This window comes from Thalia democratica, chromosome 7, assembly GCF_965202585.1.
Source record: "Thalia democratica chromosome 7, ktThaDemo2.hap1.1, whole genome shotgun sequence".
Classification (NCBI taxonomy): domain Eukaryota; kingdom Metazoa; phylum Chordata; class Thaliacea; order Salpida; family Salpidae; genus Thalia; species Thalia democratica.
In genome coordinates this window covers 13,842,267-13,914,355 of record NC_139171.1, presented here as the reverse complement: position 1 = coordinate 13,914,355, position 72,089 = coordinate 13,842,267, and positions in this window count along the sequence as shown.

The following is a 72,089-nucleotide window of genomic DNA, read 5'->3' as shown; positions in this document are numbered from 1 at the left end:
GCTTTGGAAATAAATTTTTGAAGAGAAGTTTTATATGGCAGTAGTTCTCATTAATTTTACAGGATTACTTGTTACTCAGAAAATTCAGGCCACTCAATATAATTGAATTGATTTAAAACATTTCAAAAATCTTAAGCTGATTAGGAAAAACTCTGTATATTTTTATATTTTTAAAAACTATAGATTACCAGGATATATTGATTGTTTCTAAACTTAAATTGACTTTGAATACTATTTTTTATCAGAAATTCAAGATAGTTTTATTATTAATCTAAAAGTTTTGAAAGTATTTTTTAAATTTTGAATAAGATTTAATTGTTAATTTTTATATTTTTTAATATTTTATCACCATCTTTGTTGAAAATTTAATTTTTCTTAGATTTGAAAAACTAAAAAAAGACTTAAGGGCTTTAAATATCTCATAATGACAAAGAATTATTTTTGGTCATCCACAACAATTATGTTGACTTAAAGAGTAGCAACCCTGTTTGAACACAAAATTATGTCTGACAGATTAAATAAAATAATTTATATTTATAAAAGTTCTTTTTATTATCTTAAAAACTTGAGGTAATTTGATTTTAAAAATAGAGAATATACTGTTTTTAATTAAAATTTCATTAAAACAGTTTATTTTGCTTCTAAAAATAAATAAGAGAATATAAGTAAAAAGTTTTCTTTTAATTTTTAGACTACTTTATTTAAAAATAACAAAAAAAAGATAAATAATGTAAATTTAATGTGTATACAGAACATTTATTACTAAATACAGATTTAATATTTTATCTACAGGGTGGCCATTTTACCTGGAAATACCTTTAATTAGGAAAATTAGACAAATAAAATTTAAAATATGTCATTTTGAACAGTTATATGTATAAAACAATACAAATTTAAAAAAATGATTAACCCAAAAAATTTAGATAGTATGAACATACTTAAAGTACCACTACAGTACCTTTATAGTAAAATTATATTTTTAAAAGCACCTTTAACCTTATTTTTAACTCAATAACACCAAAAGACAAGTTTTTTTTGAAATAATTTTTGGAAAGACTTTGGAATACTTGACTAAAAGTAGATAAAAAACAGCTAAAAACTAAAGAAAGAGAAACATTTTGTTGAAAAAGTCTATTTTTACTATTATAGTTTTCACCTTCTCATAGTTAATCTACTGAGTTTTCCAAATTTGAAGGCTTATATCTTAAGTTAAAAAACCTGGAACTTGAGAAGTTTTGAAAAAAAACTGGAATCTAAATAATATTTACGTGTAAATAGTTAAATATTTATTATGTTTAAATATTTTTTGTACTACTTACAGTTTTTCTAATCTTAGAACATTTAATGCATTATTTAGTATCTTTTTAATATATTTATACTATCTAAGACAGTGATTTAGCTTAAAATTTAGTTTTATACTTAAAACTAACAAAGAAGTTGTTTTTTTAAAAATCTTGAAGAGGTTAAGAAGTCCTTGAAACACTTATCAAAAAACCATTTGCAAACCTGATAACATGTTAAATTTAAAAAAGAAAAAAAATATCAAAACTTTAAAAAACATACTGAGTTTTTATGATTTGTTTAAACAAAATTTGAATTTTGTAAAATTTTATGCTGTTGGACTATGACGTCATACTACATCAAATATAATTTAAATGTAAACAAATGTATACATGTGAGTGTAAGGTATAGATTTATTGTTTATGACATGTATAGGTTTTTTTATTATGTTATAAGTAAAATAGTTAAAAAGTATACAAATCAGTTTTTGTGCAACAGTTTGGTTTTTTTGTAAACATTGTTTTTTTTAAATGTTAAACTTTCTTCTAATCTTCTGAAACCTGCACAATGCTTTTTTAAATATCTAACCGATATAAATAAAGATCATTCAAAAACAATTTTGTGTCAGTTATTGTACCCCATAAAGTTTACGTTGGGTTGCTTTCTCATAAGATTAAAAATATTATATATGTTAATGTCTTTAAATTGTATTAAATTCAGCAGAAAGATTCAACATAAAAATTGCCGATGTAAAACAACTTAAGTTTGAAACTCTAAAGTCACATTTTTTATAAGCACCCTAATGAATTGACAGTAAATTTAGAAAATGATCTGAAATAAGTTTACATTTTTTAAATCAACTTACTTCAGCAAAAGTGTGATTGCTGTGAAATTCTAGTCAAGACCTTCGAGATGTAGTTTCAGAAAGCAAACTATTTGTTATTTTTATTTATTGTAAATTTCTGTATTAAATAATGCTTATTACTTATAATTGATTTTACGATTTTAAATCCAAGTAAGTAAAACTTAATAGAATTATACATTTTTTAGTATATTCCTATTAGATTCAAACCTTATGTCAAAGTTTTGACTACATTTAAAATGTTTTCTAAAGTATTATGTTTTTCATTTTTTAGTGTTTGATATGTTGTTGAACATAAAATATAACCACTAAAAATCGTGCCTATATTTATAAGTAGTATAAAATACCTTCGATTATCATTAAGTTCTGAAGTTTTTTATATAACAATAAAATAAGATTATGGTAAGTATATTTAATTAAGTTAAGTTAAATTGAAGTGTAAACAAGTGTAGTCTGTTTAAAATATCATTATTTATACGATTAATAGAAACTTAATTATTAATATAGATTATAAATTAATATCAAAATGGATAAATAAAGAAGCTATTAATTGTTATTAACTTATTTATTGTAATTAGTTTTATAATTAATATTTTTATTTTAGACATATTTTCCATATGAGATTTTTTAGCCTAAAAATAGAATTAAAAAAACAATAGTAAATTTTGTGCTATAAAATTACTATATTAGGCTTGTTTTTATTAAAAACTACTTGTATTACTTTTTTAAAAACAACTACAATTCAGTTTCTGTTAGCAAAACTAACTACAAAAAATTTACTAAAATATTATTATTTTTACTTAGATATATTATAAAGTATAATAAGCAATGGATAGTTCATCAAGAAATAAGTCTAGTTCAGTTTTGATTGCATGGAGAAGTGAGGTATGTAAATCATAAAATTATAAGCACCTTGTTATTCTATATATAGAAAATTGTACAATAATTAACAATATGTTTATAAGTATATTCAAATGAGAAAAACTTATTGTAAGTAAAGCTTGATACTTCTTTGCATTTATGTATTGCTAATTTTTGTATGTTGTTAAATTTGAGATTATTTCTAGCAAATTTATAAAATGTGAGATATGTATATGCTAAGTTAGATTCGCATATCTTCAGAATAAAAAACACTCAGGCTACCATAAATCACAGGCTTGTTTTTTTTTTTAAACTTAGATATATTTTTTTGTTATAAGTATTTGGTTATACTATTTAAACTTAGTACTATTAGCTAGCAAGTTTATTTTGCTCATAACAATATCTGTAAAAAAATGATGTGCTTTTTATATTGCTTAATTTATTATAAAACTGGTTTTATTTTTTACAATTATTTAAAAAGTAAAAAATTAGATTAAAAGTTCTGAATGTTATAGCAGAATAAACTAAACGTAAACTTCAATAAGTAAATTTTCAAATAAAAACAGATGAGCTTTCTTGGTAAGTTGAATTTCAAACAGATTAATTACAAATTACTTTGGTCAGATAGTTTTATTGCCTTTTTAAGGGTCACCTAATTGTTTTATTTAATACCCCTTTTGAGAAATAAAAAAAATTGTAGCCCCCTCCGACAAGATTTATTAAAAAAACTTTTTTTAAATACACTTAAACATTTTCTTCTTTTACTTTTCACCACCTAATCCAGAATAACTAGTTAGTTTATCAAATTTTAGCCTCATTGCTTCCCTACTACTGCTTATGGCCCACTAAATTTCTAACACTTTTCAATAATATTTAGAATAAGTTCGACAATTATAGTTAAATACACCTAAGATCTGTTTTTTTTTTTCAGTATCAACTTCAGAATATTTAGTGTAAAGACTTTTTATGGCTTTGAGCTCCCCTTTAAGCCGTTTGCTGCTAATGTTTCTCTAAATATTACCAATTGCTAATCTTAAGTTTTAACTTTCATACTTAGTCTAAACTAAAACCGTAAAAGCTTTAAAAATTCTTACAGCTTATAACTACTTTATTAACGAAAGTATTAGTGACCTACAAGATCTGAAGAACTAGTATCCGCTTTGATCCGTACCGGTATCTTGTTTCAAAATAAGTATCTTGCTTGATCTGTAACCGAATCTTGTCTTTTAAGTTAAGACCCAGATCTTACTGAACAGAATAGGGTCGGATCCATGCTTTATTTAAAATTGTAATATGATCAGATTCTATTTATTTTTTAGCTATTTAACATGAGCTCAAGAATATATAGTGTAAATTTCATATTTTCGTAATATTCATTGAACTTTAAATGACTTTCCAGTAATCTCTAGCGTTACTTTATTAATTTTACTGTAATAATTAGTGTAACTTTCAAACTAAAACGAGCCTAAGACCTATTTTCCGCTTTGTATCATGAACTCCAAAATATCTAGTGTAAGTTTAATTCTTTTCTGCGTTATGTATTAAAACTTTCAAAACTTCCCTAAAATCACCTTAAAACGTTTTTGGTTTTTATTATGAACTTACAAATATTAAGTTTAAGTTTCATGTTTATTAGTAAGTAGTAGTAATATCTATATTGACTTTAGAAATTTTCCCGTAGTATTTAGTAAAAGTGTTATAACTGCCTTAAAACAAGCCTAAGATCTTTTTTTGCTCTTCATTAGTGTAAAAATAAAAATCTAGAAAAAGTTTCGAAACTTTTAAGTATGTCTTTTACCTGTTTTAGTGGAAGAAGCTAAAACGAATAAGGTAGTGTCATTGACTTAACGGATCCATGATATTAGGATTCAGCTAAATTCGATAAAAACTATCAAAATTTGATCTGGCTGTATCTGGATATTCTTTAAGATTAATATCCGATTAGATCCGGATCTGAAACTGCGTTTTCCGACCGGATCAGAGTACAAATACTAGGATCCTGTCGATCACTAAAAAGTATTGTATGAAACTAGCTAGTGATATTGCTTGCTAAAAGACCACATTAAATTTCGAATCCTTTCTCATAATGCTGAATCTATGTGACTAAAAGTAGTTTACAACTATTTTATTGAATAGCTTTTAAGCATTAAGTTATATTTACTTAAAGTAAACATATTCACATACTGACATTCTTAAATTTAAGGTAAATGATAAATTACTTTACTTAAAATAGTAGTATTGAATCATACTTTAATACATAACTTTGATTATTTAAAATTTATACAAGTTTTTGTATTAAAAACTGCTTTTCGGTTCTCTCTTAAAAAGTATAAAAATTTTTTAGCTAAGTTTGGACAGTTTTGCACAAAATGTTGAAAGGATTTATCAAACTTGGGAAAGTTTATTTCGAGAAATTAGAAATTACTCTGATATTGAGCGGTTTCAAAGGATTATTGATCAAAACAAATGGAATTTTAACACAGAGCTTTACAGCAAGAGACGATGTCTGAACAAATATATACTTCAAATCGAAGCGGAACTAAATGAAAATACCAAACGCCTGAAAAAATTACTAAAGCAATACTTTACATCAAGCATGACGAAGAAACAAACTATCATTCGACAAACTCATAAGCTACAATTTATTAAAAGTAAACAAACAAATATTGAGCAAGCTGAAGTCAAGCTTGAGTTGCTTCGAGACAAGTTTTATCAAAAGTTAAATGAAATAAATAGTCGTCTTCGAAACTTTGTTCTAAATCAACAACAAAATGCTATTCAATCACAAGGCTTGTCTAAAGAAAAAATTCAGACATTCCATCTTTTTACAGCCGATGAGTCCCTTGTTGGTGATCAGTGTTGTATTTGTATGGAAGACGTAGATGTTGGTAGAAAAATGATGCGTCTTACTTGCGATGGTCAGCATTGTTTTTGTCAGCAATGTATTGAAGGATGGTTTGCTAAACACAACACATGTCCTTTATGTAGGCATAAGTTTGATTAAAATTATTTATAAACAACGATAAACGTATTATGTTTAAAATAGTTGTCATTTAAATTCATTTCTATCAAAAAGTTTTAACAATTCTAATACTCTAATATATTTGTTATAAATTAGATGATAAAATAAATTAAATAGGTTTATTTTGTTTTTTACAAAATTTTATTTTGTAGTTATCATTTTTTAAGTTAGATGTTTGTAAATTTGAAAATCTTTTTTTTTTTTTCGTTTAGTGCGAAAATTAAATGTTATAGCTTATAGTTAAGAAATGTTTTCTAATTTTACAGTTAAAAAGTTGTTTTAATTAGGTTATGTTTGACAAATAATTAGTTGTGGATTTATAGCCTGTTTGTGCACTTATTTTTCCGGTTACTTTTAACTGTACAATAATAAAACTTGAACAACTGACTAAGGATTTATCATATCGAACTTTAAGATAAATTATTTTCATATAATTATTTAAATATTTCATTTGATTTTTGTACTAAACATGGTGTAAAAAAAAATTATAACAATATAATTTAGCTGTAAGTATTAAAACGGATTTGTTTTTTTTCTAAAGTAAGTTCACTTTAAAAGTAACTTAGGATTGATGTCAAGTTTCAAATAGTAATATGTAATTTTGTTTGTGTTCATCGGAAACTTCAAAACAAGAGTATATGTATAAAGCGAGCGAGTCTTTCTCTTAAGTACTCACGAACCCGTAATAGACATGAAGATTACTTTTCGACTGAACTAAAACTACTTAAACTCAATCAAAAGTAAATAAACAAATCTACTCAAATATCAGACTACAGACAAGAATTTATTTTTTCTAAAACTATCTGGTTTCAAAAGCCATTAAGTATATATATACTTTTTAAATGTTGATGTTAATAAAGTCCTTGTAGTAAAAAAACATGTTTGTACCTTAATAAAAAACTTTTAGATAAGATTCCATGACCTTTAAACAACTGATTAAAGTTTTTAAATCCTAGATTAAATAGTTTAAACAAATCTAGCTTTATAAATTTAATTAAATTAAAGCCTCCAAATTCCTGTTCGAAAAATCATAACAGCAGTTTTTTTTATAATTTACTTAAGTAAGTGAAGTTCACAAAACTTTATGTATAACTTTTTAGAAAATATTTTTATTGTTTGCTTAGTTTTTTTAATCACTAACGATCAAATTTGTTAGTCCACTTGAAAGCCGTTTGATCTAATACGCAGAAAGTAAAGTTTATTTAGTTATATATATGTTTACAACCTTCGAAGCTACACTAAATGTGATTTCACCATCAACAAACATTAAGTATTAAAAAGCACAACTCCGAAGCAATTCAAATTTTAAAAACTTTGATTCTTAGTTTGACCATTTCCAAACAATTTTTCAACTGCGACCATAATACTGTTACTAAAATAAATGTTAGATAATTTTACCAACATTTCTCAAAATTTTACAGCTATTTATTGCCCTAGTATCATTTTTAGCAGAAAATTGTCGTACAAAATGTTTTAATCGTTTGGTGTCGCCAAAGAGCTTAATTTGAATTTATATCATTGAATGATTTAGCTTAAAGTTAAAAATTGTAGTATAGTGCGTTTCTCACAAATTTCCAGTTTATAAAAGTAAACTTTATAAATAAATTTAAATAAAACTGTTTTCTAGGTGATTCCAAAACTACTTGCAAACATTTTTTTTTGTTTATTAAAGTAATTATAACTTCCGAAAGTAGTAGTCTAATAGTTTGGTTTATACTTGAGTTCGCACAGTCGGTTAATTTTGCAAGTTAAAAGTTTGCACTGTTGGTTAATTTTGCAAGTATAAAGTTTGCACTGCTAAATTAGTTTGCATTCTAGGTTTAAAAGTTTGTTTAAAATACAACTTTTTTCAATTTTTTATTGAGTAACTTACATTGGAAACTAATTTTACAAATAAACAGTCATTAATTTACTGATTTCTTTATGATATTCTTAAACGAAAAACATAAAAATAATTGCAATGTAATGTTAAAGTTTTATTAACTTTAATCAGTCTAATCAATAAAAAACATTTCTTAATTCGCCGTTATAGTAAGATTTTCAATTTCAAAATTAAAGCATTAAACACTTATTGCTTTAAATGCAAAAAAAGTACATAATTGTTTTGAAATGTTTATTGAAAACTTACATCATTGAAAATCTGTGAAAAAAAATGGTATTCAATGAAAAAAGTTAAAAAGAACAATTTTTTTATATTAACTTTAACATTTATAACCTGACAATAAAATCTTTAAGCTTTAATACTTTTAACTTATTAGAAACTTGTTTTAGTCTATCTAAAATGTTAAACATAGTTAACTTTGAAATATAATAGTATTAAAAAGTATGAATTTACCTAATTAACATTAATATTTATTTCTTTTATCACATAGAATTTTTTTTTCGTTTTAAGCGGTCGTATAATCCTTTTTATTCATATTAAAAGTAAAAATACTATGCAGCGATTCTTAACCTGGGGGTAAACTTACGCCAGGGGGTAAAATACCTTGTTTTATGGGTTATTTTTTTATATACAGGTTTTGTAAATTAATGTTTACTTAGATTGCTTTAATTTATAAGTTAGTATTAAACTTGTAATTTTTTAAAGTTAAATATCCAATTTAGATTTTACAATTTTGTACATTTTATAAGCTCATAGTTTAAAATGTCTGTTTTTCTCAAAGTTAAACAATGTTTTGTATATAGTGGTAAATTTGGTAAAAACCTTCCAAAAAGATGTAAAACATGAAAAAAAAAGTAAAAACCCTTGGAATAAAGAAATTTTAGAAAATACTTCCATTGGTACTTTTTAAATTTACTTACAGAAAATAGAAATTAACACTATAGAAGGATTCTATCTTACTATTAATTGTTATAATTCTATTTATAAATTAAAAAAATATCAATTAATATCAGTTAATATACAAAAAACGCTTTAAAAAATGTTGATGAAATGATAAAAAAGCAACTAGTAAAAACTAAAGGTTTTTTAGATACAAAAACACAGAAAAATCAAAGTCTCTAAACTATAAAAGTTAAAACAGTTGATTATTTATAACCTAGCAAATCTAAAAACTGTAAATACACCATATAAACAGTAAAACCTATTAAACAATGAAAACTACATAGAATTTTTTTTTAAATTTAAGCTAGTCTTATAATGCTTTACGTTCATCATAAAAATGAAAAAAAACATATGGCTTTAAATTGTTTTTTAAAATAACTTCATTGTTCTTCTAAAATTAAGTAACAATACAAATGAAAATAAAAGTTAATATTATGTACATAATTTTTCAAAAGAATTTTGTTATTAATTTAGGTGTAATTAAAAACACAAGGATTTAATAATATCAGTAATAATACTTTGAAATGAGAAAAAGTTGAATTAGAATATTTTATACATTGGTTTTTCATAAAAATTAAATCAATAAATTAGTTATGGCTTAAAATGGATAGTAAACTCATTGTAAACAACTGTATTCTTAATTTAATAGTTTTTAGGTCAAAGTCTGACTGTATGATTAATAGAATTAATATGCAAATCTAAAACGTGTTTATACTACCTAAAGAGACATCAGATATTCTTATTTTTCAGATTATGACATCACATTCATCTATTTAGAAATATTTTATTCAAAAAAACAACAAATACATAAATTATACGTTTTGCTACTTCAGCATTTAGTTTTTGTGCAAAAATTTTAATTTAGGGTAAAAAAGAACTTGAAGTATACTATTGTTGCTATACATACACTTTTATCAAAACTTTTTGAACAATTTAAAAAGTATTACTAAATTATGTATTCTAAAACTATAAAAACTACGCACCAAAATAGAACCAGATTAACTAAAATTAATTATTAGTCTTTTTGACCCGACAACAGTAGGTAAGCTTTAAAAATTTTTACATGGAAAACAGACAAGTATGCTGTTATATTTGATACTTAGCAAATGGTACAGTAGTAGTTTTAGAGTATTTTAGTAATTATTTTAAATTCAGTTTGTTTATTCGTTAATCTGAGTGTGCTTCAACATACTATATTATTTTAATGGTTTAGGTTTTAAAACTTAATAGTATAATAAGTTAATTATTTTTTTAATATGACTTTAAAGTTTTTACATTTTTAATAAGTCTATAAAATATAAACAACAATATCTACAAGTATTTAATTTGTAATAAATGTTATGGCAGTAAAGTTATTGTTTATGTGATTACTTGTGTATTGTTCTAAAATATATAATACATTTAAAGTAAAGTTATCACTTAGTTTAAAAGATTTGACATAAAATTGTTTCAAGTTTTTGTTAGGTTTCAATAGTAGAATTCGGGTATAAATACGTTTAAAAGATAACTAAAATGAAAAACAAAAACACTCTTTACTATCTCCTAATTATGTTTAAGTGGATTAAATTCTACTTTTAAGTATTTAAAGTATTTAAAATTTTGAAGTGATAAAGTAAAAAACAACAACAAAACGACAACAATAAATAATAGACACAAATAGACAAAAAGTTTACAAATGAAAATTTTAAAACTATTCAAAAACCAATAACTTTGCGTTTGTTGTTAGGTTGTTGTATCTTCATTGAGTGAAATGTCGTCTTCGTTATCTATTTGTATTGTATTTAGTTGTTTTGATGAGGATTTTTTTATGTTTATATTATCATTCGGTAAAATAACTTTCGGTTTTATTAGAGCTTTCTTTTGAGCTGAGAACTTCTTCAAATGACTCTTGTTTTTACAGGTTACGATTTCATTTAACCACGAGTGCTTAAATATTTCTTCTTCTGTCAGTCTATCTTCCACTTTTCTCGAAAGCATTCTTCTTGTCAGATCCTCACATTTTTTACTAACGTCGACTTTAAACTCAATTTCTTTTTTAAGAACTGCTTCATCATCTTCAAAAGCGAAATTGCTTTGCAAACAGAAGTACAACGTCTGAGCTATACACCACAAGTCTACATCTTTTGAATAACAATTCGCTTCTTCTTCAATTTGTTGAGGGGTTCGAAGACCAAAAGTCCCATAAACAAATTCTACTTCTGGATTAGTTTCTGTATCATTAAAAACAGAGTGACCGAAATCTAATAACTTTATTTCCTCTGTTTTCGAGTTAAAAAGGAAATTTTCTGGCTTAATATCATGAAATATTCCATTTTGGTTTAGTTTAAAACTCAATTACAAATTAGCTTGAAAATAGTTTTGCATTTTTCTTCAGTAAAATGCTTACCAGGTTGGTTTGTGGTGCATTCGAAAAAAAGATTTGAAATCTTTATCATATTCTGATATTATGACAAAACAATTGTCATAAACATACCAATCGAACGCTTTCAAAACTCTTCCATTACCATTGTCGACACTGATGTTTTGTGCCATGCTTTGCACATAAAACTCTTTAGGCGTTCCGTTTTCTATGAGGTATCCTTCAATATCTCTACACTGAAATCTTTTAATTGTAACTTTAACCCTTGACTTTTTGTTTTTACGGATAAAAACAAAGCAGAGTTCACTTTCAAACAGTACGGAGTTTATACTGTATTTCTCGTGAAAATTAATAGTGCTACCATTTTTCAACTCTTTGTTATCAATACGAACTAAACTACCGTATTTGGACTTATAAGCAACAAAAGAACTACTTCTTGTTATAAGTTTTTCAAAACACTTTTCGTTTTTAGCATGGCTGTTTTGATTCACAAGATCTTTGGGCTTGATCATTACTCTTATTAAGCGATCTGTATCAAATTGACTGAATACGTAAGTTTTAATATAAACTACATTAAAGTTATATTTGACAAACATAATTTATAAATTGAAGAGTTACTTTTATTTATTTAGGTTAAAGAAAATCATTGATAATATTGTTGAAAAACAAACTAAAATTTAAATTTAAATGTGGTTAAGAATATTTTACATGTTTTTTTGTGATGCTAAAAATAAGTTTTATCTATCTTAGTCATTAATATTTTTTTAAATAAGTTTTGTTTAAAATAAGCGACGAGTTAAATAAACTAATTACATAATTTATACAAAGTCAAGCTATCTTAGTACTATTTTCAAACATCATATATAGTTAAAAAAAATTAAGCTATTTTTTATTTTACTACAAAAAGTAATACTAACAAACATATGAAGTCAAACTTTTTATTGTTACAAAAAACGAAAACGAAAAATACATTTATTGCTGTAAAGTCCAGCTTAGCTTAACTCAAACGATTTAATATTAGTGAAATGTTTATCTAAGTGCTTAGGTAATTTTCTTTAACTATTTAAAAAAATTCTAACACGGTAAGACTACGTGAAATGTTTTAGTTCTTTTTTCGAAGACTTCTAAATTGTTTATTGTTTAAAATAATTAAGTATAAAAAAAGTGTATTATCACAACCATTTGATATATTTTAAAAAATACACATACTTAAATAGTTAATGTATTTATTTTCGAAAAACATATATAGATATCTAAACAAAAAAAAATTTTTGTTTTAGTAAATTTGTAATTTTTATGATATTAAAATAAGAATAATTATAAGTTTCAGATAAGACTTTTTAGGTACTTTCCTATAAAATTAATATATTCTGTTATTTTTTTAGTTCATAAAAAAGTTGACAACTTTAAACTTTCATTTTTAAGCAGTTTTATGTCTAATAATATGACATATATTGTTGTTTAAAAATGGTCTGTAAAATTAGTCACAATGAAAGTATTAGTTATTGTAATTAACATGGCGTGTAATTTTAAATATAACTATGTTTAAAAGTTAAACTAGTAACCTTGAAGTCTTCTTTTAAGTAAAGTAGTAAAAAAATTATACGTTTTTGTAAAACAACTTTGATTATACAAAACCAGACCTAAGTATGTTTATACTGACATGTAATTTAACTAGAAAATAGCAAATAAATAACACAACTTACTTTTGAGAAACATTTAAATTTGGCTATGAATACAAATTAATCTTTAAATCACATTAATGTTAAACAAATCTTATGATTTGAAAATTAACAAAAAATATCTACAAATAATAAGTCATAAGTGAGGTTTATGTGTTTACAATGTCATGCTTAGCTTAATAGAAAAAGAAAGTCATATTTCTATTAGAATTCTTAGTTTAAGTTTGAATAAGTACAGAATGATGTATTTGATAGTTTTATAAGATCAAATAAAAGTAAAACTATTTAATATCTTTTTCAAATCACAAAGTGAAATAGTTTCAATCTCTAGCTTAAAAAAAAGTATAAAAAAAATTAAAGTTACAAATAACTTCAAAACTAGAATTAATTATTTTAACAATTTTTTACTTATATTTTGTACTTTAAGCAACAGTATAGAGTTTACCTAGAATAGAAAAGCAGTTTTAAATAACTAAAAAACTTAAAAACAATAATCTTTAATTTTTTAAGCAAAAGAAAGTAATTAATTAAACAAAAAGTTATAAAGAAGTTTTTATGTGTTTTATAAAATTAACAAAATTTTAAAAGATAAAACCTAAAAGAACTGTAAGTTTGTTATTTGCAATTTAAACAACTTAAATGAGTACTTTAAGTTTGTAAATATTGATGAAATTATAACTGAAACTGAGACAAAAATTAGTTTTAACATTTAAACAAATAATTATTCAAGTATTTTTGTTCTGTAGTCTTCTTAAGTAATACACAATACAAGTAGTAAAAATACACCAGCAAAATTATTTTTTTGAGAAATTTTATACTTATACTAATTGTTTTATATCTGATTAAGCATCAACGTCTTAATCAATTTTTTATTTTAAATGCTTTGTTATGTTTTTAGAATTTACAGTCTATTATGAATCATTAATTAAATCAGTTTATCAAATTTCCGCAAAATAAATCTTTTGCACTAGGTTCGAATTTCCGAGCAAAAATTTTTAACCAGAAAATTATATTTTGCTTAAAACCAACTTTTGCAAAAAAAAAAATCTTAATAACTTTTATTTTTATAGTCAACTAAAGTAAAATTATTGTCGGTATTCATAATATCTATATTTTATTTTTAACGTCAAGGACTAAGCAAAAAATAAACAACATTAGTTTTGTAAGTTTTGGCGGCTCTAAAACGATTATTGACGTTCTTGGGCTTCAAAGGAGTGTTCAAGGTAGTGTTGCCTTAAAATAAAGCTCTTGGTATTTTCAAGCTAAATATGAAAACAGAAAGCAAAAAAGTAGAAAAATATTAGTGCTAATGTTAAATTTATGTTAGAGAAAAATGTTTTAAATAAAATTAGTAAAATTCAGTACCCATGACAATAATAAAATATCATTAGTTAAATAAAAAAAAAGATTTAAAAACCAACTTAATTTGTAGTAGAACTGCTTAGTTTTTGTAAAACTTTCTTCTTGATTTGTTTCTATAATTTTGCAATAGCGATTTTCATTCTAATAAAAGTCAACTTTTGTCGACTCTATATCATATCATGTTTTATTTATTTTAATAACAAACTATGAAGCTATAATAGCCTCAAAAATTTTCGACTAATCTTTCATGATATTATAATTAAATTTTTTTTTAATTGATTTTAACCTTTGACACTATTTGTTGTTAAAAATAATAAAAAAACGTTTTTATTCGTTAATTTCTTTAAATGTTTTAAAATTTTCAAGTTGTATACACATTCTTAGAAAACTTTTGTATATATTTAACTTGAACAAACTTTTTTTTTATCTTTCTTTTAATGAACGTTTTAGTTTTTCAACTTAAAAAAAAATATGGCTAGCATCTGGTGTAATCATGAGTAATTGACAATTGATATTACATGAAGAATTATATGTTAGTTTTGACCTAAAATATTTTGTTAATGCTGTATTTACTAGATTTATATATAATATTATTTTTTAAGTAAAACTATTGCTGTTAGATTTTAGTGTATTCATTTAAAACACATGTTTTGCTTTTTTAAAAGTAACTAAAAGTAAATTTATATTAGTAAAGCCTAATATAGTATTTTTATCTATCTCATTTGTTTTGTTTATATGTTCAGAAATAGTACTTTAAGGTTACAAATAAAATAAACCTTACTTGTCAGTTTATTATATCAATTTTACATTTTAATTAGTGTACTTAATTTTTTGCTTTTGTTTTTAATTAGTTAATAATTGTGTAATAGGTAATAGAAAATTTGTAACTGACTGAGTTATATTCTGAAATATTTGTATAAAATACGTTAAGGTCTTAGATAAGTAATCGGCTAACTGCGGTCCACAAACCAAATGCAATCAGCAAAACAAAAATATGCGGCTTTCGAGGTAACTTTTAAATAAAAATTATTAGAAAACAGAAAATATTTTTTATGGAAACTTACAATTAAACTCTTTATTCAGTATTTACCAGTTTATTATGCTATACTACTGCTTTTTTACATTTTTGAATTGAAATACAATTTTATATTGATTAACTTAACTATTAAAGAAAAGTCAAACTGATTTTTTTTCTTTATAGCTATTTATACTGAGAGTATAAACCGCGACCTTTGTCGTGTTGTCAAAGGGTTGTCAATATAGGGAACTTTGTCAAAAGTTTGTCGATATAAATGCATCTATCATATCCCTTTGTATTTGATGTTTAGCTTTCTTCGGCTCTACTAAGTATGAAAAATTTTAAGTTAAAAGTATAATGTATCTTGTCTGTTATGTAACTATATTATAAAAAACTAAGCTTATACAGAAGTCAACAAACAAAACATATAAATGGATATTGCTTTCATTGCAGAGTACTAGAACGTGCTAAAGTTTTAACTATACTAAAATGCATTTACTGAAACCTATGCCTACACAAAGGACATGTGTTGTGGTCAGCAAACCATGATTCAATACATTCCTGGCAAAATTTATGTTGACCATCGCAATCGAGACGCATCATTCTCCTTCCAACTTCAATTTCGATCTTGCATATGGCGCATTGATGATCAACTAGTGGCACAACAGTTTCAAAATGGTGAAACTGTTGGATTCTTTCTGCTGTCAATCCTTGTTGCAGACCGTAGTTAGGTAGTTGTAGAGGATATCCTATACTTCTCTGTATGTATGTTAAATTATGAAAAATGTTGTTTTTCTATATCAAAAACTGATAGACATTTAGTGAGTGTTCAGAACTTTTAAATTAAAATTATTTCAATACGTTTTTTATTTAAACCTAAAATAACTTAATTTCTAGTGCTTTCGTCTACTAGCTACTTATTTTGTTTTTTAACTTAATAAGTAAACAAACATAACTATTGTTTCATTTTTCTGTTTTGGATATGTTATTATATATTAAAACTAACTTTTAAATAGTAGTATCTTATTTTTTTTTTATCAATAATGACTAAAATATGTACAGTATTAAACTTGTTTAGCTAAATTATATTTGTTTTTGTAAGGATTTTTATTCTTAATGGCTAACAGATCGGTGTTTTTTTTGTTTGCTTTAAATACTATTAAACAACCAAGATCTTAAAGTTAGGAATAGTTTAATAGTTTTGTAACAAGCTAAATGATTTTAAAACGCAATAAATAAAAGTCTGGGCATAATTCTCCAAATAAATGCATTTAAAACAATGGAATATTACAGTGCTAAACAACTTGATTATAGATCTACTGTTCTGAATTGAATTTGTTAACTTATTTTAAAATTAGTTTTATCAACATATTTAATTTAATTTTCACAATGATAAATAAAACTTTCAATTTTATTTACAAGTGAATTTTTTTGTGTTAATTAAAAAAAATTGTTTGTTATAGTTAAATACTGGTAAAACCAATGTATTGATGGCGTTTTGAATGACAGCTTCATTTTCACGTAAAACTGTTTGAAAATCAGCAGCAACCTGGTTTACGATTGCTGCATCATTTGAATGGCATCGGCAAGATCATCTAACCGTTCGTTATCCATTTTTAATGTTTTAGTAAGCTTCAAAAAATATATTTTTTAACAATAATTCAATTTAAGAAAATGTAAAATCTGATTAGAACACATATCTAAACAACTTGTCTAGTGTTGTTTAAGATAGTTAAAAGTTGTGCATACTAGACTGCAAAAAAAAAGTTCATCAAGATCTAATTTAAGAATAGGCTAGTGTTTGGAGTACATAAACTTTATTAGTTGTTTATTTTAATGCACAAAAACAATTTCTCCGCTTATAAAAGATTGAGCTTAGTTAATTTTCTCAGCTAAAAAAATAGTTATAAAGCTAACAGTAAGTATTTAATCAGATAATCCTTCATAAAGGAAAATTATTTTTTTTTATTGTAGTGTTAAAACATAATTTTACTTATATAGCTCTTATCAATTAATGAACCTAAAAATTTACCACAAATTTCACCAAATTCAGTTTTTTTTAATGTGGTTTATTGATTGATAGCTACAGACTTAAATTAACTATTTTAAAGAATATTGGTAATAACTGCCTGTTTCAAGAAACACTACATTTAAGAAAATGACTTAACGAAATCAGCTAAGTCAGTCTAAAATACATATCTCTATCTACTTGATACTAATATTGTTTACATTAAGTGTATTTATATTTAATACCGAGTTGTACACGGTTATGAATTTATGTGCGGTTTCGAACTGAGTGGTTTCCGATTTCTACATAATTGGGTTCATGGACTATAGATGGTCATTTAAAAACATTTTACATTCGAAGTAGTTATTTTTGCGTTCGATAAAATCATGACTTAAAAGACTATCACTTCTTTCTGTGAAACAAAATAAAAAACTTAAGCTATTATCAGAAATAATAAATATTTTAAATAAATTTTCATCTAAGTAAAGAGGGCGTATTTGAAAATTAGTTTGAAAAACCCTGATTTAGAGTTTATTACAGAACTGCCAATTATTGAACAAAAAAATAGCTTGAGATAAATAAAGCAAGCCTATTTTTTGAAGAAACTTGAATTTAATTAAATCTAAAATTTTAATTTCCGCCAAAAATTGAAAAAATCTTTTAATAAAGCCTTACTGTCTTAAAAAATGAAGTTTTAAAAATGAAGTAAACAAAAAAATTTTGAAAACTTATAAAGTTCTAGATTCAGAAAAATATTAAAAATTGTCTGAGTCTTTTAGAAGTAGTACCAAAAAACTTGTATGAACTGAATATTTTTTTAAAAAGTGGCTACTGGTTTTAAACAATTTTTTCCAGGGTTTCTGATCTTTTTTTATAATTAAAGTACAAGTTTTATTGTTCATTATCAAAAAAAATAAAGTTTGAGTTAAAATTTTTGTTTTAGAATTAAAAAGTTATAACTTTTAAAAAAATAAATTTTTTTAAACAATATCAATGCGTTTTATTAGTGCAGAAGGCTTGATATGTTTATTTTTATCAAAAGAAAGTAAAAGCCAATATCTGATAAAATACTTCATTAAAAAGTTTTGAATACTATGTAAAATATTATAAAAAAGCACAATTTAAGTGATTAGAAATATAAGTTAAAAGGCTTAAAAAAAGACATATAAATGTCTAAACAAGCCTAATATAAAGAATTACCTTAAAAATTAATTAAAGCAACTTTAATTCACACAAGCTATTTAGTAATTCAATAAAAAACAATAAATAATTTTGTAAAAATAGTAGTGAGACCCAAAAGCTTTATAGTTATATATAATTTAGTTTAAACAACTAAAATATTAGAGTTTTAACGTACAAACACTTAACTATAAAATTAATATATTATTCTTTACGGTAAAATTAAACTTAAGTTTAAAAATAAAAAAAGCCTAAAGTTTAGTATAATATTCTTAACCAGCCTGAGATTTTAAAAGGGTTTTAAATATACTAAACTAGCATTAGTTATTCCAGCTATAATAAAAAACATAAAAGGGATAATTATTAATAATAGTCAATGTTAATTATATGTTCAGTTAGAATTTAAAAAAGACTGTACAAATTTGGAGACATTAAGTTTTTTCAAAGTGTTATTCTGCATTTTAAATTAAGTGTTCATTGGTAAACAAAAGTATTTTCTTTTTATACACAGTTTATGAAAACATAATTAATACTCTAAAATTTTACCTTTTTATTTTATAGTAAAAATATAGAATTTTCAAAGAATATACGAGCATAAAGTAAATTTTATAAGCAAATTTATTAGTTTTTCAAAAAACATAAAACTTTAATGTCAATTATTTTCCTTATCTTAAAAGCTATCTAATTTTTTTTTTTTTATTTTAGAGAACGCACCTTTGTCTTTAATTTATAAAAAAAAAAATTGTTTGGGGTTTGAATTATTTCATTGGGTCCCTCCAAAAGTAAAGGTTTTTTTTTTTCATTATTAGGGTATTAAAACTAAAAATAAATCTTATTTATTTTATATTTCTACTTTTTCCCTTTGTTTGCATGTTATTTAAACTGTTAGATGTTTATTTTATAAATAATTTTAATATCTTTTACGATTTGGCCCCAAAGCAGAATGATGTATAATACACTATCATTTGCCTTGGCCATTTCCTAGATAGAAATTGTTATAAGGAAAAAATAATAATAAGAATGTGAATTACAACAAATTTAATTAAAATAAAATAATTTTACTTTTCCCACTTGGCTCACTTTGGGAAACCCTGATATAGATCCTTAAACTTTTAACTGCACGTAATAGATTGTTAAAGCATGTGATTTACGACTCGATAACTGAAATGTTCTTTGATATAACTTTTCGAACGATAACCTTTTGTCGTTTAAAAAACAGTAATAATAAAACTTTTATGTTTTAACAAGCTACTAGGTTAATATTAAATATATTTTATATAACTGGCTAGATACTACAAAAGCAGCTAAACTCTGTAGTTTCAAAAACTAGAGTTAAAACACGCATGACTTATTCTTACAACGAAATAACTCTGTATTAAATTAAATCTTAGTTACTTTTTTATAACAATTCCTGATAAAAAATAATTAAACGTTTAACAAATAGTACTAAATTTTATTCATTAGATAAATATGAAAAGTTGTGAAACGTAAAGAGTAAAACTTTAGAATATTTTTGTTTTTAAAATTGGACTTAAATTTCAAAGCCTTGTATCATATGTAGTTTCAAATGTATCAAGCTACTATAGCTTGGAAAAAATATAATAAATCTTTTGTTTTACTAATTACTATCAAAGTTTTACAATTGAAAGTTATATTACTGAAAAAGTTTAGTTTTGCTTATAAGTTTGTTTATTCATGCTATAGAGACGCACCGTGTCATTTTGTCGCTGTGTCAAAGTGACGTATCGTGTCATTTTGTCGCTGTGCCAAAGTGACCCTCTGTGCCAAAGTGACGCTGTGCCAAAGTGACCCTCCGTGCCAAAGTGACGCACCGTGTCGTTTTGTCGCTGTGCCAAAGTGACCCTCCGTGCCAAAGTGACGCACCGTGTCATTTTGTCGCTGTGCCAAAGTGACCCTCCGTGCCAAAGTGACGCACCGTGTCGTTTTGTCGCTGTGTCAAAGTGACCCTCTGTGCCAAAGTGACGCACCGTGTCATTTTGTCGCTGTGCCAAAGTGACGCACCGTGTCATTTTGTCGCCGTGCCAAAGTGACCCTCCGTGTCAAAGTGACGCACCGTGCCAAAGTGACGCACCGTGTCATTTTGTCGCTGTGTCATTCTGACACCCACCCGTTGGTTGACACATAAACAAATAATATAAATGCTTAAGTATAAACACAACATTATCATATAACAGCATAACACAAAATATTCACACAACATTATTAATTTATTTAATAATTTATTAATAATTATTTAATAGTTTATAAAATTTATTAAATTAAATTATTTTATTTTACTTAAGTTTGTTATAATTCACATTATTATTATTTTTTTTCCTTTTAACAATTTTTTATCTAGGAAATGGCCAAGGCAAACTATAGTGTTATATACATCGTTTTGCTATAGGCCGTATCGTAAAAGATATTAACATTATTTATAAAATAAACATATAACAGTTTTAATAACATGCAAACAAAGGGAAAAAAAAATAAAATAAAAAAATATTTATTTTTGGTTTTAATACAATAATAATGAAAATAAAAACCCTTTATTTTTGGAGGGACCCTTTGACATTTTTAAAAAATCTATAAAAATTTTAATAATTAAAAGTAACTAGCTTAAAAACTTTAAACAAAAGCTAGTGAATTATTATGTAGTCACGAAAATAGACAATAAAAAAATTCTGGTCAATATTTACAAAGGAATCTTTGAAAGAGTTGCCACTTTTGAGTCATAAAAAACCTTGGTTAAACAAAAAGTTTTCTGAATGACCTTAAACTGTCCTGTGTTTTTAGAACCCTTTTTGAAAATTTATCTAGTTCTAGAATCTAGCCCTGAGTTTTTTATTAAAAAAACAAAACTATCCTGAGTCAGCCTGGATTAATAAATCACAAAATCCTGTATGTGTGGCAACTCTGCTTTTTACAAAACTGCCTGTACCTCAAAGGTTAATTTTAATTTTATTTTATAGAAAAAAGTGAATCAAAGCCTATACTTTAACTTTCATATAGGAGACAATGTTGTTAAATCAAATAAATACCTAAGTCCTATCTTGATGGTTTTTATAACACAAACTTTATACTTATATCTTACTTTATTTAAACTTGGCTGTAATTTTATTCAACAGTAAAAAAAACTATTATTTTATAAAAAAATCATAATAAAATAAATATAAAATAAATAATAAAATATTTTTCTACAAAAAGGCAAAAAAGTAAAGAGAAATTGAGTGTTTTCGAGTATTTTTTTGTAAACTAATAAAATTTAAAGAAATTTAATAAAACTTAAAACTAGTTTTTTACAAAATATTGAGTTTATATTTTTAAATTTATTTTTGAATTATTATATATCTAAATATTTATTTATTTAAGACCTTCAAATCATTTATTTCTATTTTAGTTATTTCCTCCATTTGATTGTTCACATAGAGCTTAGCTATAGATGACCGTTTCATAGCAAATAACCTGCTACGCTCTTTATATTTTTTTATATAGCTAAAAAAAATAAAACATTTAACTACAAAAAGGTTAAAATAGTATTAAAAAAATACACTTTAAAAAAGACAACAAAGTACAACTAAACATTTGCTTTTTTTTCTTAATACAACAATAAAGTTTGATTAACTAGTTCAACGGTCACTACGAGTTTTTTGCACGAATAACATTAGTTGTTAATGAAAAAGTATAACTTTGATTAAATTGTTTTGTTATATACTAAAGTTGTTGCACACAACGCTCTATGTTTTTGCTTTATAAAACAATAAAACCTTAAACCCCTTTTTACTTCAGTATAAATAGCTGCACTATATTTACTTATTCTATATTCAACAGTATAAGTTTGGTATATTTGTTTTATAGCGTTTATAAGTTGTTGCACGCATAAATTTTACAAAGTAAGTCTTTGTTACAATAAAAAAACCTAATGAAATCTTTAAAAATAACAGGAACACACTAATCAGGCACACATTTTAAAGAAAAAAAATATTTAAAACTTTTTAGTATGACAATACAACTAAAACATCTTCAGGTTCATTAAAAATCAGTCTAACTAACGATAGGGGAAGAACAACATAATAAACACATATTTATATTAATTTAAAAAAGTTTTACTTTATTTTATCTAAAAACTTCTGTTGTTTAGGTTTATTTTTAAATTTTAAATTTAAAAACTTAGTCTTAATAACAATTAATATAACAAAATATATCTTAAAAACATGCCAATAGTACTTAATATTATACAAAAACATATAACTACTGCTTTATCAAAAATTAAATACAACTAACAATTTTTGAAACTTTCTTATCTAATCGTACACTACATTCCTTAACTATCTAATACAATCTAATAATTATTTTTAAATTTAATATTAAACGAATAAAATAAAAATTCCAAATAGTATGCATACTGAGAAAATTGTTAACAAAATGTACACAAAAGCTTTTCTAACAACATTCAAATTAAAAAAAATGTTATAAAAAACAGTCGTATCCAAATAGGTGTTTAAATTGTCTGCTTTGATTACAGTTAAATATGTGTGTCCCAAATGAAGTCTTGATACAGATGTACAGTTTAATAAGCTTAAGCTTATTCTTTACTTATTAAGAATATTTGTCTTAGCGAATCGTTAAGTTAATATCATTATTTAGTATTATATTAACATGCTTAATTAAATTAAATATATTCTCAGTTCGTTTATTCTTACGCTTTTTAATCATTTTTAGTGCTGCTATATATTTAAAAAGCTACTTTATTCTTATGCTGTACTAGTTGTGCTTAAGCTTGGTCTAAAAATTAAAATAGTATGAACTAAAATTTATATTAACTTGAGCTTGTCTCTCAGCTCTCAAAATTTAAAACTTCTGAATATAACTCTTTTTTTTATTTCTTATATCTTTAAAATATAATGACAACATTTAAAAAAAAAAAATAATTTTAAAGAAGTTATACCATATATTATTGTTAAAAGTATAAGATTTATTTCACTTGATTGTTAAAAGCGCACTTTAGGCGGTTGCGTAGTTCTTAAAGTACGTATTTTATCGATGGCTTTATTGTATCTAATTAAACATTGTTAAATTTTAGGCTATATACACGAACAATATTGATAAGTTTGCTTTAATTTTTTACAAGGTTAATTCCGGCTTACCTCGCTTTAATTGTGTTATAACTTATTCATTGTAAACTTTTTTTTTTGTTTTTGTGTTGTAAGTTATCTTTAAATTGGTTTAGATTCATAAATTTATAAGAAACAAGCAATTTGTTAAAGAAGTTATGATATAATTTGTTATTTTATTAATTGATTTTTTTTCATTCTGTATATTTATGCGTACCTTAGACGGGTGCGTATTTCTTAAAGTACGTACTTTCGGATGTCTTTACTTTTCTAAAACCACATTGTATGAATTTGGACCTGATGAAAGTTTTATTTGAATATTATTTGTTTATGAAAAAAGCTCCTGCAGTTAATGTTGAATATCGTGCATATAGCCAACATTTTTTTATAATTTGATTAATTAATTACTTACCTTCTCATTCAAAATTAAAATATTATGTGTAGATGTTCATGATGTTTAAAAAATACAGTTTTCTCAAACTTAGGGTAACTCAAGCCAACTCTAGTTAGTTTGATTATTTTTAGCAAAGCAATTTTACTGAAGATAAACTCGTGTATGAATGTTCTTTTAAATGGGATCAATGCAAATTTATTAATGTATCAAACAAGAGTTTATTTAAATAGATAAAATCGAATTACTTTGGTTATGCTTAACTTTAAGTGAGCACACTTTGGTGCAATATGCAGAAGTTTTCAGCTTCATTATCAGTTATTTTCAATTTTATTTTGTAATTTATTCATATTATCCATTTATATTACTGAATGTAGTTTTAGCTAGCACTTTAGGTGACTCTCTAATTGTATATATAAGTTTCATTTCTATAAAGCAACTTTTAGACTTTTGTATTCTCTAGTATTATGGTTTATTTATGTTACATATATGTGTGAACTTAGTATAAAAAATTGTTTTGTTAAGCTTTATTCAACTCTAACAATAATTTTATTTCAACTTAGTGTCGATTCAAATAATCGAATTTACATTATTAGATAAGTTAAACAAAGTTTTTTATAACAAAACGAGTTAATTTTTATACTTTATACTTTTTATGTTTATACTTTTTAAACTAATCATGAATTTTCATTATTTTATATTATTTATAGTACTTAAACGTTTGCAAGAAAATTGCAAAAACCAAAATTCATTCGTATAGCCTACGCAAATTAGTTGTTTGAGTAGTTTTTTTTTAAGTGTTTTTATTATTACTTAAAATCTTTGAATCGTTACAAATACATCTTAGCAATAACTTTAGACTCTGAAGACACCATAAGTAAATTTTTAGATATTAAAAATAAATATAAAGTACTTAAACGTTTGCAAGAAAATTGCAAAAACCAAAATTCATTCGATTAGCCTACGCAAATCAGTTGTATGAGTTGTTTTTTTTTAAGTGTTTTCATTATTATTTAAAATCTTTGAATCGTTACAAATACTTTTCAGCAACAACTTTGGACTCTTAAAAACCAATAAGTAAATTTTTAGATCTTAAAAAAAAATATAAAATACTTAAACGTTTGCAAGAAAATTGCAAAAACCAAAATTCATTCGATTAGGCTACTCAAATCAGTGTATGAATTGTTTTTTTAAGTGTTTTTATCATTATTAAAAATCTTTGAATCGTTACAAATACTTTTCAGCAACAACTTTAGACTCTTAAAAACCCAAAAGTAAATTTTTAGAATTTAAAAATAAATATAAAGTACTTAAACGTTTGCAAAAAAATTGCAAAAACCAAAATTCATTCTATTAGCCTACGCAAATCAGTTGTATGAGTTGTTTTTTTTTTTTTTTTAAGTGTTTTTATTTTTACTAAAAATCTTTAAATCGTTACAAATACATCTTAGCAAAAACTTTAGACTCTGAAGAAGCCATAAGTAACTTTTTAGATCATAAAAAAAATATGAAGTACTTTAACGTTTGCAAGAAAATTGCTTTAAAAAATTATGTAACACGCATATGTATACTTTTATATACACTGCTTACTTCTTGTTAATTAAGTTCACACCAATATGTAATATACATAATTCATAATACAGTAACCTCTCGCATCTTTACGCACTCGTGACGTTACGCACTCTCGTTTAGTTACGCATTTGAGAATTCTAAAAAATTCAAAAAACTAAAATTTTATTTTAATATTGTAGAAATTAGGTTTGTTGTATACTTTTAATTTAAAATATGTTTTTAAATGCTAACTCACCTCTCTATATCTTAAGACTTTGTTAACTTATATTCCTTGACCAGTTGATAAACATTTTACCTCAGTATATCAAAAATTTTGTTAACAATAAAAAATTTAATTAAAATTTTATAATAATTTGTTATAAATTATATATTTTGCTCAAAAGAAGAAATCCGTTACAGCACAAAATGCATATTTTTGTAAAACGCTATAGAAACTAATTTTAATATAAACACCGCACCATTTCTTAATTGTAAACAAATGCTTAATTTTAAATTGAATTTGCAAAGTAGAATAGAATATAAATGTTTAGTATCAAATAAGTCACGTATAAATAAATATTGAGATAAAATCTATTTTTAAGTTTTAAAGTTTTTTATATAAATTTAAATCCTTTTTTTAATATTTGTATAGTTTTATCTTTTGTTTTTTTATTTTTAAATGAAGTAAACAGATTGTTTAAAGTGGAAAGTCCCTAGTATGATTTTTACTAGAAGCAATATCAAAAAACAGCCATTATAATAAGTATATTTGATACCTCCCGTATCTTTACGATCTCTCGTATCTTTACGCATTTTTTCTGTGGACACAATGTGCGTAAATAAGCGAGAGGTTACTGTACTAAAAATATACAAAAAAGTTTATAAGTTGCTTTATGAAAATTACACTGTATATACAGTTGAATGACCTAAGGTGCCAGCTAAAATTACATTCAGTAATATAAGTACATTAACAAAGCCTTGGTACTTATTTTTTAAATAAAACTAAATATAATTGAAAATAAAGATGTAAAATTCCTGTATATTGAACAAAAAAGTGCTCACCAAAATTTAAGCATAAACAGAAAATAAGTATAGGAGAATAGCAAAACCAAAATTGAGGAATTTTGAATATAGTAAAAAATATATCTGATATAATTTGAGTTTGCGAAACTTGGTTGACTAGTCTGAGACCTTTTATGAATAAGCTGCAAGTTTATAATTTTGTAAATAAGTTGTCTAATAGTAATCAATCTGGTGGTATTGTATTTTTTGTTAAAGTTGTCACTTTAATGAGGTTGTGAAAGGTTGGTTTTTTGAACAAAATGATGTAGATGATTTGTGTACTAATAATAAAATTTAGATGATAAATCTTTTATATTTGGTATTGTGTACAGACGCCCAAGCTCTAAATTTAATACATAAAATAAATTTCTTCAATATATTATTAAATGAAACGAAAACAGATTTTATAGTTTTTAGTGATATAAATATAAACTTGTTTCACAAATCTAAAAATTGCTTTTTACACGTTTTAAAAACTAGAATAAATTTTAAGATACAGCCGGTCAAAGCTGGAGCCAACAATAGATTCCTTATGGGGGGTGCAACTTAAAATGACAAATAACTGAAATCACAAAAATCTATCTCCTACCTTTCTGAGATAAATACCCCAATCTTTCAAGGAATGTTTTTTGGAGTACTTAGAAAATTCTGTGGGAAAGCATTTTAAAAATGTTTATAATTAATAAATTTTTGAAAAAATCAAAAAAAAAACTTTTTTTTTATAATTTTTGTTTTTCCCAAAAACTCTTTCCAACAGAATTTTCTAATTATTACAAGGAACATTTCCTGAAAGTTTGAGGTATTTATCTCAAGAAATATAGGAAAAGATAGGTTTTTAGTCAGTTATTAGTCATTTTTTGCTGTTTTAGATTGCACCTCCCATAAGGAACCTATTGTTGGCTCCAACTTTGACTGGCTATATCTCAAAAAATAATTTAGGTTTTAAATCTCTTAAAAGCAAGTTGTAGCATAGTATAAACTCTAAAAAATAAGATCAGTTTGTGAAAAAAGTTGTTGCCCCTGCTATGCTTTTATTAGAGATCAGCATACTTGTGAGTGTGACTATTTGGATTGTATTTCTAGTGCTGGTGCTAAACAATTTGTTATTTTTCAAACTAGACTTTCTACTGATTGTTCATCTAGTTCTTTGATGGACTATGTTTATTCTAGTTTTTGGCATTAGAAGCTAAATGTCAGTTTTGTAGATTATGATATGTTTGTAAAATTAAATGTTTAAAGAATGTGTTATCAAAAGTCAGTTTAAGACATTAGTAAGTTTGATGTTTAAGTTTTTTTTTAATTATTTCAGTAGGAACTTGGGTAAATTCTTAATAGGAACTTGGGTAAATTGAAAATGAGTATTAGAACGGAAAAAACATAAATGATTGTTGGAATGAATTTGGTAGCACAGTATTTCATCAATTAGAATTTAAATAAAAAAGACGAAAAAACAAAAGGCTAAACCTTGGAATACAAAAGTGATAGTTGTTTACGTTAAAAAGAAAAATCTGCTGTTTTAATCTGCCGAAAAATAAAATTAATTACTTTTAAAAAATAAGGGTGTATGCTAAAAAACCTTTAATTTTATTTCAAAGAGATTGTAAACAAAAACAAAAAATACAGTAAAAAATTATAAAAATAATTAACAATATTGTTCCTACTAAGCATACATCTCACTCTAAAATCAATGGCGTGCTTGATGTGCATGGTAATTTGTTGATGAACCAAAAGAAATTGTAATGTAATGAATAATTTTTTTTTGTTTATTGCTGATGATTAAATTTATGAAAAAACTTTATATTTCTTGGGAATATGATAAGATTTCTTTGATTTATGTAAAAATTTATTAAGTTTTTTAGAAAATTTCAATGAATGAAATTGAAAATTAAATTCAAACAATGAACAAATGTGCATTTTGATGTCCCTCGTATAGCTTTGTATAAAAATAATTTATTTTCACCTTTCTAAATTGTATAAAAATTGTGTTGAGTATGATGTGTTTCCGAGTTCAATTAATTTTTTTGATTTATAAAATTGTTAGCAGTATAAAAAAAAAGAAAAAAAATTACAGTTAAAAATATTTTATATTGTCAAAAAAAATATATATATTAAAACATAACTTCTAAACCGAAAAGTTAAGACAATAAACTACTGAATACATGTATTTTGAAATAAATATAAAAGCACAAGATTTAAAATGTCTTTTTATTTTTGAACAACTTATTTTAAGTTTGAAATATTTTTAGCTTTAATATTTATTAAAACTATCTTACATGTTTTTATTTTAACAGTTTGTTTTACAAAAAACTTCAAGTCAGCTAAGTATAATTCAACTATAATTAAAACATTTTAAACATACTTTTATGCTTTATGACATAACAATTTTTAACTATGTATTTCAAAATTACTGTTTCTAAAAAAACTAAATTTGCACTATATTAGTATCAGTTTTTAGCAAGTTTATTCTGATAAAGAGCTTAACGAAATTAATTAATAAACCTTTTTTAATGAAAGACTTATGTTTTTACTTTTTAGTTAAAATGTTATTAGTTACACTTTTATATAAATAATTGGGTTGTATTGAAGCGGTATCTAATAATACTTTGTGTTCTTTTCTTTTTGATGTTATATTTATACAAGATTAAAAACTATCAGCCTTTACCAGGTTCTAATGAATATATGCTTATTCTTTCATAATTAGTGCAATGCATTAAAATTTGTGCTAAAGTCATGGTACTTAGGGTCATAAAAAATTACTTTTTTTTAAATCTGATCTTAATTTGCAAAGTTAAGCTATAAGATACATTTTACATTATTTGAATAATCAAACAAATCTCAGATATAGCCATTTTTTAACTCCTAATAAATTTTTATTGTAGCCATAACTGGGTAGGAAGTACTTGAGTGATGTTTGCTTGACTTATGAGGAGATATTATTTAGATGTGTGTTCGCTTCATAAAGAAATATTAAAAAATAAACTTAGAAAAAATAATCAAAGCTGCTCCTTTTTAAACAAATTTCAATCCCAAAAATTAAATATTTTTTGATTTTTTGACTTAAACAGTAAGAAAATCACTTATACATGTCCTAGACTTATAACTTATATTTTTAATGTAAGCTTATTATTATAGGCTTAAATTAAAGACACTTCAACTGCTTTTGATGTATAATGGCGTAATTATTACAAAGAATGTGCAATTTGGTCTGTAAAGTTGTATTTTTTTCTAATATAAAAAGTGAATTCTTCTGCTGTTTTTACTTATAGTTTTTTATTTATTTTGAGTGTAAAATGTGTGGAGCCAGCTAGCCAGAAAGATTTCACTGATGTAATGTCATTTTAATTGCATGTTCATATAGATATAACAGAAATAAATTTTAATAAATTTTTGTTATTAGAAGTTATGATTATTGATAGCACATGTCTAATAGTAAAAAAGTTTAGACCTATATATCATAGAAACTGCATGTAAATTCATTAAAACTAGTGTAATTTTATTAATTAAATATAAAGAGTTTCTATTGTTAAGCTGTAACTATATATCTGTTTAATTTATTTTTGTTTAGTATTTATTGTTTTCACATTACTATTAGTTCAAGTTTATAATGTATTATATATTTAAATTGAATAAAACTTAATCTAATAGTTTGTTTTAATGTTTTAATTCTCAAGTTTAAAAACTTTGTATCAAATTCTTTTTAGTTTTAAACTCATAGCAGTTTATTTTTATTGTGTTAACTTGCATAAATGCTATTTACTAGACTGAGCACTTAGCAAAGTATTAACTTTTATGTATATATAAAGGCTATACCTTGCTAAGAGCTATGTTATACACCTAGTAAAGTTCCAATTACTAGGTATTAAGTTGATATTAACTAGTATTTATTTTATTGTTAATTGATAAAAAATGTTAACCTAAAGCATACTCATAATAATAAACGTATCCTTCACCAAATGCTTTGGTTCACTTTCCTATTTAAAATCTTTAGCATTTGTTGTACGCCAAGACCAAAAAAGATGCAAGTCTGTGTTTCTGCATAAACAAAACCCCTCAATTTACAATGGAACAAAGCATTTATTGAATGATATGTCAAAAAGTAAAACAAAACTTGTTAGTAGTAGTAATTGATTACTTAAAAAAAGCAATTCCTAGCAAGATCAAAAAAAAAGGTGTCCCAAGCAACAATATGATATTATTTAAAAAAAAAGAGTAAGTCACAACTACTATCAACTTCGATTTTTTCTAATATTTTTATATTAGGAATATGTTTTAGGTTAATATTTTTTTATTAATCAAAAACATAGTTAATAATAGTTACTATTAACTCAATACGTAGTAAAATGGAGTTTTACTATGTCTATAATATAGTTCTTAGCAAGGTATAAGCTTTTATATATTTTGTAGATTAAAGTTTATACCTTGACAAGTGCTCAGTCTAGTAACTAGCATTTATATAAGAAATACAATAACATTAAACTGCAATGAGTTTAAATCAAAAAAGGATTTGATTTAAAGCTTCTAAGTTAGAGAATTAAAACATGTGAACAAGCTAACAAATTCAGTTTTTATTAATATTAGATGTATAATACATTATAAGCTTAAACTAATAGTAATATGAATACAACAACATACTTAAAGATTTAAATAATTTAAAACATACAAATAATTATTGTTTGTTTTAATGATAACTCTTTAAATTTAAATAATTAAACTGCTATAATTTCGATAAATTTACATACAGTCTTTATGATATTTAGGTCTTGATCTATTATTCTTAGACAGGTGCTCCAAATAATAATAATTTTTAATAATGAAAAATTCTTAAAATGTACTTTATATATATATGAACATTTAGTTGAATGACATTACATCAGTAATATCTTTATTGCTAGCTTACTCCACACATTTTACATTCAATATCAAAATAACTATAAGTAAAGACAGAAGAAGAATTTTCTTTTTATGTTTGAAAAAAAAGTTCAATTTTACGGACAAGTTTTCAAATTTTGTGTAATAATTACATCATAATAAATCAAAAGCAGCTGAAGTTTTTTTTAGTTTATGCCTAAAATTATAAGTTATCACCTAAGATATAAGTTATAAGTCTAGGACATGTATAAGTAATTTTATTACTGTTTAAGTCAAAAAATCGAAACACACTTGAAATTAGTTTTTTAGGCAGTAGTTTTCTTTTTTATTTTGCAAAATATTATTTTTTAGATTATCTTAATGTTACTAAAACACATTTAAATCATAACTCCTCGTACAAATTTTACAATATGACCAACAAAATGTTCTATACTCCTAACCCTTACCACATACTTTTGAACTAAACTTTCTCTCAAAAACTCAATTATTTCTAAAACATAATAAGATGCAGTGAAATAAATTTGAATTGTTTTAATTTACCATCACAGTCTTTTTGATACAATGAGATTAGTCTTTTTACTTTTAGCTTACGAATATTTTTTTTGAAATAGCACATTAGTTTTATTTAACATTTTTGCTTTTTCTAAAATAGTTTTTATTCAGCTTGGTAATTTATTTTCAAGCTAATTATACTGCTAGACTAACTTATTTAATTTACTTTTTTGTAAATAAGAGTTTCAATATACAAGAAATCACAAAAATACTAATAAACTAGAATTTTTTTTATTTGTGTAGTCTGTATTTAACAATAGCAGGTTTATGAGTGCTTTTTTAACATATATATCATTTTTACAGTAACTTGTTTTGTACAGGGTTGCCCAAAAACATAGAATCGTGGAAATAAACTGGAAATGATAATTTAGGCTAAAAACTATAAAATTTTGAACAAAAAACACTGTAAGACTTGGAATTTTGAATGAACTCTACATGTTAAGTAGAAAAATTTCGATTTGACACAAAAAGTCTATGGTACAGATAAATTTGTTTTGTCATCATAAAATTCTTTTTATTAAAAAACATATTTAGAGAAGCTTAAAGATATCTTTTGATATTGTTATACTTTTAAACACGGTTTTTTATTTTAAACTTAATTTTAAACTAAAAATAGACTTTAAAGCTTAATTTTAAAAACATTAAAGAAATTTTGAATACCTGGAGAAAATTTGCTATAAATATTTGGCAACCCTGTTTTTCTCTTAAATTAATTTGTAAGAAGAATTGCGTTTATTTAAACATGGGAGTAGCAAAATTTATAGGTTAGTATTTGAATAAAAATTGAATTTAGAATGTTAAAATGTTTGGTTATACGGAAACATTTGCAGTATGCAAATAGTTTTGAAGTGTATCTAGATTTTTTAAAGTTTTTAAAGAACTTATAAATATTAAAAAAATATATGCAAGGATATATGATGGATTTTGCTCTGATCATGCTTAAGTTTTTTAAGATGAAATATTAAAGGGTGATTAAAAATTCCTACAAAAATTAAAACTAGATATTCTGAGTGAACTAGACACACTGGAAATGATTATAAAAAGCAAATCAGGTTTATGACATTTTTGAGAAGTTTTAAGCTTAAAATTTACAAAATATTTAATGGAGGCGAATTTGACTAAATCTTGATTAGAGAATTAGATCAAACAAGAATTTTTTTATTAATGTGTCCAGATTTGGCCGGATCGAATTCTATAAAAAAATATTTTAAATTGGACCCTGTAGATCACTCATTTAATTATCTAACACGAATAAATTTTAAGTACTTATTATAAACTTATTTTTCAATTGAATTGTATGTAAAATAACACAAAACGTGCAAAAATTGTGTAAAATTTATTAAATTTTGTTACTAATGTAGCTTCCAGAAGGAGAGCCCCGGAGTAGAGGATACATTAGTGGCTATGTTAAATAGTGGGGAAGGTTTTCTAGAGGGTAGCTTTGCTACATCTAGACTAGAGGAAGGTTTATAATTAGGATCTATGTTAGGTATAATTTTGAGTCAATTAATAAATAAAATAAAAACAAAGCAATGTATATAATAAATTTATTACATTTTAAAATCAATACAAATAAATACAAATTTAGAAAAATGGTAAGTCAGTCAAATATAAGATCTTGGCAGTGAATAGTTTAAATTAATATTAGCCTTAATACAGTTGTACCAATTAGCAGTTGAAAATTTTATTTAACTTTTAACGGGAGACTAAATGCTGTGTTTTAATTTAACTGTTCAAGTCCAAATACAGAGCTGAGATCCAAACAAGCAACAAGTTCAAATCAAATGAGTTAAAAGTGAACTGATTCTACCACTAAGATCCGAATACAGAAATCGAGTTTCAACAATCAACAAGTTCTAATCAAATAAACTATAAGTAAGCTGATTCTACTACCCAAATCCAAATACAGAACTTGAGTTGTGACAAGCAACAATTTCAAATCAAATGAGTTATAAGTGAACTGATTCCAAAACTAAGATCCGAATACAGAACTTGAGTTTCAACAGGCAACAAGTTAAAATCAAATGAGTTATAAGTAAGCTGATTCCACCACTCAGATCCGAATACAGAACTTGAGTTTCAACAGGCAACAAAATCAAATAAAATGAGTTATAAGTGAACTGATCCCACCACTAAGATCCAAATACACAGCTGAGATCCAAACAAGCAACAAGATCAAATCAAATGAGTTATAAGTGAACTGATTCCACCACTCAAATCCAAAAAAAGAACTTTAGTTGTGACAGGCAACAAGTTAAAATCAAATGAGCTATAAGTAAGCTGATACCACCTACCAAATCCAAACAAAGAACTTGAGTTGTGACAAGCAACAAGTTCAAATCAAATGAGCTATAAGTAAGCTGATTCCACCACTCAAATCCAAATACAAGATTTGTAGACTGATAAAGCAATTTTATACATAATTATATATGATTTGAAATAAGCAATTAGTTAATTAAGATTTGTGGTACAGTTTAATTAAGATATTCAAGGCTTAATAGGGATGCATTACCAATGCATAAAAATATCACAAAAATATTTCATCAAAAGATTTAAGTGATTTTTACGTAAGCAAATAAATTAATTCAGTAACATTAGTTTCTTAGCCATTGATGATTGAGTATTTCATATTTGGTCATTCTGTTTTCTGCTTTTTTAGCAAACAGCCTACAGTCCTTGCAGTTATTACTAACTTCATCTGAAAACTTCAACTCCTTAAACAAAATTTCATGTTCGTTTTTAAACGGGCATTTTCCCTGCAAGCAGTAAAACACAGTCTGTCCAACGCCCCAAGTGTCCGCATCTTGTGGGTAGAAACTTTCGTTTTTCACTTGCTCTGGCGTCCTAAAACTATGAGATCCACAAATTCTGTGCATTTTCAAATTCATACCTTTATCCACACAGACTGCGTGACCAAAGTCAATGAGTTTTAACTCTCCTGTTTTATTGTTATAAAGCACGTTATCCGGTTTTATGTCATGATGGTAAATACCATTTTTGTTAAGTTCGTTAACTAGCTCACAAAGCAGCTTAAAAATGTTTTTGCATATATTTTCTTGTTGAAACAATAATCGTTTTAGTTTGTTGTGAGCCAAACTCTTGAAGTCACTGCTGTATTCAGTGACAAAAACGATGTGTCTTGGATGAACGTACCAATCTATAACTTTTAAAACTTTCCCCTTGCCCTCACATACGCTTATTTTTTCTGCATTTTTCTGACGAACAACTTCTTTTGGGATGTTTTCTTTCATGTATTTTTTGTAATTAGTGACTTTGTTAACTTTCACCGCCACTTCCAATTTAGTTTGCTTGTTTGTGCCAACAAACACAGTGGTTTTTTCACTTTCATAAAACATATCACCAAGCTGATATTTCAAAAAAAAACTTTCAGAACTTCCGTATATCTGCTTACGTAATGACAATGTTGTACGAGTTTCAGGTCTGAAGGATTTCAGTTTTGACATGTTAGAGTTGTTGGAGTTTTCATCATCACCCGTGGTTGTTGCATCGGTAACATCTGGAGTATAACCAACTTTATCATTAGTGGGTACATTTTTACAACTTGTACCTTTGATGTCACTTGTTATTACAACTGGGTTGTCTTCTTTTGCAGAGCTTGTCAACTTACAGAAACCAGCAAATTTGTCTTCAGGTGTCAAACTTGGTCTGTTTGGTGGAACAGCACTTTTATTTGACCTAAGTGTAAATATTGATATTAGCTTAGCTCAAAAATTTTACTTGTAAAGTATGGTACTTTTATTAAAAGCAAAAAAAAAGGATAAGTTTAATCATAAATTGTACAAATGTTAATTTACAATATTTAAAATGAAAACTTTAACAAAAATACCTTTAAAATATTCTAAATATTAGACTTTGTAAATGTTGTTTTATTTTTTTATAGGTTTTTTTTTTAAATTTACTTACATCTTTAGCTTTTTAGTTATTTTGGGATTACGTATCATTTCTAATAATTTTTTCCTTTTCTCTCGATTTGCCTTTTGTTCAGTACATTCTTTGGTGTTCACCATTTTGTTTTCTCTAACTTTAAAATTGGCATAAACTGTATTTTAAGTGAATTTTTTTCTTAAGCGCTGCAAAGTATAATTACTATCAACTTTACTATTTAATCAATTTCAAATTTTAAAGCCATTGAGCAGAGTATATATTGTAATTAGAAAATACTACAGAACAAACTATTAGTTTGAAATATGTACTGTCTATCTTTTTAATTTAAGGTTTAGTATTTATTTGAAAACTGTACTTTCATTGATAAAATTGTATTATAAGTTCAATTAATAACAAAATTAATGTAATAAAACAATTTTACTTTTATTATCTCTAACCTAAACAAATGCACTCTTTTTAATTACAAGTAATTTTGTTTTTTTTTAATTATTTACAAGTGAGAAACAGCTTAAAATAATTACAGTTAATAGTAACAATTTCTTTTTATGGTAAAAAAAAATCAGTCTCAAACTCTACCCCTTGTAACAATAAACGTTTTCTGGGGACAAGTGAGTGTGTTACATCATGTGTAATTTTGCCACCACATAACATTTAACTTAATTATCTAAAAAAAAAAATAAACAAAAGCTATCTTTTAAACAAATATAAAACTTTTGCAGGCATACCAATGGGAGAACACTCACAAGGCTAAAATTTCAATTATAACTACCACAAAATGTAAGAAATTCATTAAGCTCAAATACCCAAGTAAGTGTTCACAGGGGTTACAACAAAAAAATCACACCAACAATCCAACCGTGTGATCACCCCACCATAGTGAACTTACAATTAGTTGTTGTAAAAATGCATTAAACTAATATTATAATGAATACATTAAAATGATATCTTAAAAACTATTAAGTAACTATCTCTAAAATGTTCTTCAGAAAAATAAAAAGTATAAAATAGAAATTTCATTAGAATTATTTAGAAAAAAATAGTTTCAGAAACTTGTACTGGTTAAATTAATTTAGTTTTAATTAAAGTAAGGAAAAAAAAAGAGTTATGTAATAGTAATTAGTACATCCAGCTCACTAATAAAGTACAACACTACTGGAAAACAGCAAATAAACAATCATACACACCTAATAAAATAGATTTTCCCATCAATAGACCAGAAAACCATAAACTAGAATAAATACACACATAAATAAAAATACATATATTAAGATAAACTTACAATAATTATCAACCAAAGCAATTAAGCATATCTGCATGTAACACAAATTACTCTAATAAAGAACTACAAACCTACTCAGTATACTGACTTGACAAGAATTTTTTGTAATTGTATTAAACTGGTTCTGTTTTATAAATTTAAAACATACTCCAGCATCAAACTTATTAAAGTCTTGAACTGAATTTTGGTAACACTATGCATTTTCATTCTTTAATCATTTAATTACATGAATAAATGACATTTGATCAGATATATCAAAATCAACAAAGTTTACATATAGCTTCTTACGCATAATACTAGAACAAGCATGGTCAATTAAAGAACTAGAGGAACAATCAGACGAAAGCCTTGTTGGGGAATCAACAAATTGTTTAGCACCAACACTAGAAATACAACTAAAATACAAGTACGATGATCTTTATTAAATAAGTTTATATTTATATCACCACCAATTATAAAACCTTTTTTTCTGTTCATTTATTATGTGTAAAACATTAAGGAAACATTCTTAAAAAGTATTGAATGTATAGCTCTAGTGTCTGTACACATTACCAAGTGTATGATGTTTATTGTTTTTAAGTTTATTATCAATCCACAAATCATTTACATCACTTAGTTTAAAAGACACTCCTTTCTCATGCTCGTAAATTAAACAAGCTCTGATAATAAATGCAAAATCACCAGATTGATTATTAAAAAAAAACTATTTACAAAATCATACCCATGCAGCTTACCCATAAAAGGTCTCAGACTAGTCAACCAAGTTTCACAAACAAAAGTTATATTAGGAAGATTTTTAACTAAACGCAAAAATTACTCAATTTTATGTAGATTTCCATTTATGCTTCTTGTATTCGTGTAAACAACACCAATAGAATTCTTTTTGCTAAAATTCACACAACTTGTGTCTTAATTGGTTAATATTTTTTCTAATAATACTCATTTTCTTTTTTTTTTGCAAGCAATCATAGCCATGATCATCAACATTTTGAAATGGAAAATCAGATTTTTCGCATAGATCACAATAAATCTAATATAAACACTTATAAACTGGTACTAGTTGTACATTTAAATGACATTTCTTATTACATAAAAACCAATTAAACATTTTTTAAACACAAACTAAATTACATCCATAACAAACAGACATGTTCAAATCACAATCTTCACAAAAAAGGCAAATTATTTTTACATATTTTAGTAAAACTCGTGTTCGATATGCCAACACATTTAAAAAAAATCCATAAAAAACCACCTTTGCAATACATGCATTCATCTTTAGAAAATTACATAAAAAACAGGTTAAACAGTTTTTTGTGTCTTTACAAATTAAGTTACATGTATAACAAACAGTCATATTCAAATCACAATATTCACAAAAAAAGGCAAATCATTTTTACATATTTTAGTAAAACTCTTGTTGGATATACTAACACATTTGCAATGAATCTATTTTAAACAACCTTCATAATACACTTATTTATCTTCAGAAAAAAGTCTTTTAAAACAAATCTTTTACAAAAGCCTTCATTCCAAACAAAGTCAAATTCAAAATTATTTTTACAATAAATCATTGTTATAAGAAGAGAAATTACAGTTATGCTTAGATAGCCAAGAATAATTTAAATTTATCCATCTTTTTCATCCATCTCAATATAAAGATTCAAAATTTATAGGTTTAGAAATATTTTACAAATTATACAAATTTAACAACAGTAGTTTTAACTAAATTTATCTTTATTAAGCTTTTTTAAATACCCAAATAAATTCTCAACTAAGCTAAACAAAAAACTATTAATACTGGAACTTAAAATAGTTAAACAAAATATCCCCTTTAAGATATTTTTATTACTCTTCTACCTTTTCAATTTATAAAGTAAACAAAATTAAATTTAAAATTAAACTTATTGGGTTATGTAAAACTTATTAAACATTTATTCCATGTAGGAACAGTTTATTTTCTTCTTCTGTGAATTTAAATAAAATTTAAAATTGTGATGACCAGTAAATATTCTCAGATTTTGGATTTCTCAGTTTGTAGTTATTCTCACTAAGATTTTCACAAGTTTATTGTTTAAGTAAAGTTTGTTGAAGCTTGAAAATTTATGCATAAGATCAAATTTTATCCTAAAATAGTTGGTGAGTATAATTTCAATGAGAGTTAAAACAAACTGGAAAACCAAAAGTCTGAGAATATTTACTGGTTATCACAATTCAAAACTTTATTAAGATTAAAAAAAGAAGAAAAGGAATTTTTCCAACTTTTAAAAACATCTTTCACTATATCAAGATTTATCAGTCGACTGCTCAACTTATTTAATTGTATAGCTAGGAAGGAAAGCAATTTTTTTCTCAATAATAGCAAAAAATGCTAAAATTGTGCATTATGTGGGAAGTACATCATTTATAAAAAACATGGTAAATGAAAATAATGACTTGAAATCAGATGAAAACAGAATAATAGGCATAAGATCAAAGCTAAACTATAAAAGTTAATAAATATATACTGCCCAATGTTCAAAATTCAAAAATATCTATATAGACGAGACTAAAAATAGTTTTAATGTAAGATAAGTAATTAAAAACAAGTAGTATTACAACAATAAAAAGATACTGTAATGTACTTAGAATGTGTTTTTTGATAAAAAATGTTTTTGATGATAACAAAAATTTTTGATCTACATGGTAGATTTTATGCGTCAAATTAGAATTTTACTACCTAATTGTGAAAAATTGTTAAAAATTCTAAATATAATAACTTTTTCGAAATTCTAGATTTTCTTAGGTGAATTTTGTTCAAAATATAAGGTTTTTTTTTCTAAATTCCAGGCTTTTCAAAGATTATACTATTTATCAAACCCTGTTATATATTTGTTAAAACTGCTCATATTGTTGGAATATGACTAAGAAAATTGTTCGACTTTTATTTTATGTACAGTAACCTCTCGCTTATTTACGCACATTGTGTCCACAGAAAAAGTGCGTAAAGATATGAGAGATCGTAAAGATACGAGAGGTACCAAATATACTTACTATAATGGCTGTTTTTTTATATTGCTTCTAGTTATAAACAGACTGGAGACTTTTCCACTTTTAATAATTTGTTTACTTTATTTATAAATATGAAAGATAAAACTATAAGTATACTAAAAACAAAGGATTTAAATCTATATAAAATAATAATACTAGTAGAAAAATTTTACTAATGATTTGTGTTAGTTGTAAGCTCTATATTTATTAAGTATCACTGCTACTTTTTGCTAGGAAGTTTCATTAGATTTCTTTTTTAGATGTTTATTCATATATAGGGCAAAAGTGCTGTATTATTTGTTTGTGTTTTAAACTCTCATTATTTCATTATACTTTCATTATTTAACATAGTCATATTTTTTTAAGAATTTTAATTTAATCTCTTGTTGTTAACAAAATTTCTGATAAACAGAGGTATTTTAAATGTTTATTAGTTAGTAAAGGAAAATAATTTTACAAAATCTAAAGATATAGAGAGGTGAGTTAGCATTTAAGAACATATTTTTTAGTTAAAAATATACAATAAACCTAATTTGTGCAATATTAAAGCAAATTAAAATTATATATTTCAGATTTTTTTTAGAATTCTAATATGCGTAACTAAACGAGAGTGCGTAACGTCATGAGTGCGTAAAGATCCGAGAGGTTACTGTAATAAGAAATGTTATTTTGATTGTACAACTAGTAAAATGTTTCTATACTAGTTTAAAAGTGATAAAATTAGATTTTATTGTAATCAAAGTGAAATTTTTTTTTTCTATTTCAGATATTTTTTTTCTATTTAATAATGTTGATGATCTTGACTATGATTTCTTTCAAAATCTATAGAAGATGAGTACTAATAGATGAATATTATAGACTTAAGTTTTGTAAATTTTGGCAAATAGAATACTGTTAGTGTTGCTTACAAGAGTATAAGAAGCTTAAATGCAAAACTAAATAAAATGAGGAATTTTTGTGTTTAGTGAAAAATATACCTGATATAATTTGTGGTTTTGAAACTTGGTTGACTAGTCTGAAACCTTTTATGGATAAGTTGGATGGGGATGATTTTGTAAACAAGTTTGCAATCCTCAATATTTTTACACAAAAATTGTTACAAGCTAAGAGTATGGCATTAATATTATAAAATTTATTCCATTGTCAAATTAATTTAGGAGGAAGAGCTAATTGCACAGATTCATCACAAAACACAACAGAAGTCTCTTTAAATTTAAATAACTTACTTTTTTAAAAGAAGCAGAATTGAACTTTATACATGTATCAAATCATAAAAAGTTGTTGATAATAGATAACTTAAATATAAACTTCATAAGTCTGACACTAAATTTTTTCGAAACAATCACTTTTTTGTTGTACGTTAGGAAAAGATTTGAAATTTTGCAGAATTTATTTATAGTCTAGTTTTGTAAAAGTAATTTTTTTGATGAAAAGGACAAACAAGCTATTGACAGGAATTTAAGTGTATATAAAAACTTAACAAGCTTTATAATTTGACATAACTTAATTTTTGAACCTAAATTTTTACGTTTGAGTACCATTTTTGATTACTACTTAAAGACTGTCGAAGAACTTTAACAAACTTTGAGTTTAAATGTTTTAGAGTTGCAACTGACTTTTGGGAAATATTCTCCAGGTTTCCAAAATTTCTTCCAGGATTTTTGAAGCACTTTTTTTGGGTCTATTTTTAGTTTAAACTTAAATTAAATTAAATTGTGTTAAAGAGTATTGAAACATTGGAAAAATACTGTAAGGCTGCTTTAAATGTGTTTTTTGAAGAAAAAAATTAAATGATGACAAACTTATTTTTATCTATATGGTAGATTTTTTGTGCCAAATCAAAAGTTTTCTACTTTCAATGTAAAATTTGTTAAAAAACTCCTAGTTTTAAAGAGATATTTGTTCAAAATTCCAGATGTTTTATCAAATTTTTTCAAATTCCAGGTTTTACCATTTTTTTGCCTTAATTATCAAATTCCAGGTTTCCAGGTAAAGTGGCATTCCTGATGTTTTTAAACTTGCTTACATAAGTAAATTGATTGATTTTATCTGCTAAAAAAACTTTTTTCTGGATATTCTAAACTTTACATATCTAAAACTGTTATCTAATACAGACATACAAACTAGTAATGACCTATGTAAACAAGTCAGATATTGTCAAAAAGTTAAAGGTGAAGGAACTATTTTCGGTTTAAAATAAATTGATGAGTACAATTTAAATAGAAAATTTTTGCTGGAATGATCTTTTTAAAATTAATTTAATTTAATAATTTTATCCATTAACTTTCTCTGTAGTCTAATCTTTTAAGTTTTGGTTGTTCCAAAAACATTGTCTTGTAAGCACTGTCCATTTCTATATTTTCAATATCAGCATAATGATTCTCAAAGTAGTGGTTAGATAAAGCAGATTATTCTTTTTTGCCAATTAAGCTAAAATTTCTTAAAAATTTTTTTGTTACTTCTTTATAAGCATTTTTTTAAGTCTGGCCTACATAGACATCTTAGCATTTTGAAAATTGAGTAGAGTATATTTAACAGAGTTTTTTTGAGAAAATTTTATAAGGTTTTCTGAATTTTTTTAAGGTTTTTATAGTACTTGTTTTTGGGTCTATTTATAGTTTAAAGCTAAGTTTAAGATTAAAAACTCATGCTAAGTAGTATAACTACATTGAAAAGATACTGTAAAGCTACATTCAATGTGTTTTTTGATAATTTTTGTTTGATGATGACAAAAGACTTATATCTATATAATTGATATTTTGTTTTTAATTAAAATTTAACTATTTATCATGTAAAAATTGTTTATAACTTCAGGTTTTCTAACCTAGATTGGCAAACTCCTGGTTTTTTGGTTCCATAACTTTTACAGTTTTGATTTTATTTTATCTCTTTTGTTCTAAATTTAATTGTTTTTGTGTTATTATTTTTTCTTTCATGTTTTTATAAGTGCTGTACTTCCCACATATTGAACAATTTTTGCATTTTATGCTGTTATTCAGGAGAACATTGCTTCTCTTTTTAGCTATACAACTAAATGTGTTGAGCAATTAAGCCATATTTTTTATTCTAGTAAAATATTTTTTTCAAGTTTGAACAATTTCTTTTCTCCTTTTGTAAATCTAAATAAAGTTTTAAATTTTGATGACAAGTAAATGTTCTCAGATTTTGATTTTTCAGTTTGTTTGAAATCTCATTTGAGTTATATACTCTCTGAGTTTTTCAAGAGCTTAATCTTTAAGGTATGTTTGTTGAAGCTTAAAAAGAAATGCATAAGATCAAAGTTTAATCCTATACAGTAAAAAGCCAATTCGAAACATTTATGAGTGTCACTCCATTGAGATTCAATCAAGTTGTACAACCAAAAATCTTAGAATATTTACTGGTCATCACAATTTAAAACTTTATTAAGATTTACAAAGCTGTATAGCTAAAAAGGAAAGCAATGTTCTTCTTAATAACAGCAAAAAATATTAAAGTTGTGCATTATGTGAGAAGTACAACATTTATAAAAACATCGTAGATGAAAATAGTTACATAAAAACAGATAAAAACAAAATAAGAGACATAAAATTAAAATTAAACTGTGAAAGTTAGGAAATATATTATGCTTAGTGTTTAAAATGCAAAGAGATCTATGTAGGCAAGACTAAAAATGGTTTTAATTTAAGATGGAATGCACATTGAAATAACTGGAAAAATTCCAAAGAACTTATAGCTCAATTGGTAAAGGAAAAAATCTGCCTTATCTAGCCACTACTTTGACTATCATCATGCTAATATTTAAAATATAGGAAAAGACGGTACTGACAAGATAATGTTTTTAGAACAACTAAAATTTAAAAGTTTAGACTACAAAAGAAGTTTATAAATAAAAAGATTAAATTTAACAAAATATCAAAACGTCATTCAAGCAAAACTTTTATATTTAAATTGCACTCATTAATTTATTTTAAACCTAAAATAGTTCCTACACATTTAACTTATTGACAATATCTGACTTGTATACATAGGTCATTAATATTGTAAACTACAATAATCTGAATTATGTCTGTATCAGATAACAATTTTAAACATGTTAAGCTTAAAAAAACAGAGAATAATTTTTTGAGCAGATTAAATTAATTAAGCTACTAATATCACAAGTTTAAAAACATTCAAACTCAAAACTAGTTAAAGCTCTTCCACAGCCTTTAAGTAGTAATCAAAATGGTACTCAAAAATATAAGGTTAGGCCCAAAAGTTAAATTATGGTAAATCATTAAGCTTGTTAAGTCTTCATAAACACACAAATTCCTATCAATAGCTTGTTAGTCCTTTTCAACAAAAAAAAGACTACTGATTACAGGCTAAATTTTACAAAAATAGACTACTGATAAATTCTGCAAAACCTTGAATCTTTTTTAAACGTACAACAAAATAGTGAGTGGTTAGAAAGTTTTAGTTTGAGATTTATTATATTTTTATTTAACTTAACAATTATAGACAGCTTTTTATGATTTGATACATGTTTAAATTCAATTCTGCATCTTTAGAAAAAGTAAAACGTTTAAGAGTTTTGTTAATTTTAAGGAGACTTCTGTAGGGTTTTTTGATGAATCTGTGCAGTTTGTTCTTCTTCCTAATTTACTTAAACAATAGAGAAAGTTTTATAATTTTAATGCCACTTTTTAACTAGTGTCCACTTTTGTGTTAAAATATTGAAAACTCCAATCATACATTTGAGCATTTTCCATAAAAATAGTAGAGGGTTGTCAAAAAACTTAGAATTTAAATAAATAAAAATAAACAGAAATTTTGAACAAATATCACCTAAAAAACCAGAGGTTTTGAACAAAAGTTAATAAAGATCTTGGAATTTTTAACAAGTTAGACATGTTAAGTAGTAAAATTTTAATTTAACATTAAAAATCTACCATACAGATTAAAAGTTTTTGTAATCATCTAAACATTTTATTATTAAAAAACACATTTAAGTACATTACAGTATATTTTCAATGTTATTATACTACTTTTTACAGTTTTTAACCTTAAACTTAGCTTGATCCAAAAACTTGTACTCAAAAACATGGATGAAATTCAAAAAAACCTGGAAAAAGTTTTCTATATTTTGGAAACCCTGATGTTATAGAATGAATTAATTTAACAGGGTTGCCACGCAAAGTTTGTAAGTTTAGCCTGACTTATAAGACTTTGACTAATTTAGCCTGACTTTACCTTCCTCTTAGGTTAATACACACCAGGGACGTACCTCGCTCAAAAAAGTTACGAATCTACAATTAATACATATAAAATGTTGCTTGATAATGTCCTAGCAGGAACAAAACAACTTTAACTACCTCTAAGGTTATTGAATTTAATCTGAAAATATGCAGTTAAGTTAATACATCAAAAATGGAATGTTGAAGTACGAGTGATAACTGTATGTAATGGAATTTATTTACCTCTACAGCCCCTATGACTCTTTCTGTCTTGCTACTTGTGTAAACCCAGAAAACATTCATTAAAAATAAGTATAAGAAAATTACAATTTAACTTAAAAACATTTATATTATTTTGAAAATCAAAAATTTATCGTAGTCAATAGTAACAACAAGTTATGCAAATTTTTGTGACATAAAATTGTATGATTTTGATTTTTAAGCTACAGCTTCCATTAGAATCAATTTTGCAATGCAGCTTTTTGTCAAATTAAAGCTTTAACTCGCTAAATGTTACAATTTGGATGTATTTATTTCTTTTAACTTTACGACACTAAAAATGCAAAAGAGTGCATACATTTCAAAATCATCTCTCAGCTGTGCATAACTAAGTATAACTGAATATTAAAAGCTAAGAAAGCAGAGTCTTTTCAAGCTGAAATAAAAGCAAGTTTTTTCGCACATAAGTATACGTTTTTGCAGATTTGCTATGCACTTCTTATTCAGTACACCGCTTTAGGACCAAAATAAAAACTTTCTGTCAGGTTTCTTTTATATTTAGACTAGTAAATCTTTATATAGTAATTAGCTACAAGCTTTCTGTTAAAGAGCTGTAGTGTTCAGTATATTTACCTTTGCGAAAAATAACTGTAATGGTAAGTTATTGGAATGAAAAATAAATAATATAAACTTAACTTAGGGTCGTCAAATATTTGCTTATTTTGGTAAATTTTCTCAAGGTTTTCAAATTTCATTCTAGGTTTTTAAAATTACAGGTTATAAGGTCTATTTCTATTAAAATTAAGTTTAAATTTAGTACTTTCTTAAAATTTTAGGATATTGAAGAGATATCGTTAAGCTTCTTGAAATGTGTTTTTTAGTAAAAAATTTTTTTGATGATGACAAAAATTTTATCTCTATGGTAGACTTTTAATGTCAAGTTAAAATTTTACTACTTAACATGGAAAACATAATTAAAACTCCAGGATTTTTAGTGATTTATGTTCAAAATTCCTGGTTTTTTAGGTGACATTTGTTCAAAATTCCAGGTTTTTCCAGGATTCAAGGTTTTTTAGCAACCCTTATGTTTTTTAAAAGTGTTCAATTTAATATATAAGTATTCAATATTTTTAAACAAATATGGTTACAAGCAACGAAAATGGCATTAATTTTTTTAAAAGGGTTGTTACACAATCATGGAAACTCAGGAATTTTCAAATTATAAAAAATCTCAGATAACTTTGATTTTTTTAAACTCAGGGAAACTTAAGTCAGTATTATTTTTTTCTGAAAATTTTAGGGAAGTTTTAAGATTTTTAAAAAAATTTCAGGGAAGTATATTTTAATATCTACAATGATATTTAGTTAATCCACTTTCAAATTTTCTCAAAAAATTAGTTTTACTTATTTTTAATTGCTGATTTCGAAATTTTTAGCCTTGTGGCTAGTTCTTTAATATTCTTAGAATAAACATTGTAGTTGTTGATGAAAATCACAGTTTAGGCAGCTTTTATTTTGACACACTGGACATTTCGAGCAAGTATAAAGATTTAACAAAAGTCCTAAGGATGTGTTTGTACTTCAAAATTGCCTGGCAAGTGTCGAACGGGGCTTAAAATAGCTTAAATAAGGAATTATTATTAACTAATATGGGAGTAATGACAATAAGCTCCCGAAGAATGATCAAAAATCATCTAGATACAATCAGTCTATAATCAAGCACAGTGTAACTAAGTTTTGCCTTGTTTTTCTTTTTTTGCAGGTTTTTTTTACAGTAAGGTTAAGCTTTTAAATTTTGCTTACTGCATTCATAAAATTTGCTAGGAAATACATACATTAAAGTTATTATATATGCATTAAAACATACTTCATGTTGAAGTTATTATCATAAATAATTAAAATTTGTCAAATAAAATGTCAAAACATTAAACTATTTCCTATACCATATTAATTTAACTAACAAGTTTACAAAAAACTGTAATTTTGATTTAAATCTGAATTGATTTAACCTTTTAACATTGAATTTTTGAAAGCAGTTTTTTTTTTCATAAGCTTAGTAAGCATCTAATGCAGAAACATACGCATACACCTTCCTTTTATTATTTAAAAATAAAATGAGCATGAGGTATTAGTAACCTACGCCAAAAGTAAAAAGAAAACTCGGGAAAGTTTATGGTCAATAAGAGAAGATTTTTAGACTTAAAGAGTGGCAACCCTGTATAATTTTTTTTGCATTGTCAAACTAAACTAGGGAAAAGAGAATACACAGATTCATCAAAAACATAACAAATATCTTTTTAAACTTCATAAAAATTTTTATTGTATTTGTTTATGTATTTATAGAATTTATTATAAAATTGTTCTTTTCTGACAATACAATTTTAAGATTATGAAAAGCGTTTACATGGCAACAAAACTATTCTGTTAATAAAAACTTGCTATCAATCCAATAAGTATTAATATTGTTATGTGATTATAATATTAACTTAATTCAGAATTGCCAAATGTTTGCCAATTTTGGCAATTTTCCCTAGGTTTTCAAATTTATTCACAGGTTTTAAAAATAACAGGTTTTAGGGCCTTTTTTTTTGTTTAAAATTAAATTGAAATTGAAAACTTATTTAAATAAAAGAACGACATTAAAACGATATCCTGAAGCATGAATTGTATTTTCAAATAAAAAAGTTTTAATGATGACAAAAAATCAGATAGAAACTTTTTTACTTAACATGTAAAAGTTGTTTACAATATCAGATTATTCCAAATTTTTATTGTTAATTTGTTCAAAATTACAGGTTTTATAGTGGTTTTCGACCAAAACTTTAGGTTATTTTGTTTTCAAGGTTTTTTAGTAACCCTAAGTATAAATTATTTTAAAAAAATGCAGTAAACTAGGTATACTCTTTCCAAATAATCTCTAAGTGTCACCAATGTGAAGTAAACTACTGGCAAAGAATTTTTAATTAGATCATAATTAATTCTTCAAAACATCTTTAAAACTTCAGATTTGTCAATCATTTTGTTCAAGTTCTAGGTTTTTAAATTATTTTATTTGAAATTCAAGGTTTTTTAGGTGATTAATGTTCAAAATTCCAGGTTTTTCCGAGATTCCAGGTTTTTTGGCAACCCTGTAAAATGTTTGTTTAAATTGCTCAATTGTATGATTGAAGATATCAATATTTTTACACAAAAATGGTTACAAGCTAAGAAAATGGAATTAATTTTATAAATTTTTTGCCACTGTCAATGTTAATTAGAAATAAGATCAAATTTCACAGTTACAAAAAAAAACCGACACAAGTCAATTTAAACTCCACAAAAATTGTTATACTACATTTACATATATCTATTTTTTCTGTATTTACATTATTTACTATTCAAAATTTTTGTTCTGACAATACAGATTTAAGATTATAAAAAGCATTCACAAGGTAACAAAATTAATCTGTTAATGAAAACTTGCTATCAATCCCACAAGTATTAATAATCTTTTGTAAATGTGATTTTTTCAAATTCTCTACAAGTCTGTCAAACTCCAATATAATATAAATACACTTTAAGGATATATTTATATGTTACATCTGTAAAAATGCAACATTATTTACTCAAAATTAAAAAAAAAAGCATCAAAACCTAGTGATGGTAATTTTTTTAAGTTTTCATAAATAAGTCTTTATTCATTCAACTTATTTATAATCAAAAAAGTTTATGACTGTTTTCAATGTTAAATCTAACAAAATTAGATTTTGGATACTTTGCAAAACAACTATGTACTCGATAAATTGTTTCAAAGATTTATTAACAATTTTTTTTATTAGTTGTAAAAAAAAACCAATCCTCACTTTTCAATTTACAATAAATGCTTTGTTTTTCATAACTGATGTTTTATTTCTATTTTTTTAATACATAGCACTTAAATCTTATTTTGTTATAAATATATCTAATTTTAAACATATTAGAAACTTTAAAACTTAATTGTAACATTTCGTAGGAAGTTTGCAAAACAGTCAATTAAGTGTCATAGCAGGGACAAAAGTATGATTTGGTATTGTAATAGCAATTGCTAATAATATTATTAATATAAATTAAGTTTTGTTTAAAAAAGTTCAAGTATTAAGTAATTGTTTAGTTTTTACTAACAAATTAAATCTTTTACTAACTATAAAAATCATGTTTTTGCAGAAAAGTTAGTTTTTTATTCTAATTTTAACAATGTAATATTTATTTTTCAGTTATAACAGTTTTTTTTTGGCTGGGTATTTTTAATTTTGAAATTATAACAGTTTGAACCATACTTGTCAGATTTTTTTCTAGTTTTAAATATAGCTGTTAAAACGAGAAAGTTGTTATGCACGCACTGTAGTTAACAAAAAAAAGTTTTGAGAGAATAAGCCTAAGAAGAAGTTAGCAATGCAGTTTTATGCTATTCTCAACTATATTTTTCCTTATTTTTATTTGGCTTAAAATGTTTTAACAACTTTTTGTGTATTAAACTTTTTTTTTTGTTATCTATGATTACTTTTGTTAGATCATAAATTCATTAAATTTAATAATGAATTGCACTTTATATTAATTAAAAATTGTAAATAAAATATTTCTAAGTAATAGAAATGTTTATTTTTTTATTGAAACTTAACATTTTCACAAAAAAATGCCTAGTTAAATTAAATAATGACTAATTAAACTTAATTAAAAAAAAAAATTAAAACAATATAAAGCTAATATTTACGGGTAGCTGTCTAAATTGCGCGAGCGTATAAAATTGCATGAGGGGACAAAATTGCACAAAAACACAAAATTGCACGAAGATAAAACTGAACGAATTTTACTTTTGCACGAAGACTTTTTTGGACGAGGGTATATTTTTGCACGAGCAGACAATTTTGCACGCAGACACTTTCGCACAAAGAAACATTTTTGCAGGAGTGACAATTTAGCACGGAGGTTCAGTTTTGCACGGATTTTGTTTCCTCCCAAGGGACAGGTCAAAATTGCGCGTAGATATTTTTGTACGAGGTGAAAAAATTGCACGAGAAGAATCTTTTGCACGAATAAGTTTATATGATATTTAAAAAAACTAAAAGAATCAGAATTAAAAAATTTAATAACTAGATAATAGAAAAATACGAAAAAAAATTATATAATATTTAAATAAATAAAAAATTTTAATTATAAAATTTAATATCTAAGTAATAAAAATTGAAATTAAGAAATTAAGTATAAAACTTTTAGTAAAAAAAACAAATCAATTAATAACAAAAAAAATATTAAGTGAAAAATAACAAATTAAATAACATTAAAAAAAACTAATAACTAAATAAAAAAATTTTGTATATAATATTTAAAAAAAAAACTTTTAAAGTAAAAAATAAAGACTAAATGTTAATTAGATTATAATAAAAAATTAAAATGTCAGAATTTAAAAAAATTAAATAACTAAATAATAAATAAATTTTAAAAATTAAAAATATAAATAAAGTTTAAAAATTAATAAATTAAATTATAAATACCTTAAAAAATCTCCAAAATTAATAAAAAAAAGTCAAAATAAATGAAATAAATAATTAAATAAATTTAAAAGAAATAATAATACTTGAAAACGTCAAAAAAAACAAACTAAACAATAAACAAAAATCAATCAAAAAAAATTGTATAAATAAAAATAAAAACTAGATTATAAAATTAGATTCTAACCGTTATTAAAATATAATTATTAAAACAAGTTTTGTTTATTTAATAATTTTTTTTGTTAAAAATAGAAATTAACTAATTGTAGCTGTTGTATTATTTTGTTTGTTTCGTTTTAGTCAAAAGCTTGTATCTCCTTTTTCTTCTAAAAACGTAAGAAGAAAATTGCTTCTGACAGTGCTTTTTCGCAAGTCTGGGTTAGATAAAGAGAAAAAACTGAGCAGGAGAAACTAAAAACTAGAGTAATGTAGTGATGTAACTAAGATAAAGTTTGGACAAATAAAAAATAATGATATATAAAATATGTTTAAAACTTTTATATAAAACAAAAAAAAAATATGGAAGTACACAGCCGTAACAGAACTTTCTGTACAATGCACAATAAAAATTTCATCAGACAGAAATTCTCCTTTCTAAATTTATTTAATTTTTTCAATATTTCGCATGCTCGTATTTTTCTGTGCAAAAGTATCTTCGTGCAAGTTTGTCCCCTCGTGCAATTTTGTACGCTCGTGCAATTTTAACACCTACCAATGTAAATATTATTTATTTATTTTTATTTTTAATCTTGTTTTATTTCATATTGAAGTTTAGTATAATTTTAAGATTACATCAATACATGTTTATTCTTTAATAAGGGATATTTTTATAAATTAAACTTGTTTGATTTTATTTAAAACATTTTAAATTTATGTTAGTTTTTAAACACAATAACATAGTTTCAATTAAAAAAAAAATAATAATTAAAAAAAAAATTAATATAAACCTAATTAAATTAAAATTAATTACACTTATACTTGCTTATTTTTTTAATAAAATATGAAGGTTTTAGTATATTTTTTATTTAATTATTTTAAGTTAGTTTTTTTTTTTTGTGCAAAATTGACTCTTCGTGCAAAAATGTCTGTCGTGCAAAATTGACCTTCCGTGCAAAATTGTAACTCGTGCAAAATTGACCTTCCGTGCAAAGTAGTCTTAGTGCAATTTTGTCTCCTCTTGCAATTTTGTGCCCGCGTGCAAATTAGTCTTCGTGCAAAAATATCTTCGTGCATTATAGTCCCCACGTACAATTTAGTAACCTCGTGCAATTTTGTCTTCGCGTAATTTAGACCCGTTCCCAATATTTACAAACTAACATATAAGAGGTTAATGCTTACTATTGAAAAAAACTTTCACAACTTTAAACTTAAGACCAATGTTTTTTTTCATCTTATCTATTTTAGCTTAATAAATATTTATCATCCACAAAATAATTAAATGAAAAAAAAACTGTAATTTATCACGTTTAAACTATAAAAAAAAAGTTTATAATTGATGAGACAATATAGTTTTAAAACATTTTAAAGAAACAACTTCTTATTTAATCTAAAAATTTAAACAAAATTAGTTTATAAATTTTGCTAAAGTATTGTTCTGTATAATATTGTTAAAAAAGGAGTAAAATTTATTTGTTATCACTGCCAACAGAGTGAACACGCAATCAGTGGTTGAAAATATAAGTTAAACTAGTATTATAATTAATACATTAGCATAACAACAATAACTTAAAACCTATTAAGTAATTATTTTACTGAAATGTTCTTCAGAAAAAGAAAATTGAAAATAAAAATTAAACTTGAAATATAAGAAAAAATAAATTCTGAAACTTGTGATGGTAAAATTAATTTTAGTCTTTAAAAAGTATGAAAAAAAACTAATTAAGTTATGCAATAGAAATTAATACATACAGCTAGAAAATAAAGCACAACACAACTGGAAAACAGCAGATAAAAAATTGTGCACACCTATTTAGATATCTTTCCATATCAACAGATCAGACCAGCAAACCATAAACCATAATAAATACACACAAAAATGACCATACATGTGTAAAGAAAAACATATAATAATTACTAACCAAAGCAATTAAGCATATCTTCATGTAACACAAATTACTCAACCAAAGAACTTCAAACCTACTCAGTATACTGGCTTACCAAGAATTTATTGTAACTGTATTTAAACAAATCATTATGTATTTAAAGTTATTAAAAATAAACAATTAAAGTTTACCTAAAAATTAACTGAAAATGCTTAAATTTAGAAGTTAAAACTACAAAAGAAAGTTTTTACGTAGGAAGTACTGAAATATTACAATAGAAAAAACAAGTCTTATAATCATTTTGTCGCAGATAAGAGACTTATAATACAGAGGTTTTTAATATGTGTCTAAATAAGAAAAAAACAAGTAAACATGATAACGTTTGAAAACGTTTATCCTTTAAGCAAAAAAATAGAAAGGAAAAAAATTAGATTGCTAAATAGCTTTTAAATTTTTACGTTTTTAAGTCTTGTACTAATGTTTAGCTAACACTTTCCTGTATGTTGCACTACCCTAGTTTATAATATATAATATTTTCATTTTTATTTACTGCTTACTATTGCTTATATATTTCATTAATAATAATCACACTTGTTTGTATGAACATCAACGTCAGGTATTTTTTCTTTTATTTCAAGTGTATAAGTTTAATTAATCTTAAATTAGAACTTTTTTAAAACTTATTTTGTTATGGTTTACTAACTAATAGATAGAGTCAAAACTTTTTTTCTAAAATGTTTTTTTTATTATAAAAACAATATCTTTTAAATTACTAAACTAAATATAATTGTTTTACTAGTCTAAAAATATTTATTTAAACTTCGTTGATAACCTGATTTTAACACCTTAAACTATAAGGTATGCAAATTGACAAACAAACTATCGTTAAAGATTTGAATTCATTTATGAATTAAAAAAAAAGTTTATAACTACATTTTTATGTTTTTGCTCATAAACCTGTTTTGGATCTATAAACATTCTGGCTTTTCTCTTATAAGAACTAGTAAAATCTATATTTTATTTTTAGTTTAATTTTATTTTAGTTTAGTAAAGCAACACTCATTAAAGCCCTAAAATTTATCTTGAAAGTTAAGTCTTAAATTGGATGCTCTAATCAGGATTAGTTTTATATTATTTAAACATTTTAATTTAATTGTTATTTATAGACTGTTTAGTTTAGAACACTACTTAAAATTATATTTTTTTATGTTATTGTTGTTTTATTTTACAATTTAAACCAAATTTTCTTTATGTCATATTCAAACTTAGATTTTATATGGCCTTTTTATGTTTTAAAAAATTTGCCTAAAAACTTGGAATCCTTTAAGAACTGGAATTTATTTATTAGCAAAAAAAAAAAAATATTAAAATTTAAAAAACTGTGAAAAGTCCATTGATTTTATACAAAAATAAAAAAATAGGTCTTGAGATATATTCCTTTCAATTTTATAATATTTTTGTATAATTTACTAGTGAAAATAAACATATTAAGACAACAAAAGTTTAGTTTTGTATTTCTTAAAAAATTCAAAATTAAAAAAGTAAGGATATTACAGGACACACTTATCAAAAGAGTTTATAATCTAAATAATTTGTTGAAGAAGATTTGTCACAGTAATTTTATTTTATTTAAAGTACTAACAATTAAAAAACATTTGACAATCATATAACAAGAACTTTAAAGGAATTGATAAAAAAAAGTTGTACATGGTGCAATAGAACAAAAAAAAAAATTTCATTAATATAGTATCTTGTAAATACTTTAAATTTATCTAAAAACACTTAACACCAATTTAATTTTAACTATGGTCAAAAATAGTTAATTTTTAACCCTTAAAAATTACTGAAAGATCTGGAAGAATTTTAAAATCTTTAAGAAATTAAGAAAACTAGGAATAGAAATAACAAAACATATGACATAAAGAGCTTTATATTATGAGTATAATTTTGATAAAAGTTAATATTGTAAAGCATGGTTCCACAAACACCTTTAAAGAAATTACAATACCTTCGATCCTGTTCAATTAGATTTTTCAAAAAACATTTTTTTAAAATATACCACTTTTTTTTACATATCATTAACTCCAGAATAACTACTCTAAAGTGTTTAGAGTCTTTTTAGTGCTCTCTTGTCCCTTTAGTGCTCAAGCCCCCAAATTTGACCAAAACCTCTTTGCTGCTCATTGCCTACAAGTGCCACTTTGCCTACTTTAAGAATTAAGGCTGAAGAAATATTATTTTTTTTTTACATTTAGAAAAACTAAAGATAGCTAAACTAATTTTTTAAGTAAAGTCAGATTTTTAGAATTTTTGAAATAACTTTTGAAAGAGAAATTTTTTATGACTGATTTTTACTGATTTTCAGATTGTAGTCTGCGCTCGTTTGATCAGTTTTAGCCAGTATTTATTTCGGCCATCATCAACGAAGTTGAGATGTTTTATGCAATCGATAATAAACAATATCTCGGATGCTGTTGTTGTTGATCTTGCGGTAAAGTTCATTGTTTATTATCGATTGCATAAAACATCTCAACTTCGTTGATGATGGCCGAAATAAATACTGGCTAAAACTGATCAAACGAGCGCAGACTACAATCTCATAACAAGCTGACAATGTTTGAGACGTTGGGCTGTGAATGATTTAGCTGTGTCATTTTTTTAACTTTACCCACAGACGATCGCTTCAGTACTTCGTACTTAAGCCCGCTTGTTTAAGATCACAATAGCGGTTTCTCGCGACTATTCCTGCCTGATGAGTCCTATTAAGGACGAAACCGGTCGTAGGATTGTCTCGGATGCTGTTTTTGTTGATCTTGCGGTAAAGTTCATTGTTTATTATCGAATGCATAAAACATCTCAACTTCGTTGATGATGGCCGAAATAAATACTGGCATATTTAACCTAATAAGTTTTCTTCCCTTGCTTAAATATCAAAATTTGCTAGCTTAGTAAATATAGTTTAAAGAAACTTTGTTTGAAAGATTACTTTCGTTCTCCTATGACAATAATCAAATAAGAAACAGTATTTTTAAATAAAGATTGTACTCTAGAAATGTATTAATCATTAATTAGTTAAAAAAACAGAACATTTCCAAAAGACTTAGAATTTAAAATTTAAACCATAACATTTACAATCTGGAATTAAAGATATTTTGAAAAAAAAACAGGAATTTTAATAATTTTTACATGTATGTAATGAAATTTTGAACACATACAAACATTTATTGTTTATAATTTATTTTGTATCATTTACTTTTTTTCTTAGTATAAAGCCCTATACGAGTGTGAAGTTAGCTTGAATATTTCTTTTTTTAATTTCCAAACTTTAAATCTAATTATTTTACTTATCTTAGTAGCAAATTGAAATCTTTTTTCTATTCTAGAGAACGGTCCTTTGCCTAAAAACTAAAAAAATACATTTGGATTGGAGTTTCGTTTTTTAGGTCGGGCCCCATAGAAAAAAATGGGCTTTTAATATTTATTTTTTACTTTTTGCGTTTGAGTGAAAAAAAAAATAATAGTAATTTTTTCTAAACCTTTATATTAATATGTGTATAAACGGCTATAATTTTTATTTTTTACTAATTATCATAAATTGTAAAATTTGGCCTTAATTGGTTTTTTTTATGAATTTTCTTATTTTATGAGTTTGAGTTTATAATTCATAAAAAAAACAAATTAAGGCCAAATGGTACAAAATACTGACAATTAGTAAAAAAGAAAAAATATAGCCGTTTATACACATAATATTAAGGAGGTTAAAAAAAAATGACTTTTTATTAACTTTTTTTTTACTCAAGCTCAAAAAAAAAGTCAAAAACCCAATTTTTTCTGAGGAGCCCCACTCAAAAAACGAAATCCCAATCCAAAAGAAGTTATTTTTTAGTTTTTAGATAAAGGACCGTTCTTTAGAATAAAAAAAGTTTTTATTTAGCTATTAAGATAAGGAAAATAATTAGATTCAAAGTTTGGAAATTTTTTAAAAATTAATTCAATCTAACTTCACACTCGTAAGGCCTATGTTATGTAATGTGTAATGTTATGATAGTTATTTTAGGTTAACTTCATTTTATTAAAAAAAGGTAAAAAAAAGTAGTTTTTTAAGCCTAGAATAAATTAATAAGTCCTAGAAAAAAATATCAAACATACTTTATTAAACCAAAAAAAACTGTTAACCTTAAATTAGAAGTCATATACCAAGACTTTAAAAATATTTTTTGTTTTAATGAGTTATTTGAACAGATCATTTTCAACGTTAAGTTAAGCAAAAAGTGTTTATACATATCATATAACTGATTACATTTTAAAGAAGATGTTGCAGTTTTGTAAATTTCTATGTTATTTTATTGATTATCACGTCATAATACATCAAAAACACTTGAAGTGTTTTTAGTGTATGCCTGTATGTATGGTCTTTCATTTAAGATAAAATTTATATGTCCAGGACATGTAAAAGTTTTTATTACCTTTTAGGTCATAAAGTTTGAAAATAATACAGCTTTTTGGAGTGAAAGTCTGTTTTTTGGGAAAGCATTTTCTTTTTTTTTTTGCAAAAAATTAGTTTTTTCTGATTAAACTTCTTTAAATCTTCTGAACACTGCACAATGAACTTTTGAAATTTAAAATAATATTTTATCTAAAAAATAAATTAAATACTCTGCAGTCAACTTTTTTGTAAAGTTTTCATAAAGTTTACATAGGGTTGTTTTCATAAAATTAAAACCTTTATGTATGTTGATCTCTCTTGACAATGTGAAATTCTGCAAAAAAGTATATGTTAAAATTGCCTATAACTTAAGTTAATACACAAAAGACACATTTTTAAGCACCCTAATGACTGTAGAGTAACTTTAGAAGAAAAGATTTTTATGTTAAAAAACAAGGCAAAAATTGTTTTGAATCTTTTTTTTTTTTTTGTAATTTTAAATTAAGTATGTAACAGTTTTACTTTTTTTATAAGAAATTTTAGTTTTATTTTTCGTTTTAATTTTACAAAACTCTCAAATGTAAATGTATAGTCTTAATCCTTTTTTTTTAATGTTAAATAAATTTGTCGTTGTTAAAAATGTATATATTTCTCATTTGCCTTATTGATTTATTTTTAAATTAGTAATTGAATACTATTGTAAAAATAATAGGAAAAGACTCTTACTATATTGTTAAGTTTGAAAAACCTGGAGGTTTACAATTTAGGAAAAAAACCTGGATCTTTAGAAGTTTTGAAACAAACCTGAAAAAATCTGGAATTTTAACAAAAATCCCTTAAAAACCCATTAAAAACTGGACCTTTTAACAAATATGTCTATGATAAGTAGAAAATTTTGATTTGGCAAAAACAAAACTACAACATAGAAAAAAAGTTTTTTATTATCATTTAACAATTTTTTAATATAAAACTAATTTAAGGTAGCTTCACAGTATCGTTCAATGTTTTTCAACTACTTTACACGGTTTTTTACTTTATTGATAAGTTGAAACTAAAAATAGTTAAAAAAAAAGTACTTTAAAAAACATGTAAGAAATTTTAAAAACCTGGAGAAAATTTGCTAAAAGTCAGTGACAACCCTGTCAGTTTTGGCAGAATTCACAAAAACAAGTTAGGTAAAAATACTGTTTGTATTATGTTAAAATCAATTTCCGATTTATTTTTGCTTTTAAAAATATAACGAAATGTTCCCTATTAAAATACTATTAATTCTTTTAAACATCAATTTTATTTAGTTACTGTTTTTGTTTGACAGTTTTCAACAAAATGTTCTACTTATAATTTTTAGACCCATTTAAATGAATCACAAAGAGTTCTGTCAAATAGGCATTGAAAATTTATTATTTCTTAGAGTTTTTTTAGTTTAACAAGATTTTCTAGGACTTTTAAAATGTATTTATTTTTATCTACTTTTTGTGTCAAAAAATCTATAAAGCTGCTATAATATTTTTTAACAAAAGAAACTAATTATAACTTAAAAGTTATAAGTAGTTATTTTAAAATGTTTGTAGTTTATTGAAATACGAGTCTAAAAGCTCTTCTACTTAGCTAAACACCAAAAGATATAAAATCAGTCAACCGGAAAGCAAATTAATCTTAAACAAATTTATATTTTTATAGTAGCTATACAAACCAGCAACAGTATTATAGTAAATTTCTAATCGAGACCTTCCATATGTAGTTCCAGAACTGAACGTTCTTGTTACATTATTGTTTGTTTTAAAGTTTTTTTCTGAACAATGGTTATTATTTACATAATTTTTCTGATTTTGTTTCCAAGTAGTTAAGTCTTAATTTAGTTATACTTTCTCATAGTATGTTCATGTTAGATTTAATCCTTATGTCTAAGTTTTGACCGCATTTAAAGTATTTTCTATCGTATGAGGTTCTCTATTTTTACTGTTTGATATGTTCTTAAGTAAAAATACAAGCACTGAAATAAAAATCTAGATTTTATAAGTAGTATAGAATACCTCTAAATATCATATAGTTCAAAGTTAATTTCAAATTTAATTATGGTTTTTAGTGAAGTTGTACACTATACTATAACCTTACAGCAATAATTCTTTTTACTGAAGGTTTTTTAGTAAATAATAAATAAAGTTTAAGAATATTTAATTAACATGAGTTCTCTTGTAGTAAAAGCAAGTGTAGTATATTTATATGGTAATTTTTATACTTAATTGGACTTAACTAGTAATATTGATAAAAATTTGTTAACATAATTTTAGCTATTAACCGTTACTGATTATTATATTACATTTTATTGTAATATATAACTATAATTTTATACTTAACATCGAAATGAAATTTGTCAATAGAAAACTAAAACTAATAAAAAATAAATGTTCTGCAACAAATTTACTATATAAGTTTCTATTATAACTTTAAAAGTTTCTATTATTATTTTTAAATCAACTGCAATCCAGTTTATTTTAGCAAAACTATATACAAAAGATAAATCTTTTTTTTTACTTAGACATTGAATAAAATAATAAAAAGCAATGAGTAGTTCACTATCAAATACAGTTAATTCTGGTTTTTATGTAAATGTAGAGTGTGAGGCTAGTAAAATAAAATAATTGACAATAATTTTTATAATACATTTTAATGTATTAAACATCTATTTGAAAAAATAATTAAAACTTACTTACATTTTTATTGTTCACGTTTTAGTATATTGTTAAACTATAAGTTATTTAAATTACATTAATAATTTGTAATATAAGTATATGTTAAGTTAGGTTCGCATATATCAATAATAAGATAAAACTTCGGCTACCATACAGCTAAGGCTAGTTTGTTATTTAAATTAAAATTAATGTTTTCTGTAATCGAATATTTGGCAGTACTGTTAAAAATCGTTATCCTTTCAGTTTATATTTACGTTAATATTAGCTAGCAAGTTTATATGGCTCATTACAGTACCTAAAAATATATTGCGCTTTCTATAGTAAAACTTATGTGCTTAATTTAAAACAACTTTTCATATATTTTTAACAGTATTTAATTTAGTATAATATATTTAACGTTTTCGAATTTTATATCAGCTTAAACTAAACGTAATCTGTGCTCAGTAAACTTTTATACAAATCATATAATAAGTTTTTTTTTATATTAAAATGCTTTTTTACATGCTAAACTTTTACATGCAAAAACTTGCTTAAATTTAAAATAAACGTTAAAACATAAGACTTAAAATCAGTACAACTTTAGAAATTTAGAATTTTTTAAACTAAATTAATCTAATATTGTTTGAATTTACACTAGTAACTTAAAAAATAAAACAATTTTTTTTAGCTACGTTTAAACAAGTTAGAAGAGAATCTCGATGAGATGTTTCAAACTTGGGAAAATTTACTTCAGGGTATTAGAAATATTTTTGATTGGGAACAGTTTCGAAGGATTATATATCAAAACGTTAAATTCTTTAACACTGAATTTAACAACAAGGAACAATTTCTAATAAAAAATAAATCTGAAATCTATAAAGAACTGATTGAGAATAACGAACGAAAAAAAAAAATTACGAAAGCAACACTTTGCAATAAACATCGTAAAACAACAGGCTATCCTGTTGCTAACCAATCACAAGGTTTGTCTCAGGAAACCATTCAGATGTTCAACCTTTTTAAAGCTAATGATTCAAATGTTGGTGATCAATGTAGTATTTGTATGGAAGACATAGACGTTGGTAGAAGAATGAGACGTCTCACTTGCGATGGACAGCATAGTTTTTGCCAGCAATGTATTGAAGGATGGTTTGCTGAACACAACACATGTCCTCTCTGTAGGCATAAGTTTGATTAAAACGTTTTTCGCAAAATAAAAAAATATGTTTCAAATAGTTGTCATTTAAGTAATTTTTTTTTTATAACGTCTCAACATTACTACTGTATTTGTTAAATGAAGTTCAAAAGTATTTCTCTGAAAGTTTAATAAACTAATTTTAGTTTTTTGCAACACTATTTTCAATTCGGTTATTTTTAATTGCTTCTAATACAATTTTCTATGATCTTCCATAGTTAGAAGTTACGAGAAAAAAAGCTTTATTATATATCGCTTTTTAATACTTCCCTAGTAGGATAAATTATAGTTGAAATGGACGAGCATTTTCTAATCACTAGGCCGATTAACAGATTTCATTAACAGTTGTTTGGATAATTTATATAAAACTATATTTATTATATAAATAGTTATTTTTACTTTTTTACATCCTAATTTAATAGTTTAGATCTTTTTTTGATTATCTATATAAAAACATTTACATACAGTCATACAGTTGATAAACAAACATGATTACAATAAGGTAAAATCTAAGAAAAAAAAATTGACCATTGTTAAAGATAAATTAGATTTTAATTTTTTTGAAAATTTATTTTGTTCTACCGCAACCTGTACCTACAGTTCAAAATATTTTTTTCACAGTTCTTCTAGTATGATAGTTCCAAAGTTTACTATCTCTTAGATCTTAAAATATTAAATCTATTGTAGCAAAAGTATTTCAATAGATAACTGAGATTATCTTTTTTTTATTGATTATTTCCTGTATATCCTCACGTTTTTGACTTTAAAATGTTAATGAACTACCAAAATAAACTTTTATACGTTCTAGAATGTAAAAGTTTACTAAATATTTTAGTTATAGTTCCAGGGTGTTTTATGACTTGTGTACAAAACTTTAGATGTTAACTGATACATAGTTTTCCAAATCAATTTTTTTCTAGTTTTTCATAGACAATATTTAAAATTTATGACTAGATTTCTAAGTTATAAAACTAGTTAATAACAACTCAATAAATTGTTTGTATAAAAAAAAATTGTTTTAACTTAAATTATAATAAAATCATCAACTACTTTAAATGTAAATAATTTCTTAAATGTACACTACAAAATTAAACAAAAGCTAAAAAAAATATTATAACACATTTTGAATATTGTTAAGAACAAATTGTGCGAAAATCTAACTTCGCCCAAATTAACAACTTAAAATTATTGAACCCTAAATAACTCACCATAAAAAATAAATTTCAAAGTTATTGAACTTCAAAAGAATTATTAATAATCGGGTAAGGATACAAATTTGATAATTTTGTTTAAGCAACCATTTGTTTTTATGCATATATAACAGCAGCACTTTCTTATAAGTACAGTATACACACAGGGCTATTGTTATTACATCCCTAGGTATAATAGTCAAAGTTTTTGCTTCTTAAGTCACAAACATACTTCGAGAGCGTTTTATTATTTTCATATACACCACCTTTAAGATTTTTAATGGTTACCATATCGGAATTTAAACGGAGTTGAACAGCCAAAAACTGATGTAGAACTTCTTCTCAAACTTTGAGAATTAAGTGACTCAAACTAAAAGACATTAAAAAGAGATAAAAAATATAAACAAAAATATTCAAAATTTTATTTATTTTTATTTAGTATTTTCCGACTGTGCGCATAAAATAGTGTCTTTCAAAAAGCCTGACTTTAGTAGCTTATTTGCAATATTTTCTGTTAAAAAGTATTACTAAATGATAGTTTGTATAAACATTTTTTTTTTGTAAGTTTGTATTCTCTAAACAAATATTTGTTTAAAGTAAAGTGCTTAGTTTGGAATTATACTAAAATACACGTAGTATTTTTAATTAAATGTTTGTTTGTTTTAGTTTTTTGTTTGATGCTTTTAAAAAACGTTTATCAAAGTTAGTACCATATAACAAGTAGAAACTTGGTTAAATATGGTTTAGTTTTATTTTCTATTATTTTTTTAACTTCATACTAAACTTATTGAAATTTTCTTATCACTTGTAACTATATGTGTTATTTTATTCGATCTGGTTAAAATACAATTAGTAATTTAGTTAAATATTTAAATATAAGATTTATTTCTAAAGCCTAAGTGAGACATTTTGATAGCTCTATTTGTATAAAATTCAATTAGAAATTACTATTAAAAGGTAAAAATGCAAAACATGTTTTAGTAGGAATTTTTTAGTCGCGGTCAAGTTTTATCAAATAGAAACTTTCTCAATTGTTATTTTTAGTTTTGTCTCTTTATGTTGTAGCTGAATAAACAAGTGCAAGTTTAACACTTGAAGGGTCCTATTTGTTTATTCATTTTCAACTTTAGGATATCTAGTATAAGTTGTAAAGTTATTTTTCGCAGCAATTTTCAACTGTTTGCAGGCCAACACTTTCTACCCTTAAATTAAAAACATTTATAAAAACCGTTATACAACAAGTATGGATTCTTATTATCAAAAAAAACATCGTTATTCCTCTAAATATCATAGTTCATCTTTATTTGTCATTAATATCTTTAAATTTTATGAATTTCAATGGAATTCCATGATCTTTAGTGTTCTATTAAGAATACTTTTGTAAAACTAAATTTGAAATATTTCTGAAATGTGTGTAAAATAATTAATGTTCAAAAATGACTATCAAGTTTAGATCATCAGGTACATATAAATATTACACATTTAAATTAAATTTAAATTTTACACATTTAATAATAGTAAAAAATAGGAACTACTAGCGTACTTACATTTATGTTGTATATAAATGGTATACTTTTGAAGTTTTTTAAAGCTTTTAGCGGTTATAAGCAACTACAAATTTATTTTATTATATGTTAACAAAATATTATAACTTCCTTTAAAAATTCAAAGTAAATGAAACATTTTTAAATATTGCATAACAGAATTATACCTCTACAAAAATAAAAGCAAACAACACAAAGCTCTATAGTCTATTTGATAAAAGTGTACAAGGTACATGTATATTTTTTTAACTTTAAATGGAACCACCGTAGTACCACATTTACAATTTTATGTCAATAACTTATTCTGAATTAAGATAATTCTAAAACTACTCTTACAACAACTCTTTAAAATTTTGTAGGTTGTAATTGCGTCAGGAATTAGTTAGCATCAAGTACAACGAACTGATTGAAGCTAACTTCAAATTTCAAAACAAAGCTTGAGCTCGACGTATTTGCTTTCAAACTAGAGAGCTGTGTAACTACAGCTAACTTAAAAAAAAATGATGTACACGCAAAAACTTTTAACTAAGAAATTTCAAAATCGCTTTCTTTCAAAATATATTTTACTGATAATTTAATTAAATTAACAGGATAATTTACGTAAAAATATGTTAAATTTTAAAGTTTATTAGAATTAATACTTAAAATCTAAAATAAATTGTTATGACGCTTAGATAAGTTTAAAAAACTTAACACTTATCGATTGTAATTTTATTAATTACATTAAGTGTCTTTAACTTTACTTATTTCTGTAACTATCGCATAGCATGAAAAAGTGTTTATAAAAAAATACATTAAAACAAGTTATCGGTAGATTAAGACCCAAACTTTTAGTCTACCGAAGACTTGTGGTCTTATGATAGAATTTGTGTAATGAAACATTGTTAACTCGAGCTTTTCTCACGGCACACGAAAGTAAAAGTTTAGTACCTGATGATTTTGATCGATGTTTTTTAAGTTTCGAAGAACATTCAATTTGTTTAATAAGTTGCTAAATGGATATATGTTTATAAAATGTTAGCAAGCATTAGAAGTGGTCAATTTAGACGATATTTAATTGCTTAAGAATTAGCTTAATTATTACTTGTTATTTAACAAGAACAATACTAGTATCACTAGTAAATTTATATATTAGAAAACCCAAATAAATACTTCTTACATTAATATAAAAAAAATCCCAATATCTTTTTAGTTTTTTATTTTTGAAACACCTTTTATAACGTTTACTTTAACAATATTTAAGTACCTGTTTATAAATAAAGAAAAAAAGCAGCTAAATTTAAAAAAATATTATTTACAACTAGTGTAAATAAATAAAAAATTTAATCAAAAACTAACTTTTAAAGAAAGAAGTATTTTAGAAGTAAAATGCGGGACGTAACAATAAAAGCATATAGACCGGTAAAAGTTATTTAAAAAATGTAATAAAATTAATAAGAACAAAAAAGAATTAGAAAATTTTTTAAATAAACTTTCAAAATTTAAAACTGTTTTAAAGAAAAAACATGTACATTTTAAAGTAAACTGTTTTATTCTTGACCTTTCAATAAAATATTTTAACAACGAAACTAGTAAATACTTATTAGCAGATATAATTCTTAACAGCACAGGCATATAAATTCGATTCAAATACAGGTGAGTCGACTCCATCTGTCCAAACATTAGTGTCTAGGTTGTAGATTTCCATAGATTCTGGGAAGTCATACGATCCACCAATAACATAAACGAGGTTTCCAACCCTGCAACAAGCAAAATCACTTCTAGCGTGTTTCATGGGAGTCATCATTACAAATTTGTTTGTTTTTGGACAATACATTTCTATGGAGTTCAGTGAACTTAGTGGTTTTCCTTCTCCACCAAACACAAACAATTTATTTTTGTAAACGATGACTTGGTGATTTGATCTTGCTTGCACCATTGTTAATAATGATAACGACGTAGTATTTGAACTTGGATCGTATATTTGTATTGTGTTGACTGGTTCAGGACAAAGATCTTCATCATAGTAATTGGGTTCCTTTCCTCCAATAATCCAAAACTGGCTTAAGTAATAAACAACAGCAAAAATTGTTGTTTCCTGTTGCATTATTGTATGAAAGCTAAAATCACTAATCTTTTTGTTTTTTGTGTTTAACATCTTACAAAATGGTTTTTCATAACATTCTCGAAAAACCAATAAGTCGTCTCCAGCTAAACATGAAAAGAACAAACTATGGTCTCGACCCGATGGCAGCTTGTAAAACTCGTTGTCCAGTGTTGAAATTCCTTTTGCGTCAACTACGTATACTCTGTTGTTGATTTCATAAATACCACAAATGTCACCTACTAACTGTGGATATTTGTTTATTCTAACCCATTTTTTATCCTCTAACAGATACTGGTAGCTGTATTCGTTGTCGGAATTCACAACCACGATGGCTTTTGCTTCTGTACGATCATCTTCGGTATCTTTTACTTTTTCACCTAATTTAATTTTTATATTACGTTAAATGCAAAAAGAAATAATCTTAAACACAAAAATTACTAATAATACAAAGTATATTTTCAATTTTTGTTTAAAAAACATAATTTTTAAGTTTTAGTACAGTTGTTTTGAGTTGTAAAGAACCTTCAAGTGTTAAATGATTTCTTAATAAAAATTTAAAAAATTAAAAAGTTTAATTTTAAAAACTGTTTGACATCTGAGTAGTGGCGCTAAATAAAAATTTTTCCTTAAATAATTTAAAAAATGAAATCAGTTAACAACAGAGTTCTTATTTTTACACCAAATTTTGAGCTTTCGGTTTAAAAACGTTTCATATTTCAAAAAAACTCATAAAAACACTTTGTACGAAACTTTAAATGATTTGAAGATATTTTTAATTTGGCACCACTTAATTTTATAAAAACCACCACAATGCAAAGTGTATAGGATCCAAAAAGTTCGTCTTTAGAATTTTAACCTGATTGTTTTTAACATGTTGCTAGATATCACAAATATACATTGTGCTGATTTGAGGTGATTTAAAGAAAATCTTTTAGAGACATTTCTTGATTTTATACAAATTTTTATTTGTTACTAGGTTTTTTTGAGTTTAGTTTTTTTTAAGGAAGGTGTTACCATTACACTTTTTTTAGTCTTTTCAAATGTTTTAGTTGTACACATTGTACCTTTTATTTTGTCTAATTTTTAATATTTTGTGATTATTGGCTAATTAAAAAAAATTCAAATGTGGGTTTTTTCTAAGTCCAAGACAGTTTGCATGCAGATGGTTTTCAGATAATCGCCAAAGTAAAAGTTTGTTCGAATCTTCTAAAATTTTGCACAAGGTGTTATTATGAAACTTTCGAAAAGTTAAAATTTGCCAGCTTATAACTAAATAGTCACTGTAAAAAAAAGCACCTTAATGTACAGTTATGACAATTTGAAAAAAAAAGTTAACATTTAAATATGTATAAAAATTAACTTCAGTTGGTACAATGTAAATTTGTGTACGAAATGAACAATTTCTAGAATAATTTAATCTTGATTTCTTTTAAGCATTTTTAAAACATCATCGTATCATTACCCCATGTCGTTTAAAACAACATGTTTGTCTTACAAGCTAGCTTTGGGAGTTGAGCTGATTTCCTTACCAATACAAATTGTATGCTAACAGGATGAATATTTAATCGTGTGTAAAGCAGAGTAAAAACATAAAGTTTGAATTAAAGCAAAAATATGTTTAATATAATAGAAATTTTAACAATTGGTTGACTTAAGTGATTTTTATTTTTACTGCTGTTCCTTTATCAGCACAACTTTTGATATTAAGCAACCTTATTAACTAGTACCATTTCTACATGTAAAATAAGTATTTTAAGTTGTTTTGTAAAGAAAACTAAAAAACAAATTAATTTCTTTACAAAGCTCAACTTGTTTTGTAGAGCAGTGTAAAACTATGATTAAAATATTATAATACATAAATATTGACTAACTTGTACTTTTGATATCACCATCAATACTATTCTTTGAAGACAATTTTTGCTCTAGTTTCTTTACTTTGGATTTAAAAACTTTGCTTTTCAGTTCTTCATTTTCAAGTTTTGAGCGCAAATTTTCTTTTTCATCTGAAGCTTTTTGTAAATTATTTGCCAACTCTAAGTTCTTATTTTCAAGATTTACAATTCTTTCGGTAAACATTTTTTGCAGTTTTTTTGTGGATTCTTCGTAAACTTTTAAAATGCTTTTAGTTTCATCAGATGGTCCCCTGTACACAGATTCTGCATTTTTTTTTTAGAAGGGTAAAGTTTTCGCACAAATTTATTTCTTGTAACTTCAGATCTACATTCAGGACAGGTTGAATTCGTAGTTAACCATTTCTGAAGACATCCATTGTGATATAGATGTCCGCAGTTCAAGACTGAATTTTTTTCAGTATAAAAATTTATATCTTCTCGACAAATTATACAAGTTACTGACATTTAAAAAAATTCTGTTACGAAATGATAACTTGTTTACCATTTAAAATCAAGTCCATAAAGTGTTTTTAATTAAGTATTATTTAGAAAAAACGTTTTAGTTTTTTTTTTATGTAGTACGTTAAATAACTATGATTATTATAAATATAGTATGAATGACGATGTTCCGTGATATAACTTATAAAAAAGCATTATAGGATATAAATTGTGTTACACTCACATTATTGGTACTACTCACCATAAGTAAGTCCTTACTTAATTTCTTCTAAATACTAGATTCTATTTGAGACTACACTATATAAACTAGACAAAAAATTGAGTAATGTATCTATTATAAAAAAATCTAAACAATATTTTAAAAAGTTCAATAACAAAATGAAGTTTTGTTAGTTCTTTAACTGAAATCCATGATGTTTAGTTTGTTAAGTATTATGTAGAAGATAAGTTTCATTTTTTTTTAAAGTTAATAATACAAAACATTGTTTCTAATATATCATATGCAGGCTGTTTCTTCAATGATATTGTTTATATAAAGAATGATATGTGAGAATAAATACCAAATTAGGTCATGAGAGTAAAATGTCCAATAAATTTAAAGGTAATATAAACACCAAGAATATGTTTAACTTTAACATTGAACTATGTCCATTAAACTAAATAAATATAATAACAAGACTAAAAAATTTATTTCTGTAATCTAAAAATATCGTGCGCCTCTTAATGTGTTCCGTGTACCTTCTTTTATTTAATTGATATTTTATTTTTTATTATTTAGACTTAACACACTTAAAAGTAAAAAAAAATAGTAAAATTGACTAAAAATGTAAAGAAACAGTGAATAAAAAAGTATAAATAGTTGTACGGTGCTGTTTTACTTCCAAATAAGTCAACTTCTTCAATTATAATTAATTAGGAATTAGCAACTTTCGACTATCAGACTGGAGCTAATTAGCAAAGTACTTTTAACAAGAAAACAACTAAAATGTATGAACAAGTAAACTGAGCTTTGTTCCAACAAGTACTTAGAATTAATTTATTGTATTATCCATTTAGTTTTGATTGTATTATTTTTTTTGAGCTACATTGCCAGCGAAGACTTCTTTAAGAATTTTGGCCTGCGAAAAACTCTTTCTGATAAATCAAACCGCAGAATTTCAAAATGCTCTTAGACTTATGATTAACCAACTGCTTTGTATAACATTAAGCACTAATAGCTTGATAATGTTATTTTAAATTTATGTTTTAGCAGGAAGTTACAAAAAAGATTTAAATTTGTACCTCTATGTTATTGACGTAATAAGCAAACTTTAAAATTCATTTAAGTTATGTTCTGAAACATTTATTTAGTAAACAACTTCGTTTAGTTGAAACTTTTTGTTTGAAAATTTTTATGTTCTCATTAAATTGCTTTAAAAGCATTTGATTATAAAAGCTATGGACAAGTTTTACTGTTATAAGAAAAACTGTGTACTGCTTTAAACGACTTTTAAAATTCTAGCTTTTGTTCTATTTTTTGGCTCTATAAAAACATTTGAATCTTTTTAACATTTTTGTGTTTAATTTTATTTTGTTTACAGAAATATTGTTAGTTTGTAATACTAATTGTATTTTCTTAAAAGGAACACTTTATAAATTTGTTATCAATTTGTTCTAATTGTCTGAGAGCTTCTTCAGTCAAGTAAGCAGCAAGCTTTTCAATCTCTGTAAATATTCTATTTTGTTATATAGGACTTTAATTTCTGTTCTTTGGTTTCTGAAAAAAGAATTCAGAGTTAAATATTTGAACCACTTTTCAGCTTCTTTTTATCAAGCATCAGCAAAAAGCAGCTTCTAGTTTTCTGAAAGACAATTTTATTTTTCAAACTGAATACCTTTTTACTTTTTTCGATCTTTTTATTGCTTCCATTGCGCAGTAATTAGTTTACTTTGTCATATTTCAGTTACTATTTTTTTGATCATTTATATGGACCCTTAGTCTTGTAATTTTTGCCTGTATTAGTTTTGTAGGCTACAAAAAATTCATGATGATCGATATTTATTTTATATTTGTTTTACTTGATATAATTTAAAAAAAAAGGGAAATCTGTTGAAGTAAAAGTTTCTTTTGTAGTCCTCTACACAAAACTTTTGCTTGAAAAAGTTTTAGTCTTTATTTTTTTTCTTAGAAGCAGTTATTCATAAAACCTTTGATAAGTTTTACTATCAGAAGCAGGAAATACTTTATTATGGTGCAAATATTTTTTACAGCATCATTTTAAATTTTGTTTTTATTTTTCGGACTGCAGTTTCATTTTAAAACAGTGAATCTTTTAAAAATTTGTCTGATTAAGTTTTTTTTTAGGTAAAACCAAAAAATAATCTACAAAACTTTTTTATACCACTTCTAAAGTACACTATATCAGAGTGTATAGTTATAAACAATTTTCTTTTATCATACCTTTACTGATTAAAGTTGTCTGAAACAAATTTTAAGTTGTTCTTTAAGTGTTTTTTCAGTTCTCCCAAGTTTTTATAAGTTTGTTTGGTGAAGTTATTTTTAATAATAAATCCTCATGATTTGTGTTATGGAGATTTTTCATACGTTTTTACCAAACTAACTACTGTGTTCTTTTTATTTAACGAAAATACTATATTTTAACTTAAAAAGAAACTGATTGTTATTAGTTTAATATTCGTGATATTCCAACGATAATTTCATCCAAGAATATTTTTTCTGCAAAACTTTTCTCAAACCGGTTCTTCTTTTGCAACTTTATTTTCCTCTTTTATTTTTTTTTTCTTTCTAAGACACCACAATTTAGTTTTTAAGCTGGTTTTCTTCGCCTAGTAAAAGTATTCCTTATAATAAAAAAATAGTAATTTATACAAGTCAGTTTCGCGATATTTAGTGGTTTAAGTTATTAATGAATACTTTTAAAATAAAACTTAATATTCTTCACAACAAAAAAATAAGAAAATTAATTTGACATTTAATTAAAAACGCGTTTTTCCTTAACTTAAGATTTGAGTTTTAATTCAACAATTTCCTTTTTCTCAGAAAAAGTCTTCATGCAAGTTTTTAAGTTGTTCATTTCTTCATCTAATTCAATTGTTTTAAAAGTTGATCGTTTTAACTTATGTTTGAGGATCTCAGCTTGTGTCTGATAACATTTTTTAGATAAAAAGAAATGTTTCTTTCAAGAAACTAATAAAATTAAACACTGTTCATAATAATTTAAATATAAGAATGTACTTTAAGAAAAATAGATAGACTATAACTAAAAATCAAGACGTTGTTTCACAGTTTTATAAATAAAACAAAACAAATTGAATTGCTAGACTAACTTTTTTTATTTTCTTTAAAGAATTTTTTCTTAAAAGATTTTATCAGTCCACCCAAGTTCTTATATGTTTGTTTAGTGTATTTATTTACAATAATAAATCCTCATGCTTTGTGTTTTGGAG